The sequence below is a fragment of the Henckelia pumila genome, chromosome 4 (genome assembly GCF_033568475.1).
Source record: "Henckelia pumila isolate YLH828 chromosome 4, ASM3356847v2, whole genome shotgun sequence".
In the NCBI taxonomy this organism is placed as follows: Eukaryota; Viridiplantae; Streptophyta; class Magnoliopsida; order Lamiales; family Gesneriaceae; genus Henckelia; species Henckelia pumila.
The window spans coordinates 186857214-186912245 of NC_133123.1; the positions used below are offsets into that span (position 1 = coordinate 186857214).

Genomic DNA, 55032 nt, shown 5'->3' on the forward strand with positions numbered 1-55032 from the left:
TAAGATCGGTGAAAGTCGGGCTGACGACTCTAAACCAAGCGCTTTTTGGGAGGCAACCCAAATTTTTTTTATTTTATTTTTATTTATTTTCTATTTTTATTCAATTTATGCTTTAATTTTATTTTTGTTAATTAGTTAATTTATGATTTTTTTGAATGTGCTATCACAAATTTTGGAGGCCTAATGTTAAAAAAATTTCTATTTTTTAGGATTTTTGGCAGCAGCTTAAACGCGCTCGCTCACAATTTTAGGGCGCCCGCATAGCTTCTTCGGTCCATTGAAAGCCTAAGTGCGCAGCATCTCGCGCAATCGCGCATGTTATCTGCGCCTCTTTAAGCGCAAACAAAGGATCCCAACCGTGCAGCATCTCGCGCAATCGCGCATGTTGTTTGCGCACGTTCAAGCGCAAACGAGTTTCCCATCCGCGCAACAAAAGGCACAAACGCGCAACTCATTTGCGCAATCCCAGCGCAAACAAGACTCCAAGTGCGCCTCCTCTAGCGCAATCGCGCATCTGCACAAAACTCTACATATAAATCCTTCACAGATTTATTAACACAATACATGCTTGTTCACGGAGTTTCAGTCTCTCAAACTCTTATATCCGCTCACCATTTGTATTGAGTCACTCTTCCAATCAACCAAGCAACAACAAAATTGTGTGGAATTTCATCTTTGACACGAGCCAACTTCCTAGATTTCATCTACGCTTCTTGCTAAATCCACAATCTCACAGAAACAGGGGGTTCATCGAGGGTTTGTGCAAATTTCTTGAATCGGTAATAAGCTACATTTTTTTTCTCTCAAATTTGATCCGTGTTGAATCAATTGTGATTGGAGGCAGGTTGTTTTGTATGTATTGCAGTAATGAGAATGGTTGATGTCGTGTAATTTAATAGCATTGAAGTCGTGCATGCCAACTGTTTGATGAATTGTCTGGGATATGGTTGTGCTTGAACGTTGCTGTGCCATGTGTTTGAGACTTTGATAATTCAATCGGCTATTGCTATTGATTTGTGTTGAATTGTTGACTTACAATGCCGCCAAAAACTAAGGGCAAGGGAGCACTATCTTCTGCATTCATTGCCCCATATGATCGCCATCATTTTCGGAATGCCACAGCCGAATCCTATTATGTTGATTTGACGGAGAAGGGAATGCAGAAAGAAAGAGGAATGAGCCAGAGAGAGCTTGATGCTCCGGCATTAATTGAAGCAAGAAGAAGAGAATGGGAAACGTTTGTTAAGAGTCCGTCGGAGGCCGTTATATCTTTGGTTTGTGAGTTTTACGCTAATCTAATGATCAAAGATGTGAATTTCAAGGTTAGAGTTAGAGGTAAAATGGTGGCGTTTGACAGGAGTACAATTAATAATATCTATGACATGCCAAATATTGAAGATGATGAGTACCAGACATTCAAAAGCGATCCATTTCCCGATGATTTTGTACTTCAGACTTTGTGTCATGAGGGGGCGGAATGGAAGAAAAATGCAAGACAAGAACCTGTTACAATTTCATCTATTTCTCTTCGACGAGAAGCGAACAATTGGCATGAGTTTGTGGCTGCCAGGATGTTTCCATCTGGGCATACATCAAATGTGAAAAAGGCTAAGGCTACTCTTGTTTACTGCATTGTGACGTGAAAATCTGTTGATGCTGGGAGAGTGATTCAAGATTCTATCATTGCTGTTGTTCCTCCGATTCCTCGTCGTCCTATTCCCGACTCTTACAGTCCAATACTTGGATAGAAAAGATGCAATAGACTGAATCACACCTCGTGTTGCACCCCGTTTTCATTAATTTATTTTTTTATTACTCGTACTTCTTGTTCCTCCGATTCCTCTCCGTCCTATTCCAGACTTTTACAGTCCAATCCTCGGATAGAAAAGATGCAATAGACTGAATCACACGACGTGGACGTGTAATCTGGGTAACGCGGGCCGCTTCGGTGGGTCCCAGCAAGCCTGTACTGACCCTTACCTGGATCACCTACTAAACAAAACTTAGGCATGCAATTAACTTAATTTAAACAGATATCAGAATAATTTGCGGAAACCAATAAACAATATACAATTCCAAGTAAAGGAATCTGTAATTTATCCAAATAATATACAACCAAATCGAATAGCTGTATCAACCTCAAAACAACAGAAATAAAACCTAGACGAAGCTCCAGCTGGTCAACCACTGACTAGCCCCTCTTGGATCCACCTGCCTCGTCCAATCGCAAACCTGCCCCATGGAATAGGGTGTCCAGAAACACAGAGTACGAGACATGAGCATAAAACGCTCAGTACGAGAGTATGAGTATACATGCATGCAAAGTGAACTCTCTATAAACTCGAGGTCAAATATCAGATAACAGAGACAGACCGGGCCCTGTTATGTAGCACGCTGTGCCGTCGCTTCAGGAGGTGGCTCCCATACCATAATACCAGTGGATATGCCGGACCCAAATCGATGGAAGTCCAACCACTAACAGGATAGGGAATAACCCTACTAACAGACATCTCGAAGGAGATAGCTCAATATGCAAATGAATGCAGTATAAATCAATGACATATAAACCATGCAGTCACATAATACATGCATACTCAGTCAGGATATCTCGAACAGTACTTTCGTACCTCAAATCAGTGCAAGCTCTACCAACTCTAGGTCCACGCCTATAGTCTGCTCTACGCTGCCAAATGATACTACTATCATTAAAGTGCTCTAAAAGCCTTAACTAAGCTATTGCATACTCCTAAATATTTATAGGAAGCAAAAGCTATACTTTCGTCCGTCGTTAGCCCTTTGATGTCGATGTCTCCAGAACTTGGGCACAACTCCGCTACGACTATCGAACGCCTCGACGACTCCCGGGTCAAGCCTAGGAAGGCTAGAATAACTCGAATACGACTAGAGTAGAGAGGAAATCCGGAATTGGCAATTGAAAATGAATTCTCGGCCTTCTATTTATAGACAACGATCAGAGCTTCCGATCCTCGATCGGAACGTCCGAACCTTGATCGGAACGTCCGATCCTGCCATTGGAGCTTCCGAAGATCTTGATCTACCACGTGTCAAAATATCACTTGTTGACTTCGGATAGGGGTGATCAGAGCTTCCGATCTAACCACACGTCATGCCTGACGTAATACCATCGGAGCTTCCGATCCTGTTCGGAGCTTCCGAACTCACCTTCGGAGCTTCCGAACTCTATCCAAGTAATTATGATTAATTCCTTAATTACTGATTTTGGTTACGGGCTACTACATTCTCCCCCACTTAAGATATTTTGTACTCGAAATCAGATCTTAAGTACTGAATGTAATACAGAAATCAGAAACATTCTTTATTCAAATCAAACATTTACAGAGTTTGCAACTGAATACAACTTAAGAATGAAATCAAAAAAACTCAGGATGGTCTTCACGCATCCTGTCTTCAAGCTCCCAAGTAGCTTCCTCAGTGCCTCGGCGCTGCCACTGAACTAAAACCAAAGGAATGACTTTGTTCCGTAAAACCTTATCCTTATAATCCAGGATACGAATAGGTTTCTCAACATAGGTCAAATCCTTGTTCACCTGAACCTCAGACCGCTGCAGAATATGAGATTCAACCGCCACATACCGTCGCAACAGAGATACGTGGAACACGTCGTGAATACTGGATAGATGTGGTGGCAAAGCTAGTCGATAAGCCAAATCACCAATGCTCTCCAAGATCTCAAACGGACCGATAAACCTGGGAGATAACTTGCCCTTAAGGCAAAATCTAAGAATCTTGCGGAAAGGTGACACTCTCAGAAACACTTTCTCCCCGACATCGAACTGCAAAGGCCTACGCTTGATATTAGCATAGCTGGCCTGGCGATCCTGTGCAGTCTTAATCCGTTTCTTGATCTGATCAACAATGTCTATCGCCTGCTAGATAAACTCCGGTCCCTCAGCCTGTCTCTCCCCCACTTCTTCCCAAAAGAGTGGAGTACGACAACGTCTCCCGTACAACGCCTCAAAAGGTGCCATCCCAATACTAGTATGATAGCTGTTGTTGTACGCGAACTCGATCAATGGCAAATGATCCTACTAGGCTGAACCAAAATCCATGACGCATGCTCTAAGCATATCCTCCAAAGCACGGATAGTGCGCTCCGACTGACCATCACTCTCCGGATGATAGGCAGTACTCAAACTAAGAGTAGTACCCATCGCACGCTGAACACTCCCCCAGAATCTAGAAGTAAACCTGGGGTCCCGATCGCTTACAATGCTCACAGGCACTCCATGAAGTCGAACGATCTCCTGAATGTACAACCGTGCCATACGATCCACATTGTACTCCCGGCTATAGGCATTGAAATGCGCTGACTTGGTGAGTCGATATACCACAACCCAGATAGCATCACAGTTCCTCGGGGATACCGGCAAATGTGTCACAAAGTCCATTGTGATACACTCCCATTTCCATTCAGGAATAGGCAGACTGTGAAGAAATCCTCCAGGTCGTCGATGTTCTGCCTTGACCTGCTGACACACCAAACATCTCGAAACAAACTGATAAACACTGCGTTTCATTCCTTTCCACCAGAAACGAGTACGTAGATCCTTGTACATCTTGTTGCTCCCAGGATGAATACTCAACTTAGTGCGATGTGCCTGAGACAAAATCTCCTCTCGCAACTCTTCATCTTGCGGAATCACAAGCCTACCAGACAAACACAGAAAGCCATCTGACTGATAATGAAATCCAGACGAGCTACCCTCGTTAGCTAAACGAGCTAAACGCTGGGTCTTCGAATCAGACATCTGAGCATCTCGAATCCGCAAATACAAAGCTGGCTCAGATAATATCGCAAACATCTAGATACTCTGCATACCTTTCTTATGTTTGAAGGTATAACCTGAAGTACAACAGTCACTTATCGCACTAGACATCGAACAAGTCTGAAGTGCGGATAGTCGCACCTTGCGACTCAAAGCATCAGCGGTGAGATTAGCAGCTCCCAGATGGTACTTAATCTCGCAATCATAGTCCTTAAGCAAGTCCATCCAACTTCTCTGCCTCATGTTCAACTCCGCCTGAGTGAACAAATACTTGAGACTCTTATGGTCGGTGAAGATCTCAAATTTCTCGCCATACAGATAATGGCGCCAAATCTTCAAAGCGAACAAAATGGCTGCTAACTCCAAATCATGGACTGGGTAGTTGTCCTCGCGAAGCTTCAGCTGTCTAGAAACGTATGCGATCACATGCCCATTCTGAGTCAGAACACAACCTAACCCCTGAAGAGAAGCATCAGTGTATACTACATACCCTCCAGATCCTGACAGTAATGCCAACACTGGCGCAAAAGTCAACCGCCGTCAAAGCTCACAGAAATTCTCCTCACACTCGGAGGACCACTCGAAGTCCACACCCTTGCAGGTAAGCTGTGTCAAAGGTCGAGCTAACTGAGAGAAGTTCAGAATGAAGCGACGATAATACCCTGCTAGACCCAGAAAACTACGGATCAATTAAGTACCGCTTCAATCTTGCTTGGATCAACAGAAATCCCCTCCCTGGATATGATATGGCCAAGAAAGACCACTCTATCCATCCAGAACTCACACTTTCTCAGCTTGGCGTACAACTGCTCATCTCGAAGAGTCTGCAGTACCAACCGCAAGTGAGAAACATGCTCTTCCGTATTACGCGAATACACCAAGATGTCGTCAATGAATACCACGACAAACTTGTCCAAATACTCCCTGAAGACACGGTTCATCAGATCCATGAATATAGCCGGCGCATTAGTCAAACCAAATGGCATCACTAGGAACTCGTAATGCCCATAACGAGTACGGAATGCAGTCTTGGCTACGTCCTGATCACGGACTCTCAACTGATGATACCCAGATCTAAAGTCAATCTTGGAGTAAACTGACGTGCCCTGCAGCTGATCAAACAAGTCATCAATACGAGGCAACAGATACTTGTTCTTCACAGTGACTCGATTCAGCTGCCGATAGTCAATGCACAACCGCATCGACCCATCCTTCTTCTTTACAAAGAGAACAGGAGCTCCCCAAGGAGATACACTAGGACGAATGTACCCCTTGTCCAAAAGATCCTGTAGCTGATTCTTCAACTCGCGCATCTCTAACGGAGCTAGATGATACGGTTCTCGAGAAATAGGTGAAGTTCCTGGCATCAACTCTATGCCAAACTCGACTTCCCTAGTAGGAAGAAAACCCAGAATCTCATCAGGAAAAACATCTGGAAATTCATCCACGACCGGAATGCTCTCTATCCCAATGCTCTCAGCGGACAAATCAACTGCATAGATAAGGTAGCCTTCCCCGCCAGACTCTAGAGCTCGACAGGCTCTCAAAGCTGATACCAAGGGCATCGGGGGTCGCGCTCCCTCTCCATAGAAAAACTAGCTCTCACTCCCCTCCGAATGAAAGCGTACTAATCTCTGATAGCAGTCCACTGAAGCTCGATAGGTAGTCAACATATCTATTCCCAGAATGCAATCAAAGTCGTTCATCGCCAGGACTATGAGATTTGCTAACAGAATGTTACCCTCGAACTCTAAAGGGCAACCCATCACTAGACGCTTAGCCAAAGCAAATTGGCCCGTCGGAGTAGAAACAAACACCACTACGTCTAGTGCAATGCATGATAACTTATGCCTCTAAACAAAACGTGCAGAAATGAAGGAATGAGATGCACCAGTGTCAATAAGTACAAGAGCAGGTATACCATAAAGAAGAAATGTACCTGCGATGAATTACTCATTCTCCTCCACTGCCTGATCATGTCTCAAGGCAAACACCTGGACAGAAGCTCGTGGCCTCAAATGAGAACTCCCAGCAGGCTGTCCCTACGACCTCTGCTGAACGGTGGCCTGAGAACCAGATCCTGAACCAGAACCAGAACCACCTCCCCCAGACAGTGGACAATCCCTCCAGATATGACCAGTCTCTCCACAACGGAAATAAGCTCCAGAAGCTCTACGGCACTTGTCGGATGGATGGTTCTTCCCACAGTGATCACACTTGTACTTCTTACCAAAACGGACAACACCAGCAGAGCCAGAGGAAGAAGAAGTAGATCCAGACTTCTTGAAAGATTGGGCACGGGGACCCAAAGAACTAGCAGGTCTCGACTGAGAGAAAGACCTGTTCCGCCGAATGCTGTCCTCCGCCTGGTGACAACGGCTCACCAAACCCTCATAGGACATGTCGTCGCCAACCGCCACACGGTCATGGATCTCAGGGTTAAGGCCTTGAAGGAACAGATTATACTTCATCCCAGAGCTATCGGCAATATTGGGGCAATAGGATATCAGATCAAAGAACTTCTGCTGATACTCATCAATAGACATGGCTCCCTGGCGCAGACTCAATAGCTCGCCCGCTTTCGACTGACGGAGTGCAAGAGGAAAATGCAGCTTTTTGAAAAGCTGTGCGGAACTCGGCCCAGGTGGCCACTCCTCTAGCCGAAACCAAAGGTGCAGAAGTAAGCCTCCACCACCTACGGGCTCGCCCATCCAGAAGATAGCCAAGGGTCTCCATCTTCTGCTCCTCGGTGCAGTGGAAAGTTTGAAAAGTCGTCTCCATGCGGTCTAACCAATTCTCCGCATCCTCCGAAGACTCACCTCCAACTAAGGGCTTAGGCCCCATCTGCAAGAATCGACGTACACTGAAACGGTCCTCATATCGATGATGATGGCGGCGTTCCCGACGAGGCTCCCGGTCGGCATCACCCCAACGCCCACCAATACTGCCATGAGAACTCTGGTCGTCACGATCTGCCATCTACAAAATTACCTCATGATGAGACTAAATCCCAAGAATACTTTTGCATGCTCTGATACCATAAATGTAATGACCCTTTTCTGGATCACCTACTAAACAAAACTTAGGCATGCAATTAATTTAATTTAAACAGATATCAGAATAATCTGCGGAAACCAATAAACAATATACAATTCCAAGTAAAGGAATCTGTAATTTATCCAAATAACATACAACCAAATCGAATAGCTGTATCAACCTCAAAACAACAGAAATAAAACCTAGACAAAGCTCCAGCTGGTCAACCACTGACTAGCCCCTCTTGGATCCACCTGCCTCGTCCAATCGCAAGCCTGCCCCATGGAATAGGGTGTCCAGAAACACAGAGTACGAGACGTGAGCATAAAACGGTCAGTACGAGAGTATGAGTATACATGCATGCAAAGTGAACTCCCTATAAACTCGAGGTCAAAGATCAGATAACAGAGACAGACCGGGCCCTGGTATGTAGTACGCTGTGCCATCGCTTCAGGAGGTGGCTCCCATACCATAATACCAGTGGATATGCCGGACCCAAATCGATGGAAGTCCAACCACTAACAGGATAGGGAATAACCCTACTAATAGACATCTCAAAGGAGATAGCTCAATATGCAAATGAATGCAGCATAAATCAATGACATATAAACCATGCAGTCACATAATACATGCATACTCAGTCAGGATATCTCGAACAGTACTTTCGTACCTCAAATCAGTGCAAGCTCTACCAACTCTAGGTCCACGCCTATAGTCTGCTCTACACTGCCAAATGATACTACTATCATTAAAGTGATCTAAAATCCTTAACTAAGCTATTGCATACTCCTAAATATTTATAGGAAGCAAAAGCTATACCTTCGTCCATCGTTAGCCCTTTGATGTCGATGTCTCCAGAACTTGGGCACAACTCCGCTACGACTATCGAACGCCTCAACGACTCCCGGGTCAAGCCTAGGAAGTCTAGAACAACTCGAATACGACTAGAGTAGAGAGGAAATCCGGAATTGGCAATTAAAAATGAATTCTCGGCCTTCTATTTATAGACAACGATCGGAGCTTCCTATCCTTGATCGGAACGTCCGATCCTGCCATCGGAGCTTCCGAAGATCCTGATCTGCCAAGTGTCAAAATATCACTTGTTGACTTCGGATAGGGGTGATCGGAGCTTCCGATCTAACCACACGTCATGCCTGACGTAATACCATCGGAGCTTCCGATCCTGCATCGGAGCTTCTGATCCTGTTCGGAGCTTCCGAACTCACCTTCGGAGCTTTCGAACTCTATCCAAGTAATTATGATTAATTCCTTAATTACTGATTTTGGTTACGGGAACGACGACCCAAAAGACCATCTCTGTAGTAACCCGTATCCAGAATTAGCGATTAATGAGTATATTAATTGTATAATCATGTTTAGATTAAGTAAAACATGATTAAGAAAATTCCAAATGGGTTAACGGAGTCCAGAAATGGATTCAAGACACTCGAAAATGGTCGGGAAGGTTCCGAGGGTTCGGATGGATCGGAGGATCCGAACCAAAGATCGGAGGATCCGAATGGGTTCGGAGGATCCGAACTCGGATTGGAGGCTCCGATCGAGATCGGAAGCTCCGTCGGTGAGATTGGACGTTTCGATCGGGACCAGGGCACACGTCATCGCTTACGTCAGCAAGGTGACATCATGACTGACGTAATATTGGGCGATCGAACGGTCCGAAGATGGGATCGAAGGTTCCGATCGTGTTCGGACGTTCCGAACCGGGTTCGGAGGCTCCGAACTCCGTCTATAAATAGAGGTCCGAAATTTCATTTTCAACTCGCACCTTTCCCTCTTTTCTCTCTGATTCCTTAGCCTTCTAACTCAGATCCAGGGAGTTCTAGGCATCCTATTGGGAATCCGGAAGTGGCATAGCGATCCAGGCGTCGAGGCGGAGCTGTGGCCTAGTTTTGAGGCAATTGTCATCAGCGGGCTGATGACGGACGCAGGTATAGCTATGGTCTCCTTAAAATATTTAGGAGTATGCAATAGCTTAATTAAGGCTTTTAGAGCTTAAATATTGATGCATGGGTATTTGCATTGTAGAGCTGATATAGGCTTGGAACCTAGAGCGGGACTGCTAGGAACTGCCTGTAGTAAGGTACGTAAGTACTGACTGAGATAGCCAGCGGGTTTTGCATGCTTATATGTTGCTTTTGTATATCATTTATTATGCAGCACGTGCATATCATATTGTGCCTATCCATCTTGTGAGATGAGCCATGTAGGGCCGCTCAGCCCTGTCTGGACGGTTGATGTCTAGTGCCCAGTGACTGACGGGTCATGAGGTGATTAGCATCGGGGGACACAGTCCACGTCCTGTAGGAATGAGCAGTGTACACAGGATTTGCTCCCCGGGTTGTACCACTCATATCCTAGGCGCCGTTACTGAGTAGTTATATACAGTTATCCCAGATATGGATACCCTATCATTTGCATGCATCATATTTGTATGTTTTACCCAGTGCTTTCGTATTGAGCTTAGAGCTCACGTCCAGTCTTTTCTGTATACCTAGACACCTCATTCGACGGGGCAGGTGTAGGTGCAGGATTGAGCACCAGGAGCTTGGAGTAGCCAGTGACCAGTGAAGACAGCAGGATTAGCTGTAGGTTTTGCCTTTAGAGTTCAATTGGGTTGTATAATCGAATTTATTTAACCGGTTGTATTATGCCGGTCTATTTTTATTTAAGTCTTCCGCAGCGATTTATTTAATTCATGTTTAATTATGCTGTTAACTCTGATTAGGTAGTGGATCCGGGTAGGGTCACTACATTTATTGGTATCAGAGCATATGCATGCAAGAGACTTGGGATATAGTAATGAGACTTTGGGTTATCCTTATAGGATGGATGAGACCTTGGAAGAGGTGATGATGCGGCAATTAGTTTGCCCAGAGACTATCATCATCGGCAGGATTTTGAAGATTTGGCTTATGGGATTCCAGCAAGTGCGGACAGAAGTGATGGATCGTGTCCGAGTTTTCATGGCTTTTACTAATGTGGATCCTAGCTTTGGATCGAGTACCGGATGCCAGAGGCAGTGGCAGAGCATTGGATGGGACGCACTTGATGCTTGCATCTGTATCGTCCGTACCATGATGACACTACTATGAAGATTCTCCACTAGTAGTTGGAGAGATTTTCAGATAGACCTTCACCAGAGAATGCCTCGAGTGCCTAAGGCATAACAGGTTTCGAGCGTAAGGTATTTAACCTCATGTAGTACATGGTTTTGCCGGTATGCTGATATCGATGCGTTCGGTAGGCACACGGGAAACTTCATGTTCAAAAGCATGATATGAATACAAGAAGGACGCTGATGGTAGATCGTGAGCAGAAGGGGTCGACTGACATTCACTGACGCAGAGCATAGCTGGTTAGCTATCACAAGCCATTTCTCCAGAGTTCTTCGTAGGAGGACATGTAGAGAGACTTGGTCGGGAGTATGCTTGTATCGATGCATGTGTCGATTAGAAGCTTCATGCTCAAGAAATGAAGACTAGTACGATGATTTAAATACTGGATCGTTGTAGTTGTAAATAGTATTTCAGTTGTAATGAATCATCATACTATGGTTGTATCATTTCAAGTTCGATTGTACATTTCATTGTATTTTGAATACTGTATGTATTACATGGGATTGTAATTGAGAAATTGTACATAAATGGAAGCAATGATACATGTTTTATTTATCCAGCAATTCGTGGATGATTGCATGATTGTGCAGAAGTTTGGATTGGGTTTAGTTGATTAGTGTTCAACTGCTGTAGCTCATGGGATTTGAGTGAGCCGACTGTGACTGTTTGACTTGCGGTTAGTCTAGGCGTTTTACTAGGATTGACCTAATTAGTCAGAAGACTAAGATAGTGCCAGCGATGAGTGGACTCATCTAGAGGCATTAGGCATATTGTTCGGTTTAGAACATTTGGGCTTTGTTCTAGGTTGTTTCTTGGAATAGTAGGCTGTCTGACCTTCGTTAGGTTGAGGCTTGTGATGATTGGTTTTCATCAGGATACCAGTCCAGTATATGCCGAGATTTGTGGACTATGACCAGGACTAGACGTGATGGGGCGCGACCCTATGCCAGTATTACTCTGGGAGTCTTTGTCCTTCAGAGGTTACCTGGGAGCCTTTGTGCTTCAGGAGATGGCAGTGGGAAGGCTAATCAGTCTAGGGAGTTGGTAGCAGTCACGACGAGGTATGACCTTGGATTAGATATCAGGTTTGATATCGATGGTTTGATATCATCTGATGTGCCAGAGATATAGGTTGAGTATTCTGCTGTGGGATCCAATCTTGGAGGAATTTTCTTGACGAGTGTGTACCTTGAGCATATAGGTATTATACTTTGGGTTACTGCTAGACATGTGGATCTAATAGGTGGACGGATTCTACCAGCGATGGCTATGGGTTGTCATCAGAGTTGTGGTTAGAACTTCCTTGGATGGGATGCTGTTTTAAGACTTAGACTCGAATACGAGGACTACTCCTTGATGATTGACTTCATCTGTGATAGATTATGTCAGACGCTAAGGATTGTATATGACTATTTAAGATGTGAGGGAAGCATGGCCTATGACCATGAAGCCTTGCTGGTTGTCCAGGTGGTTTAACATGGTAAGCTACCTTAGTCTTAAATTGTTGCACAATCTTAACAAGGGATATGATCAGGAGTGTGTTCGAAGATTGTGGAAATCTTTGGAATTCTTTAGTTATTCTTCTTGGACTTGACGAACTGTGGTGTTCATTCTGAATGAACGAGGCAAGGATAGTGAGTCCAGTGATTGCACTAAGTACTGTCTGATATTTTCAGAGATTGAGCGTAGGATTTTCCATGGGATGGAAATGGGCTTAGTTTATCTTGATGTTTGCCTTGGGTGAACAAGACAACGATTGGTAGTGCTAAGGTGGCACGAGATCTGTGCTAGTGACTACTAGTGGTTATTGGCTAACTCTGTCAAAGTTAGGATGATTAAGTTCAGAATACGAAGTAGCGGTTAGTAGTGCTGAAAAGGCGCAGGACTTGTGCCAAGTAAACTACTTATGTACTGTGATCTGACACCGTTTGGAAATGGTTCTTTGTGGCAGCTGAGTCATGGTTATTGACCGAGCCATGTAGGGTGAATGATCAGTGGTGGTTTGATCTGATAAGTGCGAGCTTAAGTAAATCGATGAATTCGATTGGTTGAGCCAATCAGGGTTGATCAGGATATAGCAATTAAGAAATACTTGGGATAGTATTTTGTCGAGTAATGCTTATTGGATGAGTACTGAATACCATCTCAGAGAAATCGGAGATCTGAGTTATTTAGTCTCAATGATCGCCAAAGATTAATCTTCTGGGATTGCTCTAATCGGGAACGATTGCAAGTGGACTTGTATGATCAAGTTAGGTGCTAACTTGACAGTGGAGACAAGCAAGGGAGTTGATAGTTTCCAGTATAGTGCATTCTTGTTAAGAAGGAAACTGATATTGATCCAATCAATTGCTTAGTGATAGCAATAGGTCAGGAAAGGATCATGTTGCTGTTTCATGTGAGAGTTTTCCATTGAACAACAATAGTGAAGATTGTTGACCGAACATTTCGGTTAAGTGAGAGCATCTATGTGTACCGTTGTGGTTGGATCCGACGAGTAGTTGGAAATGCTAATGGACATTAGCAAGGAAACATCAGTTGTCTGATCTGTGTGACATTAGCTAGGATCTGATCCTCGAGATCTAGCAGGATGTGTCACTAGTCTTCTAGCGTGTGATGAACGATGTCTCTGAAATGACAGAGATAGTAGAATTTCGACTTAGTAGCCAACAAGATTGTTGTTGGAATTGAAGATTTCGCAAGATAGCGATGAAGCAACTTGTTCTTTCAAGTCGACAAGCCACATCCGTGCAGACTGTTTGTCAAGGATATTGCGTTTCAGCAGTGACAACAGTCAGGGGTGTTGTGCGACAAGTTACTTTGGGCACAAATATTTTCCAGGATCTTTATGATTCGACCTTGGGAGATTGGTATGAGCTGATGGTATTATCTGAGACTCTGAGTTGAGTTATACCAGGTACAATGACTGTCGAGTTTCGAGACAAAATAGGAAGCGTTTCCATATGTTTGTGCACTGTGGAATGTCCCAGTCGAGCATATTGGTGGTAGCTTGCCTTAATCTTGATGTGTGTACAGTGGTTGCAAGTATGTATAACTAACCAGAGGATGTCTATCGATTGAAATTCATGAGGTGAATAACCTATGATCGAGATGATTTAGATCATCAGAGGCGTGATGACTTCCATTTTCAATGTATGCGTGATTTCGCAGGCCAATGGCTAGGAGATGACGTAGTGTCATGAATTGCAAGAAATGATAGTCATCATCAGGGCACAGTGTTGAGGTTATACTAAGAAACGTGGACATCAGAATGTACTAGACATGATGGTTTAAGTTCCCAGTATTCCTTGGGAAGCCGGTTGTGCTTCAGGGAGAGTGGGGAGGGTAACCAGTCTAGGAAACATCGTGAGCAGTTACATTGAAGTATAGACTTGAGTCAACTAGATTCTCTTGGGGAGAAATTTGAGTTTTGTTGTGTCGGCACAGTGTTGGGAAAAGTGTTTCCTAACTAGAGGTGTTGAGCACCGAGAACTTTTGGAACCATTAGATGGTTAGTTTTTATTACTGATTCGACGAATGCAGTAAAACCAGTCAGGTTATGACTTGGTCTTCGTCAGTATAAGATTTCCTTTGAGACGATATTCTTGATCAAGCGGGTATTGTATCCTTCGTGGTCAGGAAGATCGTGGTCCGAGTGAAAGATGTATCAGTGTTACGATACGCTAGCGTTAAGGAAGTTCGATTGTCGACCAGTAGCGCAGAAATTTTCAGCTGAGAAAATGTTAATGCGGTTCAGCATTAATGAAGCTTGCAGAGAATTCGACGTGAGTCTGAGTGTGTCGGAGGATATTTCGACCAGACACTCGAGCCAAGGTTTCTTGTACGTTCTCGAGGTTTTACCCTAGATTTCGAGGACGAAATCTTTTAAGGGGGGGAGAATGTAGTAACCCGTATCCAGAATTAGCGATTAATGAGTACATTAATCGTGTAATCATGTTTAGATTAAGTAAAACATGATTAAGGAAATTCCAAATGGGTTAACGGAGTCCAGAAATGGATTCAAGACACTCGAAAATGGTCGGGAAAGTTCCGAGGGTTCGGATGGATCGGAGGATCCGAACCAAAGATCGGAGGATCCGAACGGGTTCGGAGGATCCGAACTCGGATCGGAGGCTCCGATCGAGATCGGAAGCTCCGTCGGTGAGATCGGACGTTTCGATCGGGACCAGGGCACACGTCATCGCTTACATCAGCAAGGTGACGTCATGGCTGATGTAATATTGGGCGATCGGATGCTCCGAAGATGGGATCGGAGGTTCCGATCGTGTTCGGACGTTCCGAACCGGGTTTGGAGGCTCCGAACTGCGTCTATAAATAGAAGTCCGAAATTTCATTTTCAACTCGCACCTTTCCCTCTTTTCTCTCTGATTCCTTAGCCTTCTAACTCAGATCTAGGGAGTTCTAGGCATCCTATTGGGAATCCGGAAGTGGCATAGCGATCCAGGCGTCGAGGCGGAGCTGTGGCCTAGTTTTGAGGCAATTGTCATCAGTGGGCTGACGACGGACGCAGGTATAGCTATGGTCTCCTTAAAATATTTAGGAGTATGCAATAGCTTAATTAAGGCTTTTAGAGCTTAAATATTGATGCATGGGTATCTGCATTGTAGAGCTGATATAGGCTTGGAACCTAGAGCAGGACTGCTAGGAAATGCCTGTAGTAAGGTACGTAAGTACTGACTGAGATAGCCAGCGGGTTTTGCATGCTTATATGTTGCATTTGTATGTCATTTATTATGCAGCACGTGCATATCATATTGTGCCTATCCATCTTGTGAGATGATCCATGTAGGGCCGCTCAGCCCTGTCTGGACGGTTGATGTCTAGTGCCCAGTGACTGACGGGTCATGAGGTGATTAGCATCGGGGGACACAGTCCACGTCCTGTAGGAATGAGCAGTGTACACAGGGTTTGCTCCCCGGGTTGTACCACTCATATCCTAGGCGCCGTTACTGAGTAGTTATATACATTTATCCCAGATATGGATACCCTATCATTTGCATGCATCATATTTGTATGTTTTACCCAGTGCTTTCGTATTGATCTTAGATCTCACGTCTAGTCTTTTTTGTATACCTGTACACCCCATTCGACGGGGCAGGTGTAGGTGCAGGATTGAGCACCAGGAGCTTGGAGTAGCCAGTGACCAGTGAAGACAGCAGGATTAGCTGTAGGTTTTGCCTTTAGGGTTCAATTGGGTTGTATAATCGAATTTATTTAACCGGTTGTATTCTGCCGGTCTGTTTTTATTTAAGTCTTCCGCAGCGATTTATTTAATGCATGTTTAATTATGCTCTTAACTCTGATTAGGTAGTGGATCCGGGTAGGGTCACTACAATCTCTGGTTGGAATTTGTGCATCTCCGCCTCTTAGACCGAGATGCGTGCTGTAGGTATCGAGACAAGCTTCATGTGAGCAGGCTGAAGCTCCCGTAACTCTCAATCGATCGAAAGTTATGTGCGTTTGAAAGTGCAGAGCCTGTTTCTCCGATCCGCAATTCGAGAGACCAAACAATAAAGAATTCATTCACTGTTGGGTGCGATCATACTAGCACTAATGCACCAGATCCCATCAGAACTCCGAAGTTAAGCGTGCTTGGGCGAAAGCAGTATTAGGATGAGTGACCCCCTTGGAATTCCTCGTGTTGCACTCATTTTTCATTAATTTCTTTTTTTATTACTCGTACTTCTTGTTCCTCCGATTCCTCGCCCTCCTATTCCCAACTCTTTCAGTCCAATCCGCGGATAGATAAGATGCAATAGACTGAATCATGCGTGGACGTGCAATCTGGGTGACGCGGGCCGCTTTGGTGGGTTCCAGCACGCCTTATGGGAAAAACGACCCAAAAGACCATCTCCGGGTTGGAATTTGAGCGTCTCCGTCTCTTAGACTGAGATGCGCGTTGTTCAGCGCCTGTTCCTCCGATCCGCAATTCGATAGACAATCTAAGAAAGAATTCATTCACTTTTGGGTGCGATCATACCAGCACTAATGCATCGGATCCCATCAGAACTCCGAAGTTAAGCGTGCTTGGACGAGAGCAATACTAGGATGGTGACCCCCTCGCAAGTCCTCGTGTTGCACCAATTTTTCAATAATTTCTTTTTTTATTACTCATACTTCTTGTTCCTCCGATTCCTCGCCGTCCTTTTCCAGACTATTTCACTTCAATCCGCGGATAGAAAAGATGCAATAGTCTGAATCACACAACGTGGACGTGCGATCTAGGTGACGCAAGCCGCTTCGGTGGGTCCCAGCGCGCCCTACGGGAAAAATGACCGGAAAGACCATCTTCGGGTTGGAATTTGCGCGTCTCGATCTCTCAGACTGAGATGCATGCTATAGGTATCGAGACGAGCTTCATGTGAGCGGGATGAAGCTCCCGTAACTCTCAGCCGATCGAAAGTTATGTCCGTTTGAAAGTGCAGCGCTTGTTCCTCCGATCCGCAATTCGAGAGACAAAAAAACAAAGAATTCATTCACTGTTGGATGCGATCATACCAGCACTAATTCACCGGATCCCATCAGAAATCTAAAGTTCAGCGTGCTTGGGCGAGAGAAGTACTAGGATGGGTGACCCCTTGGGAAGTCCTCGTGTTGCACCCATTTTTCATTAATTACTTTTTTTATTACTCGTACTTCTTGTTCCTCCGATTTCTCGCTGTCCTATTCCCGACTCTTTCAGTCCAATCCATGCATAGGAAAGATGCAATAGACTGAATTGCATGACGTGGACGTGCGATCTGGTTGACGCGGGCCGCTTTGCTGGGTCCTAGCGCGCCCTATGGGAAAAACGACCCGAAAGACCATCTTCTGGTTGGAATTTGTGCGTTTCCGTCTCTTAGAACGAGATTCGCACTGTAGGTATCGAGACGAGCTTCGCGTGAGCAGGCTGAAGCTCCCGTAACTCTCAGCCGATCGAAAGTTATGTCCGTTTGAAAGTGCAGTGCCTGTTCCCCCGATCCGCAATTCGAGAGACAAAACAATAAAGAATTCATTCACTGTTGGATGCGATCATACAAGCAATAATGCCCCGGATTCCATCAGAACTCCGAAGTTAAGCGTTCTGGGCGAGAGCAGTACTAGGATGGGTGACCCCCTGTGAAGTCCTCTTTTTGCACCCCTTTTTCATAAATTTTTTTTATTACTCGTACTTCTTGTTCCTCCAATTCCTTGCCGTCCAATTTCCAACTCTTACAGTCCAATCCTCGGATAGAAAAGATGCAATATACTGAATCACATGACGTGGACGTGCGATCTGGGTGACACGGGCCGCTTCGGTGGGTCCCAGTGCACCCTACGGAAAAAACGACCCGAAAGACCATCTTCGGGTTGTAATTTGTGCGTCTCCATCTCTTATACCGAGATGCGCACTGTAGGTATCGAGATGAGCTTCGCGTGAGCAGGCTGAAGCTCCCGTAACTCTTAGCCGATCGAAAGTTATGTTCGTTTGAAAGTGCATCGCCTGTTCCTCCGATCCGCAATTCGAGAGACAAAACAGCAAATAATTCATTTACTCTTGGGTGCGATCATACTAGCACTAATGCAACGGATCCCATTAGAACTCCGAAGTTAAGCGTGCTTGGGAGGGAGCAGTACTAGGATGTGTGACCCCCCTGGGAAGTTCTCGTGTTGCACCCCTTTTTCATTAATTTTTTTTTTATTACTCGTACTTCTTGTTCCTCCGATTCCTCGCCGTCCTATTTCCGAATTTTACAGTCCAATCCTCGGATAGAAAAGATGTAATAGACTGAATCACACAACTTGGACGTACAAAATGGATGAAGCGGGCCACTTCGTTGGGTCCCAACAAGCCCTACGGGAAAAATGACCCGAAAGACCATCTCCGGGTTGGAATTTGAGCGTCTCCGTCTCTCAGACTGAGATGCGCGCTGTAGGTATCGAGACGAGCTTCGCGTGAGCATGCTGAAGCTCCCGTAACTCTCAGCCGATCGAAAGTTATGTATGTTTGAAAGTGAAGCGCCTGTTCCTCCGATCCGCAATTCGAGAGACAAAACAACAAAGAATTCATTCATTGTTGGGTGCGATCATACCAGCACTAATGCACTGGATCCCATCAAAACTCCGAAGTTAAGCGTGCTTGGCAAGAGCAGTACTAGGATGGGTGACCCCTTGGGAAGTCCTCCTCTTGCACACCTTTTTCATTAATATTTTTTTTATTACTCGTATTTCTTGTTCCCTGATTTCTCGCCGTCATATTCCCGACTCTCTCAGTCCAATTCGCGGATATAAAATATTCAATAGAGTGAATCACACGACGTGGACGTGCGATCTTGGTGACGCGGGCCGCTTCGGTGTGTCCCAGCGCGCCCTGTGGGAAAAACGACTTGAAAGACCATCTCCTGGTTGGAATTTTAGCGTCTCCGTCTCTTAGACTAAGATGCGCATTGTAGGTATCGAGACGAGTTTCGCGTTTGAAAGTGCAGCGCCTGTTCCTCTGACCCGCAATTAGAGAGACAAAACAATAAAGAATTCATTCACTGTTGGGTGCGATCATAACAGCACTAATGCATCGGATCTCATCATAACTCCGAAGTTAAGCGTGCTTGGGCGAGAGAAGTACTAGGATGGGTGACCCCCTGGGAAGTCCTCGTGTTGCACCCCTTTTTCATTAATTTCTTTTTTTATTAGTCGTACTTCTTGTTCCTTCGATTCCTCGCCGTCCTATTCCCGACTCTTTCAGTCCAATCCGCGGATAGAAAAGATGCAATATACTGAATCACACGACGTGGCCGTGCGATCTGTGTGACGCGGGCCGCTTCGGTGGGTCCCAGCGTGCCATACAGGAAAAACGGCCTGAAAGACCATCTTCGGGTTGGAATTTGTGCATCTCTGTCTCTTAGAACGAGATGCGCGCTATAGGTATCGAGATGAGCTTCGCGTGAGCAGGCTGAAGCTCCCGTAACTCTTAGTCAATCGAAAGTTATGTCCGTTTGAAAGTGCATCGCCTGTTCCTTTGATCCGCAATTCGAGAGACAAAACAACAAAGAATTCATTCACTGCTGGGTTCGATCATACCAGCACTAATGCACCGGATCCCATCAGAACTCAAAAGTTAAGCGTGCTTGGGCAAGAGCAGAACTAGGATGGGTGACCCCTTGGGAAGTCCTCGTGTTTCACCCCTTTTTCATTAATTTTTTTTTTATTACTCGTACTTCTTGTTCCTCCGATTCCTCGCCGTCCTATTCCAGAATCTTTCAGTCCAATCCACGGATATAAAAATGCAATAGACTGAATCACATGACGTGGACGTGCCATCTGGGTGACGCGGGTCGCTTCGGTGAGTCTCATCACGCCCTACGGGAAAAACGACCTGAAAGACCATCTCCGGGTTGGAATTTGATCATCTCCGTCTCGTAGAATGAGATGCGCACTGTAGGTATCGAGACGAGCTTCGCATGAGCAAGCTGTTCCTCTGATCCGCAATTTTAGAGACAAAACAACAAAGAATTCATTCACTGTTGGGTGCGATCATACCAGCACTAATGCACCGGATCCCATCTGAACACCGAAGTTAAGCGTTCTTGGGCGAGAGCAGTACTAGGATGGTTGACCCCCTGGTAAGTCCTCATGTTGCACCCCTTTTTCATTAATTTTTTTTTTATTACTCGTACTTTTTGTTCCTCCAATTTCTCGCCATCCTATTCCCGACTCTTTCAGTCCAATCCGCGGATAGAAAAGATGCAATAAACTGAATCACACGACGTGGACGTGCGATCTGGGTGACGCGGGCCGTTTCGGTGGGTCCTAGCGTGCCCTACGGGAAAAACGACTCGAAAGACCATCTCCTGGTTTGAATTTTAGCGTCTCCGTCTCTTAGACTGAGATGCGCATTGTAGGTTTTGAAACGAGCTTCGCATTTGAAAGAGCAGCGCCTGTTCCTCCGATCCGCAATTCGAGAAACAAAACAATAAAAAATTCATTCACTGTTGGGTGCGATCATAACAGTACTAATGCATCGGATCCCATCAAAACTTCGAAGTTAAGCGTGCTTGGGCGAGAGCAGTACAAGGATGGGTGACCTCCTGGGAAGTCCTCGTGTTGCAACCCTTTTTCATTAATTTCTTTTTTTTATTACTCGTACTTCTTGTTCCTCCGATTCCTCGTCGTCCTATTCCCGACTCTTTCAGTCCAATCCGCGGATATAAAAGATACAATAAACTGAATCACATGACGTGGACGTGCGATCTGGGTGACGCGGGCCACTTCGATGGGTCCCAGCATGTCCTACGGGAAAAACAACCCGAAATACCATCTCCGGGTTGGAATTTGTGCGTCTCCGTCTCTTATACCGAGATGTGCACTGTAGGTATCGAGACGAGCTTTGCGTGAGCATGCTGAAGCTCCCGTAACTCTCAGCCGATCGAAAGTTATGTCCGTTTGAAAGTGCAGCGCTTCTTCCTCTGATCCGCAATTCGAGAGACAAAACAAGAAAGAATTCATTCACTGTTGGGTGCAATCATATCAGCACTAATGCACTAGATCCCATCAGAACTCCGAAGTTAAGCGTGCTTGGGCGAGAACAGTACTAGGATGGGTTACCCCCTGGGAAGTCCTTGTTTTGCACCCATTTTTCATTAAATTCTTTTTTTATTACTCGTACTTCTTGTTCCTCCGATTTCTCGTCGTCCTATTCCCAACTCTTTCAGTCAAATTCGCGGATAGAAAAGATGCAATAGACTGAATCACACGACGTGGACGTGCGATCTGGGTGACGCGGCCGCTTCGGTGGGACCCAGCGCATCCTACGGGAAAAGTGACCCGAAATACCATCTTCGGTTTGGAATTTTAGCGTCTCCGTCTCTTAGACAGAGATGCGTGTTGTAGGTATCGACATCAGAACTCCAAAGTTAAGCGTGCTTGGGAGAGAGCAATACTAGGATTGGTGACCCCTTGGGAAGTCCTCGTGTTGCACTCATTTTTCATTAATTTCTTTTTTTATTCGTACTTCTTGTTCCTCCGATTCATTTCCATCCTAGTCCCGACTCTTTCAGTCCAATCCGCAGATAGAAAAGATGCAATAGACTGGATTACACGATGTGGACGTGCGATCTCGGTGACACGGGCCGCTTTGGTGGGTCCCAGCGCGCCCTACGGGAAAAACTACCCGAAAGACCATCTTCGGGTTGGAATTTGAGCATCTCCGTATCTTAGACCGAGAAGCGCGTTGTAGTTATCGAGACGAGCTTCGCGTGAGCAGGCTGAAACTCCCGTAACTCTCGGCCGATCGAAAGTTATGTCCGTTTGAAAGTGCAGCGCCTGTTCCTCCGATCCGCAATTCAAGAGAAAAAACAACAAAGAATTCGATCACTGTTGCGTGCGATCATACCAGCACTAATGCACCGGATCCCATCAGAACTCCGAAGTTAAGCGTTCTTGGGTAAGAGCAGTGCTAGGATGCGTGACCCCACTGGGAAGTCCTAGTGTTGCACCCCTTTTTTATTAATTTCATTTTTTATTACTCGTACTTCTTGTTCCTCTGATTCCTCTCCGTCCTATTCCAGACTTTTACAGTCCAATCCTCGTATAGAAAAGATGCAATAGACTGAATCACACAACGTAGACATGCGATTTGGGTGACGCGGGCCGCTTCGGTGTGTCCCAGCAAGCTCTACGGGAAAAACGACCCGAAAGACCATCTCCAGTTGGAATTTCTGCGTCTCCGTCTCTTAGACCGAGATCCGCACTGTAGGTATCAAGAAGAGATTCGCATGCAATCATACCAGAACTAATGCACCGGATCCCATCAGAACTCCGAAGTTAAGCATGCTTGGACGAGAGTAATGCTAGGATGGGTGACCCCCTAGGAAGTCCTCGTGTTGCACCTATTTTTCATTAATTTCTTTTTTTATTACTCGTAATTCTTTTTCCTCCGATTCCTCACCGTCCTATTCTCCACTCTTTCAGTCCAATCCGAGGATAGAAAATATGAAATAGACTGAATCACACGTATATGTGCGATCTGGGTGACGCGGGCCGCTTCGGTGGGTCCCAGCGTCCCCTACGGAAAAAATGACCCGAAATACCATCTCTAGGTTGGAATTTGAGCGTCTCTGTCTCTTAGACTTAGATGCGCATTGTAGGTATCGAGACGAGCTTCGCGTTTGAAAGTGCAGCGCCTGTTCCTCCGATCCGCAATTCGAGAGACAAAACAATAAAGAATTCATTCACTATTGGGTGCGATCATACCAGTACTAATGCATCGGATCCCATCAGAATTCCAAAGTTAAGCGTGCTTTGGCGAGAGCAGTACTAGGATTGGTGACCCCTGGGAAGTCCTCGTGTTTCACCACTTTTTCATTAATTTCTTTTTTTATTATTCGTATTTCTTGTTCCTCCGATTCGTTGACGTCCTATTCCCGACTCTTTTAGTCCAATCCGCGGATAAAAAATATGCAATAGACTGAATCACACGACGTGGACATGCAACTTGGGTGACGCAGGCCGCTTCGGTGGTTCCCAGCGCGCCCTACGGGAAAAACGACCCAAAAGACCATCTCCGAGTTGGAATTTGCGTGTCTCTATCTCTAAGACCGAGATGCACGCTATAGGTATCGAGACGAGCTTCGCGTGAGCAGGATGAAGCTCCCGTAACTCTCAGCCGATCGAAAGTTATGTCCGTTTGAAAGTGCAGCGCCTGTTCCTCCGATCCGCAAATCGAGAGACAAAACAACAAAGAATTTATTAATTGTTGGGTGCAATCATACCAGCATTAATGCACCGGATCCCATCAGAAATCCCAAGTTAAGCGTGCTTGGGCAAGAGCAGTACTAGGATGGGTGACCCCTTGGGAAGTCCTCGTGTTGCAATACTTTTTCGTTAATTTCTTTTTTTATTACGCGTACTTCTTGTTCCTCCGATTCCTCGCTGTCCTATTCCTGACTCTTACAGTCCAATCCTCAGATAGAAAAGATGCAATAGACTGAATCACACGACATGGACGTGCGATCTGGGTGACTTGGGCCGCTTCGATAGGTCCCAGCGCCCTACGGGAAAAACGACCCAAAAGACCATCTCCGGGATGGAATTTGAGTGTCTCCGTCTCTTAGACCGAGATATGCGCTGTAGGTATTGAGAAGATCTCGCGTGAGCAGGCTGAAGCTCCCGTATCTCTCTGCCGATCGAAAGTTATACCCATTTGAAAGTGCAGCGCCTGTTCCTCCGATCCGCAATTCGAGAGACAAAACATTAAAGAATTCATTCACTATTGGGTGCGATCATACGAGAACTAATGCACCGAATCCCATCAGAACTCCGAAATTAAGCGTGCTTGAGCGAGAGCAGTACTAGGATGGATGATCCCTTGGAAAGTCCTCGTGTTGAAACCCTTTTTCATTAATTTTTTTTATTACTCGTACTTCTTGTTCCTCCGATTCCTCGCCGTCCTATTCCCGAATCTTTCAGTCCAATCCGCGGATATAAAATATGCAATAGACTGAATCACACGACATGGACGTGCGATCTGGGTGAGACGAGGTGCTTCGGTGGGTCACAGCATGCCCTACGAGAAAAATGACCCGAAAGACCATCTCCAGGTTGGAATTTGAGCGTCTCCGTGTCTCAGACCGAGATGCGCACTGTAGGTATCGAGACGAGCTTTGCGTGAGTAGGCTGAAGCTCCCGTAACTCTTAGCCGATTGAAAGTTATGTCCGATTGAAAGTGCAGCGCCTGTTTATACGATCCGCAATTCGAGAGACAAAACAATAAAGTATTTTTTCACTGGGAAGTCCTCGTGTTGCACCCTTTTTCATTAATTTCTTTTTTTATTACTCGTACTTCTTGTTCCTCTGATTCCTCGCCGTCCTATTCTCGATTCTTTCAGTCCAACTCATCGATAGAAAAGATGCAATAGACTGAATCACACTACATGGACGTGCGATCTGAGTGACGCGGGCCGCTTTGGTGGGTCCCAGCGCGCCCTACGGGAAAAAACAAACCGAAAGTCCATCTCCAGGTTGGAATTTGTGCGTCTCCGTCTCTTAGACCGATATGCACGCTATAGGTATCGAGACGAGCTTCGAGTGAGCAGGCTGAAGCTCCCGTAACTCTCAGCCGATCAAAATTTATGTCCGTTTGAAAGTGCAGCGCATGTTCCTCCGATCCGCAATTCGAGAGATAAAACAACAAAGAATTCATTCCCTGTCGGGTGCGATCATACCAGCACTAATGCACCGGATCCCATCAGAACTCCGAAGTTAAGTGTGCTTGGGCGAGATAAGTACTAGGATGGGTGACTCCCTGGGAAGTCTTTGGGTTGCAACCCTTTTTCATTAATATTTTTTTTTATTACTCGTACTTCTTGTTCCTCCGATTCCTCTCCGTCATATTCGCGACTCTTACAGTCTAATCCTCAGATATAAAAGATGAAATAGACAGAATCACACGGCGTGGACGTGCGATCTGGGTGACGCGGGCCGCTTTGGTGGGTCCTAGCGTGCCCTACGAAAAAAATTACCTAAAAGACCATCTCCAGGTTGGAATTTGTGCGTCTCCGTCTATTAGACCGAGATGCACGCTGTAGGTATCGAGACGAGATTCGCGTGAGTAGGCTGAATCTCCCGCAACTCTCAGCCGATCGAAAATTATGTGCGTTTGAAAGTGCAGAGCCTGTTCCTCTGATCCGCAATTCAAAAGTAAAACAATAAAGAATTTATTCACTGTTGGGTGCGATCATACTAGTTCTAATGCATCGGATCCCATTAGAACTCCGAAATTAAGCGTGCTTGGACGAGAGCAGTACTAGGATGGGTGACCCCCTGGAAAGTCCTCGGTTTGCACCCCTTTTTCGATAATTTCTTTTTTTATTTCTCGTACTTATTGTTCCTCCGATTCCTCGCCATCCTATTCCCGACTCTTATAGTCCAATCCTCGGATAGAAAATATGAAATAGACTGAATCACACGACGTGGACGTGCGATATAGGTGACGCGGACCGCTTCGATGGGTCCCAGCTCGCCCTACGGGAAAAATGACATGAAAGACCATCTCCTGGATGTAATTTGTGCGTCTCCTTCTCTTAGACCGAGATGCGCACTATAGATATCGAGACGAACTTCACGTGAGCAGGCTGAAGCTCCCATAACTCTCAGCCGATCGAAAGTTATGCTCGTTTGAAAGTGCAGCGCCTGTTCCTCCGATCCGAAATTCGAGAGAGAAAACAACAAAGAATTCATTCACTGTTGGGTGCGATCATACCAGCACTAATGCACCGGATCCCATCAGAACTCCTAAGTTAAGCGTTCTTGGGCGAGAATGAATTCTTTGTTGTTTTGTTTCTCGAATTGCGGATCGGAGGAACAGGCTCTGCACTTTTAAATGGGTGCGATCATACCAGCACTAATGCAACGGATCCCATCAGAACTCCAAAGTTAAGCGGGCTTGGGCGAGAGCAGTACTAGGATGCGTGACCCCCTGGAATGTTCTCGTGTTGCACTCTTTTTTCATTAATTTATTTTTTTATTACTCGTACTTCTTGTTCCTCCGATTCCACGCCGTCCTATTCCCGACTCTTTCAGTCCAATCCGCGGATAAAAAAGATGCAATAGGCTGAATCACATGATGTGGACCTACGATTTAAGTGACGCGGGCCGCTTCAATGGGTCCCAACGCACCATACTAGAAAAACGACCCAAAAGACCATCTTCGGGTTGGAATTTGTGCGTCTCTGTCTCTTAGACCAAGATGTGGCTGAAGCTCCCGTAACTCTCAGCCGATCAAAAGTTATGTCCGTTTGAAAGTGCAGCGCCTGTTCCTCCGATTCGCAATTCGAGAGACAAAATAACAAAAAATTCATTCACTGTTGGGTGCGATCATACCAGCACTAATGCATCGGATCCCATCAGAACTCCGAAGTTAAGCGTGCTTGGGCGAGAGCAGTACTAGGATAGGTGACCCTCTGGGAAGTCCTCGTGTTGCACCCTTTTTTCATTAATTTCTTTTTATATTACCCGTATTTATTGTTCCTCCGATTCCTCGCCGTCCTATTCCTGACTCTTACAGTCCAATCCTCGGATAGAAAAGATTCAATAGACTAAATTACACGTAGTGGACGTGCGATCGCAAGCCGCTTCGGAGGGTCCCAGCGCGCCCTACGGGAAAAATGACCCGAAAGACCATCTCCGGGATGGAAATTTTTTGTCTCCGTCTCTTAGACCGAGATGCGTGCTATAGATATCGAGACGAGCTTCGCGTGAGAAGGCTAAAGCTCCCGTAACTCTCAGCCGATCGAAATTATGTCCGTTTGAAAGTGCAGCGCCTGTTCTTTAGATCCGAAATTCGAAAGAAAAAACAACAAAGAATTCATTCACTGTTGGGTGCGATCATACTAGCACTAATAATCCGGATCCCATAAGAACTCCAAAGTTAAGCGTGCTTGGGTGAGAGCAGTACTAGGATGGGTGACCCCCTGGGAAGTCCTCGTGTTACAGCTCTTTTTCATTAATTTCTTTTTTTATTACTCGTACTTATTGTTTTTCCGATTCCTCGCCATCCTATTCTCGACTCTTACAATCCAATCCTCGGATATAAAAGATGCAATAGACTGAATCACACGATGTGGACGTGCGACCTGGGTGACGCGGGCCGCTACGGTGGGTCCCAGGGTGCCCTACGGGAAAAATGACCCGAAAGACCATCTCCTTGTTGGAATTTGTGTGTTTCCTTCTCTTAAGCCGAGATGCGCTCTATAGGTATCGAGACGAGCTTCGCGTGAGCAAGCTGAAGCTTCCGTAACTCTCAGCCGATCGAAATTTATGCCGTTTGAAAGTGCAGCGCCTGTTCCTCCGATCCGCAATTCTAGAGAGAAAACAACAAAGAATTCATTCACTGTTGGTTGCGATCATACCATCACTATTGCACCAGATCCCATCAGAACTCTTAAGTTAAGCATGCTTGGGCGAGAGTAGTACTAGGATGGGTGACTCCCTGGGAAGTCCACGTGTTGCACCCTTTTTTCATTAATTTCTTTTTTTATTACTCGTACTTATTGTTCCTCCGATTCCTCGCCGTCATATTCCCGACTCTTACAGTCCAATCCTCGGATAAAAAAGATGCAATAGACTGAATCACACGACGTGGACGTGCAATCTTGGTGAAGCGGGCCGCTTCGGTGGGTCCCAGCGTGCCCTACGGGAAAAAAGACCCGAAAAACAATCTCCGGGTAGGAATTTGTGCGTCTCCGTATTTTAGACCGAGATGCACGCTGTAGGTATCGAGACGATCTTCGCGTGAGTAGGCTAAAACTCCCGTAACTCTCAGCCGATCGAAAGTTATGCCCATTTGAAAGTGCAGCGCCTGTTCCTCTGATCCGCAATTCGAGAGAAAGAACAACAAAGAATTCATTCACTGTTGGGTGCGATCATACCAGCACTAATGCACCTGATCCCATCAGAACTCCGAAGTTAAGCGTGCTTGGGCGAGAGCAGTATTAGGATGGGTGACCCCCTGGGAAGTACACGTGTTGCACCCCTTTTTCATTAATTTATTTTTTTATTACTCGTACTTATTGTTCCTCCGATTCCTCTCCGTCCTATTCCCTACTCTTTCAGTCCAATCCGCGGTTAAAAAAGATGCAATAGACTGAATCACACGACGTGGACCTGCGATCTGGGTGACGCAAGCCGCTTCGCTGGGTCCTAGCGCACCCTACATGAAAAACGACCCGAAAGACCATCTCCGGGTTGGAATTTGTGCATCTTCGTATCTTATATCGAGATGCGCGCATAGGTATTGAGACGAGCTTTGCGTGAGCAGGCTGAAGCTCCCATAACTCTTAGCCGATCGAAAGTTATGTCCGTTTGAAAGTGCAGCGCCTGTTCCTCCGATCCGCAATTCGAGAGACAAAACAACAAAGAATTCTTTCACTGTTGGGTGCGATCATACCAGCACTAATGCACCTGATCCCATCAAAACTCCAAAGTTAAGCGTGCTTGGGCGAGAGCAGTACTAGGATGGGTGACCCCTTAGGTAGTCCTCGTGTTGCACCCCTTTTGCATTAATTTTTTTTTATTACTCGTACTTATTGTTCTTCCGATTCCTCGCCGTCCTATTCCTGACTCTTATAGTCCAATCCTCGGATAGAAAAGATGCAATAGACTGAATCACACGACGTGGTCGTGCGATCTGGGTGACGCGGGCCACTTCGAAAGGTCCCAGCGCGCCCTACGGGAAAAATGACCCAAAAGACCATATCCTGGTTGGAATTTGTGAGTCTCCGTCTCTTAGACCGAGATGTGCGCTTTAGGTATCGAGACGAGCTTCGCGTGAGCAGGCTGAAGCCCCCGTAACTCTCAGCCGATCGAAAGTTACATACATTTGAAAGTGAAGCGCCTATTCCTCCGATCCGCAATTCGAGAGACAAAAGAACGAAAAATTCATTCACTGTCTGGTGCGATCATACCAGCACTAATGCACAGGATCCCATAAGAACTCCGAAGTTAAGCATGCTTGGGCAAGAGCAGTACTAGGATGGGTGACCTCTTGAAAAGTCCTCGTGTTGCTCCCTTTTTTCATTAATTTTTTTTATTACCCGTACTTCTTGTTCCTCCGATTCCTCACCGTCCTATTTCCGACTCTTACAGTCCAATCCTCGGATAGAAAAGATGCAATACACGGAATCAAATGATGTGGACTGGGATCTGGGTGACGCGGGCCGCTTCGGTGGGTCCCAGCGCGCCCTATGGGAAAAACAACCCAAAAGACCATCTTTGGGTTGGAATTTGTGCGTCTCCGTCTCTTAGACCAAGATGCGCGCTGTAGGTATCGAGACGAGCTTCGCGTGAGCAGGCTGAAGCTCCCGTAACTCTCAGCCGATCGAAAGTTATGTTCGTTTGAAAGTGCAGCGCCTGTTCCTCCGATCCGCAATTTGAGAGACAAAACAACAAAGAATTCATTCACTGTTGGGTGCGATCATTCCAGCACTAATGCATCGGATCCCATCAGAACTCCGAAGTTAAGCGTGCTTGGGCGAGAGCAGTACTAGGATAGGTGACCCCGTAGGAAGTCCTCGTGTTGCACCCCTTTTTCATTAATTTTTTTTATATTACCCGTACTTATTGTTCCTCTGATTCCTCACCGTCCTATTCCTGACTCTTATAGTCCAATCCTCGGATAAAAAAGATTCAATAGACTGAATTACACGTAGTGGACGTGCGATATGGGTGACGCGGGCCGCTTCGGAGGGTCTCAGCGCGCCCTACGGGAAAAACGATCCAAATGACCATCTCCGGGTTGGAATTTGTGCGTCTCCATCTCTAAGACCAAGATGCGTGCTATAGGTATCGAGACGAGTTTCACGTGAGCAGGCTGAAGCTCCCGTAACTCTCAGCCGATCAAAAGTTATGTCTGTTTGAAAGTGCAGTGCCTGTTCCTACGATCCGCAATTAGAGAAACAAAACAACCAATAATTCATTCACTGTTGGGCGCAATCATACCAGCACTAATGCACCGGATCCAATCAGAACTCCGAAGTTAAGCGTGCTTGGGCGAGAGCAGCACTCGGCTGGGTGAACACCTGGGAAGTTCTCGTGTTGCACCACTTTTTTATTAATTTCTTTTTTTATTACTCATACTTCTTGTTCCTCCGATTCCTCGCCGTCCTATTCCCAACTCTTTTAATCCAATCCACGGATAGAAAAGACGCAATAGACTGAATCACAGGACGTGGACATGCGATCTAAGTGACGCGGGCCGCTTTGGTGGGTCCCAGCGCGCCCTATGGAAAAAACAACCGAAAAGACCATCTCCTGGTTGGAATTTGTACGTCTCTGTCTCTTACACCCAGATGAAGCTCCCGTAACTCTCAACCGATCGAAAGTTATGTCCGTTAGAAAGTGATGCGCCTGATCCTTCGATCCGCAATTCGAGAGACAAAACAACAAAGAATTTATTCACTGTCGGGTGCGATCAAACCAGCACTAATGCACCGGATCCCATCAGAACTCCGAAGTTAAGTGTGATTGTGCAAGAGCAATACTAGGATGGGTGAGCCCTTGGGAAGTCCTCGTGTTGCACCCCATTTTCATTAATTTTATTTTATTACTCGTACTTCTTGTTCCTCCGATTTCTCGCCGTCCTATTCCTGACTCTTACAGTCCAATCCTCGGATAGAAAAGATACAATAGACTGAATCACACGACGTGGACGTGCGATCTGGGTGACGCGTGCCGCTTCGGTGGGTCCCAGCGCGCCCTACTAGAAAAACGACCCGAAAGACCATCTCATATTCTTTCTCCGATCCGCAATTCGGTGGGTTGGAATTTGTGCGTCTCCGTCTCTTAGACCAAGATGTGCGCTGAAAGTGATGCGCCTGTTCCTCCGATCCGCAATTCGAGAGACAAAACAACAAAGAATTCATTCACTGTTGGGTGCGATCATATCAGCACTAATGCACCGGATCCCATCAGAACTCCGAAGTTAAACGTGCTTGGGCAAGAGTAGTACTAGGATGGGTGACCCCCTGGAAGTCCTCGTGTTGCACTTCTTTTTCATTAATTTTTTTTTTATTACTCGTACTTCTTGTTCCTCTGATTCCTCGCCGTCTTATTTCCGACTCTTTCAATCCAATCCGCGGATATAAAAGATGCAATAGACTGAATCACACGATGTGGACGTGCGATCTGGGTGACTCGGGCTGCTTCGATGGGTCCCAGGGCGCCCCATGGGAAAAACGACCCAAAAGACCATCTCCGGGTTGGAATTTGATCTTTTCCGTCTCTTAGACTAAGATGCGAGTTGTAGTATTGAGACGAGCTTTGCGTTTTAAAGTGCAGCGCCTGTTCCTCCGATCCGCAATTCGAGAGACAAAACAACAAAGAATTCATTCACTGTTGCGTGCGATCATACCAGCACTAATGCACCGGATCCCATTAGAACTCTGAAGTTAACCGTGCTTGGGCAAGAGCAGTACTAGGATGGGTGACACCCTGGGAAGTCTGTAGGTGATCGGTTAACTCGTGCCCGGAAACGCAACGGAAATATTAAAATTTTTAACAAAAGAGATCAAAGCACTTGTGTAGCATTCAAAATAAAACAACCAAAGGGTGTTTAGAAGTTTTACCTATCAATCTCAAAGATTGATTTATGGCTCCAACCAAGTTGATAAACAACTAGGCTCTTGAAGTTGTAGATACTATCTACAAGCTTCCAAGAGCACAACTTGCTCAAAATGGATTCAATACTTCAAGCCTTCGAATTAGGTCCACGACTAGACGATCTAGATCCGCTCTAAATATTCACTAGAATATGTAGAGAATTTTGCATTGAGATTTTCCTTTTCTTCTTCCTAAAAAATTGAAAGAAAACTTGGAGAATATTGTCAAGAAGTGTTCGGCCACTTCTCCTCCAAATTGGAATGAATAATGTGTGTATATTATTCATAATAATATATTAAAGGTAAAGGATTAAATGGATACAATTAAACCATGCATGGAAAAGTGCAAGATTTGCATGGAAAATTGCAACCCTTCTTCCAACCCTTCAAATTCCATCACACATATATATAACATTGATATATATATATATATATATTTTGAAAATATATATAATATATATACATGTTTTAGAACTTATTTAATATAATTAAACATTAAACTTAATCTCAATTAAGTTTAAATAATTAATTAAATCTAACTTGAACTCATTCAAGTCCACTAGTATATAATTATTCAATATTATATTAATTTGAGCTCTACTAGACTCAATAGTGTTTAATTAATTTAACACATGAATTAATTTAATTATTTGTACATTACAATGTCTATTAGTGCTAAATTAATTCAACTCTTGAATTAATTAATTAAGTTCAAAATAATATTTTAGAAAATCAACATTTTCACAAACTAATTATTTTAAGTCAATTTTTAATCTTGGAACACATTCACAAATGAAAATTTACTTTTCATTTAATCTCCAATTTAGAAGTCAAACTTCTAATTTATTTTACTTACAAACTCCTTTATAAGTTGTTCAACACATTGAACTAATTTTAATCTCAACGGGATCTAGAAAGCTAGTACTTGTGTGACCCTCAATGGTTCACTGATACAACTAGCAGTGGGTTCACATCTCCATGTGATTCGGGATCAACAAGTCCCTTATGTGAGCATACGCCATATAGCTCCATTTTTATTGATCAACTCCTTGATAATAAGAACGTCAGAAAACTCAAGTCTGATAGTACCCAACCAACCATGATAAACGTCTAGCAGCATCGCTTACATGACTCCCTAGGTATCAAATGATAGTGCCTGCAAGAACCAATCAATTATGGTTAGCGTACAGTACGGTCCCTTCAACTCATATATCCCGACCAATTCGACAACCATTGGTTTATCGAGAGTTGTCATTGAATCGATAACTATGTGTCATGATGTAGTTGCATCGAAAGTGTAATTCAAGAAACCCCTTTCTTAATTACCACCTACTCTGATTAGAGATTTAAAAATACGTATGCATGAGATTACATAGGATATCCATACCCGTAGGTAAGCGGTGAATCCCCGACTACAATGCATTGACTCCTATATGTTTCGTCACAACACCCAACATTGCCACTTGATAACCCCAGATGAGTCGGTAAACAAGTCAAAGTGAAGCACTAGCATATAGAGTCTCCATGTTGTCCCAAGTCATAAGGACTAATGATGTACAACCATAAACTAGGACTTCTCCACTCGATAAGTGAGAACCACTTGGAAAATCCTTTAGGGAGTGTTGTTCAGTGCACTCTACAAGGAGCACCTATTTTCATGCTTGGACATCTCCATGTCCCCTACCAATGAAACATGGTACTCACATCGCAAATACTAGTCTCAAGCTTGAGCGGCCTTTATCCTTCTTTATGGAGACTGAATCGACTAGGAACAGTTTAGAATATACAATATTCCAAATATGAGTTTCATGATAGTCATCACATGACCATCTCATATTCTTTCTACTATTTATATATTCAAGGGCTTATCTATGCAGCTTGCATTGATTTACAGATAAAGATTTGCCAAATTAAATAATGTCAAATATTATTAAAATAAATATTGTCATACAAGAGTTCTCTTAAGAACCATCGGCCAACACATTGGCTCGACCGGCACCTACTCTAACAATCTCCCACTTGCACTAGAGCCAACTACCCATATTCTTCAAACCCATTGATTCGCGATGCGTTTCGAACAATGGTACTGGTAAAGGCTTAGTTAGTGGATCAACAACATTATCTGCGGAGGCGACTCTGTCTAACAAGACATCTCCTCGTTCCACAATTTCTCGGATGATGTGGTATTTTCTCAGTACATGTTTGGATTTCTGATGAGACCTTGGTTTTTTTCCTGAGCAACGACACTAGTGTTTTCGCAGTACATCGGGACTGGATCAACTCCATTAGGAATAACGCCCAACTCTTGGACGAAATTCCTAATCCAAATAGCTTCCTTTGCAGCATCTGATGCAGCAATATATTATGCCTCAATGGTTGAATCCGCAGTGCTGTTTTGTTTGGAACTCTTCCAACAAACAGCAGCACCATTGAGCATGAATATAAAACCGGAAGTTGACTTCGAATCATCAACATCGCTTTGGAAGCTAGAGTCGATATAGCCTTCCAAATTTAGTTCTCCACCCCCATAAACCAAGAACATATTCTCAGTCCTTTTCAAATACTTGAGAATGTCTTTCACAGCTTTCCAGTGTGGAAGACCAGGGTTTGATTGATATCTACTTGTAACACTAAGTGCATAGGCCACGTCAGGACGTGTAGATATCATCGCATACATGATACTACCAATTGCAGATGCATATGGAATGCGTGTCATCGCCTTTATCTCTGCATCATTCTTGGGAGACATGGACTTGGATAGAGACACGCCATGACACATTGGTAGATGTCCTCCCTTAGACTCATCCATCGAGAACCTCTTCACGATGGTATCAATGTATATGGACGGGGTGAGACCAAGCAATCTTTTCGATCTATCCCGATAGATTTGTATTCCTAATACAAAAGATGATTCACCAAAGTCCATCATTGAGAACTTACTCGATAACCATACTTTAGTTGATTGCAACATTCCTACATCATTCTCAATGAGTAGAATGTCATCAACATAAAGTAATAGGAATGTCACAGCACTCCCACTGACCTTCTTATACACACAGGGTTCCTCAGGATTCTTAGTAAACCCAAACTCTTTGATTGTACCATCAAATATGAGGTTCCAGCTCCTAGATGCCTGTTTGAGACCATAAATAGATCTCTGAAGTTTTCATACTTTATGCTCACTTCCGATAGATGTGAACCCTTCAGGTTGAGACATGTAAATTTCTTCCTTAATATCCCCATTAAGAAAAGCTGTCTTCATGATAGGAGTCGTTTTTGTGCGTTATTTTTGCTTGTTTTGTGTTTGTTTTGCATTAGTTTCATTTTCGTTGTGTCTGTTTTTACCATTCTTGTTTCGTTTATTGTTTTAAAGTTTTTTTGTAGTCACTTCTCTGGTTTATTTATTTTTATTGCAGGAAATCACCAAGAAATGTTGATACTTGGTGAGAAGGTGATGCACAATTGAGGCGGTGAGGATAGCGCAAGAAGAAAAACACATTTCTGGAAAAAGACGAGGCACCCACGAGGCAATTTTCTACCGCGCGGGCGCACTCATCATTTGTAAAACAGTAGCTGGCAGAAAGGCATGGAGCCCACGCGGCAATTTTCTACCGCGCGGGCGCAACCACGAACTTGGGAAATAGGAGTAGCCAAATTTTCAGGCGCCCGCGCGGTAATTTTCTACCGCTCGGGCGCGATGCGCTGACGTGAAATTTTATTTTATTTTTATTTTTTAGAGAGTTTATCTCGGGAAGGATTCTTGGGGGACTTTAAAAACAATTCTTTCTTTAGTTTTTGAGGGGAGAGACGGACGCACATCAGGAGGCAGACGGCGGCTGAGCAATTCAAGATTTCTCTTCTCCGTTGGGAGTTTTTCTTTTCTTCTCTTCTGAATTTTTATGTTAAACACTTTTGAGATTGAATTTTTGTAATGAATTCCAGTAGCTAAGTTTTTATTTTGTTGGAATCGAGGGGATCCTAACCCCGAAACACTGTAGTGTGATTGAATCACCGGACGTATTGAGATTTGATTTATGTTTATAATTGATTTTATCATGTTTTTCTTTCTATGTTGATGATTAGCTACCCTTAACATAGATTCGTAAATTGTGAATTGCTATCGAGAGATAGGTTCCTAATTAGGACGAATGATAGAATCCATGGACTTAAAATATGCATAGAGATATGGTATTTAGTACATGTTGATAGCCATAGACCACCAGATTGAAAGTTGTAGAATTCATAGAACGCAAAGCAATCAGTCATGATAAATAATTAAAGAGATTTAATTATTTCACTGATTTGATTAGTTTGACATCACCTCGAGAGAGAGTGTCAATGTTACAGGAATTTCTGTCAAATTTATAAGAATAAATTAAATTCCAATCGTCCAGTTCAATTAGGGGAAAGGTGAACCGAAATTCCAACAAAATCATTTTGAATTGGTGTTCTTCAGTCTGAGAATTGATTGTTTGGTTGTGAAATCCACTTTTATTTACGTTGAGTTCTTAATTAATTTTAAATGTTAGATAATTCCAAAATCAAATTTGAGATACTTTGTGTAGTTGAAAATCAACGAGACAAATTACTATTGTTAGTCCCTGAGGACGATACTCGTACTCAGTACATTTTATTATAACTTGAATCGTGCACTTGCGATTATTATCGACTGGATTTGAGAGATTTTTAAAGAAAATTTAAGTGTTAGTATTCCGTCGATCAAGTTTTTGGCGCCGTTGCCGGGGACTAAATAGATTTTAATTTGTTTTATTTGATTTTTCTCTATTACAATTTTAATCACTCATTTCCATCTGTGGATTGCAGGATTCTCTTGCAGTACATGCAACACTCACCTGAGGAACTATTGCCTTTTTCAGAAATCGAGAGAACTTTTCATAGGAGAAGAAGGAAACAACAACAACAAGAAATGGAAGAAGAACATGAACAGGAACAACCAGTTTACAGATCCATGATGGATCTTGCCTTGCCAAACATTGAAGGTGCTAGACCAAACATCATCCGGCCAACTGAAGCAGCTAATCACTTTGATATAAAGCCGGTCATTCTTCAAATGATTCAGAACACACTTCAATTTGGTGGGAGTGTCATTGATGAACCATATGTACACATCACAAATTTTCTGGAAATTTGTGATACATTCAAGATACAGGGAGTTTCTGATGACGCTATTCGGTTGCGTTTATTCCCTTTTTCACTACGAGACAAGGCGAAAGCATGGCTAACAAATTTACCTGCAGGTTCCATCACAACTTGGGATGATTTGGCGAAGTCTTTCCTCAGCAAATACTTTCCACCATCTAAGTCAATGAAGCTGAGAGCTGATATCACAACTTTTTCCCAAGGAGAACAGGAAACGTTTTACGAAACATGGGAGCGCTACAAGGATCTACTGCGGAGATGTCCACACCACCAATTACCAGAGGGTCTTGTGGTACAAACTTTTTATTATGGTCTTTCTCACTCAAATCGTACCATGTTAGATGCAGCTGCAGGTGTAAATCTTCTGCGAAAATCGTCAGAGGATGGCTTTGAATTAATCAAGGAAATGGCATCTAGTAGCTATCATCCTCAATCTGAAAGGGGTGCTGCCCGGAAATCTACTGGAATTCATCAAATTGATGCATTCACATCAGTGGCTGCTCAACTTGAAGTCATGAACAAAAGGATTGAGGAACTAAGCATGGGAAACTTTGTGATGCGAGTACAAGAAGTGTGGTGTGAAAAATGTGGTGCAGAGCATTTCACGAATGACTGTCAAACATTTTCTCAACCGGAGGGAGTTATGGCAAGTCACATGGGAAATCAAAATCGCCCAAGGAATGACCCATTTTCGAATTCATACAATCCAGGGTGGAGACACCATCCAAATTTCTCGTGGGGTGGACTGAATAATAAAGCATATGGGAATCAGAACTACAGCAGGCAGCCTCAAGAGGAGAAATCAAGCTTGGAGCAGATGATGCAGAAGTTTATATCATCTACTGAAACCCGCATGCAGAATCAAGATGCATCGATAAAGAATCTGGAGAATCAAATAGGGCAATTGGCCAAATAAATTTCCAGCAGAGATCAGGGTACTTTGCCAAGTGACACTGAGAAGAATCCGAAGGAACAGGTGAAAGCAATTGAATTAAGGAGTGGAAAGACGGTCGAGCCTGAACCAAAAAGCGAGAAAGAGCCAGAAACAGTTACATCAGAAAAAACTTCAGGCAAGTCGTCTATCTTAACACCCCCATCCACTTCACAATCAAAAATTTTTGTGCCACCACCTTTTCCTGCAGCTCTTAAGAAGGCCAAGCTAGACTCTCAGTTTGGTAAATTCTTAGAAGTGTTTAAAAAATTGAATATCAATATACCCTTTGCTGATGCACTGATACAAATGCCAAGTTATACGAAATTCTTGAAGGAGATCCTCTCTAACAAGAGGAAATTGGAGGAGCATGCGATGATAAGTCTGACGGAAAACTGCTCGGCACTGGTGCAGAATAAAATCCCACTAAAGCAAAAGGATCCAGGGAGTTTCTCTATACCTTGTGTAATTAATGATGCTCAATTTCATAAGGCTTTGTGTGATTTGGTGAAAGAGTGGGTGCCCGGTGAGCCAACTTGTGGCTAAGGGCTTTGATGACTCTATGTATAAACAATCTTTTGTTTAATATAATTTACACTTTTATAATGGCAATGACTTTATCTTTCTTCATATTGTTATATTGTGATATACTATTGTTGTTTTGATAAAGACCTTGAATATACTATAGTGTATGTAAGATGTGGTAGTGCATGGGGATGACTATCATGAAACACATCTTATAGTCACTGTATATTCTAAACAGTTCCTAGTCGATTGAGCCGTCTGTTAATAAGGATAAGGATCGCTCGAGATTAAGACTAGCATTTGCGATGCCGAGTACCACGTTTCATTGGTATGGAACATAGAGATGTTCAAAGCATGCAAATGGATATTCATACGATGAATGATCGAACTACCCTATCCGGACTTTCCAAGTGGTTATCACTTATCGAGTGGATAAAGTCCGCGGTTTTGGTTGTACACCATTAGTCCTTACTACTTGAAACATCATTGAGACTCTATATGCTAGTACTGTACTTTGACTCGTTTACCGACTCTATTGGGGTCATCAGGTGTCGGGATTGGGTACAGTTACGACACATATAGGAGTCGATGCTTTATTGTCAAGGATTCACCACATACTTGCGAGTGTGGATATCCTATGCAATCTGAGGAGATATTAGTGTGACGAATCTCTTGCCAGAGTACATGATGTGTTTTAAGAAATGGTTTCTTAGTAGCACATGCGATGTTACTATTTGATCTTCAAGATGTATTGCATAGTTATCAAATCTCGAACGACTCTCGATTTACCAATGGTTGTTGATTCGATCGGGATATATGGATGAAGGGACTGTACTGTATGCTAACCAAAATCTATTGGTTCTTGCAGGAACTATCAGTGATACCTAAGGAATCATGGGGCGATGTTGCTAGGCGCTCTTACCATGATTCGATGGGCAAGTCGGAAATTGTTGTTCCGAGTCACAAGGAGTTGTGAGCCCACGGCTAGCTGTATCCCTGAATCATTGAGGGTCACACAAGTAATGGATTTTTAATCCCCGTTGAGATAGTTAAATTTAATGAGTTAAATTTAATGAACAAAGAAGTGGGACTTCTTATTTAAGAGTAGAGGGAGTAAGATTTCCTAAAATGACATAGAGATGGGCATTTTTGGAAATCACTGAATTCGAATTCAGAAAATTTATCTTGACTTTAAAAGGTGCAGAAATGGTTTCTGTGCACATTGGTGAAATTAGTTTATCAATCTGAGTCACGATGAATTTTATATTAGTTTCTGAACATGCGGGCTTTTCTTGTCAGGCTTGAACTTATGACTAATGGGCCCTAAGCTGTTAGCAGCCCACATTATAAATAAGTTATTGCAGTACAGAAATTACACAACAGTGGCTCACAATTTTCGAAAAACCCTAGCTGTGTTTTTAAAAAGTGGCCGCCCCCTTTCTCCCCTATCTGCTCTGAAAATTCCAGCCTGTGAATTTTGAATTTGCAGTCTGGTTTAACGGATCAAATTCGTTAATTCTCTTCGTAGAAACTTCTGATAGATTTTCTAGTGCAATCTATCAGAGGGATTAAATTTCCGTTCGTGGACCTGATTGAAGAATTGTTCGTCCATCAGTTCCTGGGATATACAACAAGAGCAGAGCAATCTGTTGGTGTCCATAATCTCGATTCGAGATTGGAGGTAAAAATTTAATTATGATTTAATTTTTACACGCACAATTTAATCGTAAAGTTTTGATACCCATTATGGAATCGTTTCATATAAAATTTTTAAACTTCCGCTGCACCGGGTATCAATTCTGATTGATCTGATCACGGTTCTCCAACAGTGGTATCAGAGCCAGGTTGCTCAGATCAAGCGATTAAATTAATCGATTGTACAAAAAAATTTTTTAAGCCTCGGTATTTGAAACAAAATAAATTTTTTAAAATAAATTTTTTTTTCCGGGCAAAACACGGGCAGCGATTGGATCGCTGCCCGAGGGGTGCAGCGAGGGTCGCTGCCCTAGGGGCAGCGACGGGCTGCCCGGCCCGAGCCCCATTGGGGCGCGGGCAGCCCGGGAGCGTCCCGGTCGGCCCTGGAAAAATTAATTTCTTTATTTTAAATTAAAATTTTAATATGTTAAAATTCTATTTTTGGTCCGATCAAAAATTGTTTTGATTGGTCCACGAGGCGTCGGATCGAATTGTTCGAGTTCGAAAATTTTAAAATTGATTTTTGGATAAATTTGAATTTTTGGAAAATTTATAGATTTTATCCGTTAAATCAGATTTTATGAAATTAATTATTTTTGGTACAATTGATGATAAGATATGATCTTATGGAAATATTGAGTAAAATATGATTTTATGTATAAAATTGGATTTTATATGTAAAATATGATTTTATTTGATAAAAAGATAAAATATGATTTTGTATGTAAAATAAGATTTTATATATGGAATATGATTTTATCCTTTTAATTTAAATTGCCATTGCATGTTATCCAATAAATTAATTTTGAATTAAATATTATTGAATAAGGATGATCGATTGCCATGACCAATTTTGTAGGTGTATGTTAGGAATTTACATTTGTTTTTATTGTTGTTGGATTTATTAATGGGCCTGGTTTATGGCCCAATATGAATTGTCATATGTAATAAAAGTGGGCCTGGTTTATGGCCCGTTCCCACCCCTTAAAATGTATCCCCTACTTGTCATAGTTATTTATTGTAAATACATTAGATTTAGTGGGAGATGAAGATTTGAAGACGGAGGTGGGCCCAGCAGACAATAAAGACTGAAGAAATGTAAATTGGAAGCTCAATGTAATAGGATTGCATTGCATACCTGCATATTACCTAGGATTGGACTTAGACTCGTGATTGGCAACCACGGGTCGATTAGAAATGAAATCGATCATCCTATATAATATATGATATTATCGTTGTATGCATGTTTTAAACTAAATTGTATGAATCCTGCAAGCATACAAATTTTAAATGATGAGACAAATTTTCAAAATTAAAATCCCTCATTTTAAATATGATTTAAAATTGATATCAAGATAAATAAAGGAAATTTAAATATTGTTTAAATGTTCCTACCTTCCATCAACGATCAATGTATGAGATGCTACCCGCGGATACGGTCCGGCTCATATTATTGGGGGGGCCCGTTCGTCGGAAAGCTGTACATTGGATCGACAAATGTTGTAAGTTGGGTGGAACTCCCATGGGATCGGCTCATATTATTGAGGGATCCAATTGGCGACCGTCCATCACAAATTAATATTGATGGGTCATCTTGACATGTCACAATAAAAGGCGTCATATTATTGGGCCCTTATTGGACATGAGGTAAAAACGTGGAGGTTGATTTGGAAACAATTGGGCTCTACCTTTTGAAAATTATGGTTGGCTGATATTATTCGGGACCATAGTTTGTCAATTAGACTCCATGTTCCCACTAAGGAAAACAGTTTCCCGTTTTCACTAGAGGGTAGTGAAATCGTTAAAATAGTGGGAGTGAGATTCATAAAATAAATTTCGCCTATTTTATGTCTTAGTAAATTAATTAAACAATCACTGATAATTGTCTGTTTTTTTTCAGTATTTCATAAAGATGAATTCGCGCAATCCACTATTCTCTATTCTCGAACAAAATAAACTGACTAGCGCAAACTATACGGAATGGTTCCGTAAGTTGAAGATTGTCTTGACCTCGGAGAAGATGCTCTACGTGTTAGAAAAATCTCCTCCGAAGGAAGCACCAACTGGCATAAGTCCGGAAGAGTTGGCCAAACTTGATACATGGTGGGACCATGATATCAAGGCCAAATGCTATATGCAAGCCTCGATGTCTGATGAACTCCAGAGGCGATTTGAGGACACCGTGAATGCTGCTGACATTCACGTACAACTCAAGGAACCTTTTGGGGCTCAATCGAGAGCTGAAAGGTTTGCTACTGTAAAAGAGCTAATGACGTGTCGCATGCGTGAAGGGACTTCGGTCCGTGATCATGGGGTACGAGTGATTTGGCTCATACAGAAGTTGGTAATGCTTGATTTGGTGTTGGAGCATGAACTCAACGTGGACTTATTACTTCTCTCTGTTCGTTCTTTGTTTGACGGATTTGTGGTGAATTTCAATATGAACAAGATAGAGGCCTCCCTTGAAGAGATGGTCAATATGCTTGTAACATATGAAGCCACTTTAAAGAAGGATAAACCGGTTCTCTTGGTGGGCTCCTCTTCCTCTGCTAAGAAGGGGCCAAGTACAAAGGGTAAGAAACGTTCTGCCCCACCCAAGAAAACCGGACCCGAGAAGAAGAACAAGACAAAGGCTTCAAACATGGAAAAGTCCAAGGATGTTTGCCATTACTGCAAGAAACCCGGTCATTGGAAACGTAATTGCAAGGAATATCTAGAGCAGTTGCGAACTGCGAAGGGTATGTTCTATATTGAAATAAATGTTTCACTTAATACTACTTCTTGGGTATTGGATACCGGATGTGGATCTCACATTTGCAATGATTTGCAGGTGATGACAAGAAGTCACAAGCTTAGAATGGATGAGACCCAGCTGAGGCTCGAAAATGGTTCTAGAGTTGAAGCCAAAGCTGTGGGAGACGTTTATTTAATTTTGCAGAACGATTTTAAGTTACTTTTGAGAGATGTTTTATTTGTTCCAGATTTGATTAAAAACATTATTTCTGTTTCTATGCTTGATAGAGATGGTTATTCTTGCAATTTTGTGAATGAGATTTGCAATATTTACAAGAATGAATGTTTGATTGGAAATGGACAACTTGAAAAAGATCTATATAACTTAAAATTAAAAGACGTTCCAATAAATTATGTTGATAAACCGGTAACAACAAACAAAAGGAAAATCGATAGTCAAAACCCGGCAAACCTTTGGCATGCTAGGCTAGGTCATATTTCCTCAAGGAGGATGAACAAGCTAGTGGGAGAGGGCATGTTTGATATGTCTTATATTAACTCTCTACCTACTTGTGAGTCCTGCCTGAAAGGAAAAATGACTTAATCTCCTTTTAAGGGAAAACCTGAGCGTAGTCAAAATCTGTTGGATTTGATCCATATAGATGTTTGTGGTCCATTTAGAATTGATACTAAATTTGGCCACACCTACTTCATTACCTTTACTGATGATTATTCAAGGTATGGGTATTTATATTTAATGAAATATAAGTCTGAAGCATTTGAAAAGTTCAAAGAATTCAAGGCTGAAGTAGAAAACAAGCTAGGTAAAAGTATTAAAGCACTTCGATCGGATCGAGGTGGAGAATACTTAAGTACCGAGTTTTTGGACTATCTGAAAGAGAATGGGATTCTCTCTCAGTGGACTCCTCCTATGACACCTCAGCTAAATGGTGTATCAGAGCGTCGTAATCGAACTTTGTTGGACATGGTTCGATCCATGATGAGCTTCACTGAGCTTCCACCTTCGTTTTGGGGCTACGCGCTTGAAACGACGGTGTTGTTGTTGAACAACGTCCACACCAAAGCAGTGGACAAAACACCATACGAGTTATGGAATGGCAAAGCTCCTAAGTATTCGTACTTGAGGATTTGGGGATGTCCTGCTTACGTGAAGCGGACAGTGGAAGATAAGTTGGATAGTCGATCCACCTTATGTTATTTGTAGGGTATCCGAAGAATTCAATCGGATATTATTTCTATCATCCTGCTGAAACAAAGGTGTTTGTTTCAAGGAATGCCACCTTCTTGGAGAAGGAGTTCTTATTGGATAAGAAAGGCGAGATGATGGAACTCGAAGAAATTCGAGAAGAACCCGAAATACAAAATAATAATCCTACAACTCAGGAACCAATGATGGACACGCCTATACCTAGAAGATCCGAGAGGACTTCTAGACCTCCTATTCGATATGTTCTTCTTCTTGAAGGGGATCAAGATGAACCCGATGTTGGATGTGATCCAAGAAACTTCAAGGAAGCAATTTCTTATGCGGATTCAAATTTATGGCTTGAAGCTATGCAGTCGGAAATAGATTCGATGCATACAAATCAAGTTTGGTCTTTAGTAGATCCTCCCGATGGAATTGTTCCAATAGGGTGTAAATGGATCTACAAGAGAAAGCTTGGGCCTGATGGTAAGGTATTGACCTACAAGGCACGATTGGTGGCGAAAGGTTATACTCAAAGACAAGGAGTTGACTATGATGAAACCTTTTCACCAGTTGCAATGTTCAAGTCCATAAGAATCCTTATTTCCATAGCTGCTTGGTATGACTATGAGATATGGCAAATGGATGTGAAGACTGCATTTCTTAATGGAAACATTAAGGAAGAGATCTATATGACGCAGCCTGAGGGATACACATCCATGGGAAGCGAGCATAAGGTATGCAAGCTTCAGAGATCGATCCATGGTCTCAAACAAGCATCAAGAAGTTGGAACCAGAAATTTGATGAAACAATAAAGGATTTTGGTTTCATCAAGAACCCGGAGGAACCGTGCGTGTACATGAAAGTAGTTAAGGATGCTGTGACATTCTTAGTACTTTATGTTGATGACATCCTACTCATTGGGAATGACGTAGGGATGTTGTAGTCAACAAAGATATGGTTATCAGGTAGATTCTAGATGAAGGATTTGGGTGAGGCATCCTATATTTTAGGGATACAGATCTATAGAGATAGATCTAAGAGAATGATAGGACTCACTCAAGCAACCTACATCGACACCATATTGAAAAAGGTTTTCAATGGATGGGTCCAAGAGAGGACATCTACCTATGTGTCATGGAGTTTCTCTATCCAAGTCTATGTGTCCCAATACTGATGAAGAGATAGAGAAAATGACACATGTACCATATGCGTCAGCCATTGGTAGTATCATGTATGGGATGATATCTACCAGATTTGATGTAGCATTTGCTCTGAGTGTCACGAGCAGATATCAAGCTAATCCCGGTCAAATGCATTGGAAAGCCGTGAAGGACATTCTTAAGTACTTACGAAGGACTAAGAATATGTTCATGGTATATGGAGGAAGAGAACAGAAATTGGAAGGCTATACCGACTCTAGCTTCCAAAGTGACGTGGATGACTCGAAGTCAACCTCTGGATTTGTGTTCATGCTCAATGGCGGTGCTGTCTCTTGGAAGAGTTCCAAGCAGGACACCACAGCGGATTCCACAACTGAGGCAGAATACATTGCGGCATCAGCTGCTGCTAAAGAGGCCATTTGGATGAGGAATTTCGTCCAAGAGTTGGGCGTCATTCCTGAAGTTATTGGTCCAGTCCCGGTGTACTGTGACAACACGGGTGCCGTTGCTCAGACAAAGGAACCAAGGTCAAATCAAAGATCCAAACACGTACTGAGGAAATACCACATCATCCGGGAGATCGTGGAAAGAGGAGACATCACTGTCGAAAGAATGGCCTCTGCAGACAATATCGCTGATCCACTTACTAAGCCCTTGCCAGGACCATTATTTGACAAACATCGCGAAGCAATGGGTCTACATAGTATGACTAATTGGCTTTAGGGCAAGTGGGAGATTGAAAGAGTGGGTGCCCGATGAGCCAACTTGTGGCTAAGGGCTTTGATGACTCTATGTATAAACAATCTTTTGTTTAATATAATTTACACTTTTATAATGGCAATGACTTTATCTTTCTTCATATTGTTATATTGTGATATACTATTATTGCTTTGATGAAGACCTTAAATATACTATAGTGTATGTAAGATGTGGTAGTGCATGCGGATGACTATCATGAAACACATCTTATAGTCACTGTATATTCTAAACAGTTCCTAGTCGATTGAGCCGTCCGTTAATAAGGATAAGGATCGCTCGAGATTGAGACTAGCATTTGCGATGCCGAGTACCACGTTTCATTGGTATGGAACATAGAGATGTTCAAAGAATGAAAATGGATATTCATACGATGAATGATCGAACTACCCTATCCGGACTTTCCAAGTGGTTATCACTTATCGAGTGGATAAAGTCCGCGGTTTTGGTTGTACACCATTAGTCCTTACTACTTGAAACATCATTGAGACTCTATATGCTAGTACTGTACTTTGATTCGTTTACCGACTCTATTGGGGTCATCAGGTGTCGGGATTGGGTACAGTTACGACACATATAGGAGTCGATGCTTTGTTGTCAAGGATTCACCACATACTTGCGAGTGTGGATATCCTATGCAATCTGAGGAGATATTAGTGTGACGAATCTCTGGCCAGAGTACATGATGTGTTTTAAGAAATGGTTTCTTAGTAGCACATGCGATGTCATTATTTGATCTTCAAGATGTATTGCATAGATATCGAATCTCGAACGACTCTCGATTTACCAATGGTTGTTGATTCGATCGGGATATATGGATGAAGGGACTGTACTGTACGCTAACCAAAATCTATTGGTTCTTGCAGGCACTATCAGTGATACCTAAGGAATCATGGGGCGATGTTGCTAGGCGCTCTTACCATGATTCGATGGGCAAGTCGGAAATTGTTGTTCCGAGTCACAAGGAGTTGTGAGCCCACGGCTAGCTGTATCCCTGAACCATTGAGGGTCACACAAGTAATGGATTTTTAATCCCCGTTGAGATAATTAAATTTAAAGAGTTAAATTTAATGAACAAAGAAGTGGGACTTCTTATAAGAGTAGAGGGAGTAAGATTTCCTAAAATGACATAGAGATGGGCATTTTTGGAAATCACTGAATTTGGATTCAGAAAATTTATCTTGACTTTAAAAGGTGCAGAAATGGTTTCTGTGCACATTGGTGAAATTAGTTTATCAATCTGAGTCACGATGAATTTTATATTAATTTTTGAACATGCGGGCATTGCTTGTCAGGCTTGAACTTATGACTAATGGGCCCTAAGCTGTTAGCAGCCCACATTATAAATAAGTTATTGCAGTACAAAAATTACACAACAGAGGCTCACAATTTTCGAAAAACCCTAGCTGTGTTTTTAAAAAGTGGCCGCCCCCTTTCTCCCCTCTCTGCTCTGAAAATTCCAGCCTGTGAATTTTGAATTTGCAGTCTGGTTTAACGGATCAAATTCGTTAATTCTCTTCGTAGAAACTTCTGATAGATTTTCTAGTGCAATCTATCAGAGGGATTAAATTTCCGTTCGTGGACCTGATTGAAGAATTGTTCGTCCATCAGTTCCTGGGATATACAACAAGAGCAGAGCAATCTGTTGGTGTCCATAATCTCGATTCGAGATTGGAGGTAAAAATTTAATTATGATTTAATTTTTACACGCACAATTTAATCGTAAAGTTTTGATACCCATTATGGAATCGTTTCATATAAAATTTTTAAACTTCCGCTGCACCGGATATCAATTCTGATTGATTCTATCACGGTTCTCCAACATTTGGGTGCGAGTATAAATCTAATGCCTTACTCTGTGTTTAGAAAATTGAGCTTAGGAGAACCAAAGTCCACCAGAATGTCGTTACAACTGGCGGACAGGTCCATCAAATATCCACGGGGTATAATCGAGGACGTACTTGTAAAAGTGGACAAATTCATCTTCCCTGTGGACTTCGTAGTGTTAGATATGGAAGAGGATTTGGACATGCCACTCATTTTGGGTAGACCTTTCCTGGAAACAGGAAAGGCACTAATAGATGTCCAGAAGGGAGAGTTGCTTTTGAGAGTGGGAGAAGAGAAAATTTCGTTTGATGTTTTTAATGCTTTAAAATTTTCTCAGAATAATGAAGAATGTTTTCAACTAGATGTAGTGGATTCACTGTTATTTGATTATGTGCAGGATACTTTTCAGGAACCATTAGAAACTGCACTTATATCTGAGCATGTGGACGATTTCAGTGATGAAATTGAAGGGATGACTACATATTTGAATGACAACCAGTCATGGAGAAGAGGTGGAAAGCTTAGACTTGAAGATCTTGGCAACCGAAAGGATTTAGTCCTTCAGAAACCAAGCATTGAGGAACCACCCACTTTGGAATTGAAACCATTGCCTACCCATCTCAAATATGTATTTTTAGGTGAGAATGATAATTTACCTATCATAATTTCTTCTTCTTTGACAGGTGAGATGGAGGCCAGACTAATGGATGTGCTCAAAAATCACAAGAGTGTATTTGCTTGGAAAGTGGCAGATATCAAAGGAATAAATCCGTCCATATGCATGCACAAGATCTTAATGGAAGAGAGCATCAACCCATTAGTCCAACCACAGAGGAGACTAAACCCGAAGATGCAGGAAGTTGTAAAAGCAGAGACGATCAAACTGTTGGACGCAAGTATCATTTATCCTATTTATGATAGTCCATGGGTGAGTCCAGTGCAGTGTGTACCAAAGAAAGGGGGGATAACTGTCATAAAGAATGAGAATAATGAATTAATACCTACTAGGACAGTTATAGGTTGGCGTGTGTGCATAGACTATAGAAAATTAAATGACGCGACCCGTAAGGATCATTTTCCTCTCCCGTTCATTGATCAAATGCTAGAGAGATTGGCTGGGTATGAGTTTTACTATTTTTTAGATGGGTGCTCAGGATACAATCAAATAGCGATTGCACCTGAAGACCAGGATAAAACGACTTTCACTTACCCATATGGTACGTTTGCCTATAGACGTATGCCTTTCGGATTGTGTAACGCTCCTGCAACTTTTCAGAGATGCATGACTGCCATTTTTCATGATATGGTCGAAATTTTTTTAGAAATTTTCATGGATGATTTCTCTATTTTCGGTAAATCTTTTGAAGCATGTCTGCATAACTTGAATTCTGTTTTAATGAGATGCGAGGAGACAAATTTGGTGCTGAACTGGGAGAAGTGTCATTTCATGGTGACAAAAGGTATAGTTTTGGGCCACCGAATTTTTGAACAGGGGATCGAGGTGGACAGGGCCAAGGTGCACGTTATTCAAAATTTGCCGCCACCCACGACAGTCAAGGGAGTTAGAAGTTTCTTAGGACATGCTGGTTTTTATCGGCGATTTATTAAGGACTTTTCAAAAATTGCCAAACCTCTGTCTTTTTTGCTAATGAAAGATGCCTTTTTTGATTTTGATTCAAATTGTTTGCAGGCCTTTGAGGTGTTGAGAGAAAGACTGGTGACTGCGCCAGTACTAACATCGCCAAACTGGGATCTTCCATTTGAGGTAATGTGCGATTCCAGTAACTCTACTGTTGGTGCGGTACTCGGCCAACGAATAGACAAGGTATTCCGAACTATCTAATACGCTAGTAAGACTCTTAATGAAGCTCAACTAAATTATGCCACCACTGAAAAGGAGTTGTTAGCGGTAGTATTTGCACTGGACAAATTTCATTCGTACCTTGTACTTTCAAAAATCACAGTTTACACAGATCACTCTGCTATTAAGCACTTGTTGGCAAAGAAAGATGCAAAACCTAGACTGATTAGGTGGATCTTACTTTTGCAAGAATTTGATTTAGAGATCAAGGATAAGAAAGGTGTTGAAAACGTAGTAGCTGATCATCTGTCTAGATTAGAATGCATTCCTGATGATGCACAAAATGAATTAGAGGACATAGATGATTGGTTCCCTGATGAAAAACTTTTCGCCATAGAGAGTTCACCATGGTATGCACATTTTGCTAATTTTCTGGTCACAAGCACACTCCCACATAATCTATCTTTCCATCAGAAGAAAAAAAATTTATCGGATGTCAAGCACTACTTTTGGGAGGAACCATTTTTGTTTAAAATATGTGCTGACTCAATGATTCGGAGATGTGTGGCGGAAGGAGAAATGCAAAGCATCCTCAGTCATTGTCATGATCGTGAGGTAGGTGGCCATGCTGGGCCAATCAAGACTGTAGCAAAGGTACTTGAATGTGGGTTCTATTGGCCCAACCATTTTAAGGATGCGCGCTTGTTTGTCTTAGCTTGTGATAGATGTCATCGGACAGGTAATATCTCTAACCGAAATGAAATGCCTTTACATAATATCATTGAGTGTGAGATATTTGATGTTTGGGGAATCGACTTTATGGGACCATTTCCACTTTCTTTGACAAAAAAATACATTTTGGTTGCAGTCAATTATGTTTCAAAATGGGTAGAGGCCGAAGCTTTTGCAACAAATGATGCACAGGTTGTACTGAAATTTTTGAAGAAAAACATTTTTAATCGGTTTGGTACACCCCGTGCAATAATTAGTGATGGTGGCACCCACTTTTGCAATAAACTTTTTGACAAACTCTTAAAGAAATATGGTGTCAAGCATAAAGTCTCTACCCCATATCATCCCCAGACCAGTGGCCAAGTGGAAGTATCAAATCGAGAGATCAAACAGATTTTGGAGAAAAGTGTGAGTACTAATCGGAAGGATTGGGCACTTCGACTTGATAATGCCTTATGGGCCTATAGGACAACATTTAAAACACCTATAGGAACCTCCCCTTATAGATTGTTGTTTGGAAAGGCATGTCATTTACCTGTTGAATTAGAACATAGAGCATATTGGGCTATTAAAACTCTAAACTACGAATTTGCTGCTGCAGGTGAAAAAAGATTTCTAGAGCTTAATCAACTGGAGGAATTCCGCGACAGTGCATATGACATGGCGGTTTCGTACAAGGAACGAACCAAGAGAATACATGACAAGCGCATTCGACAGCGGGACTTCAAGGAAGGAGATGCTGTGTTGCTGTTTAACTCCCGGTTAAGACTATTTCCCGGAAAACTGAAGTCTAGATGGTCTGGGCCCTATAAAATCACAAGGGTGTACCCATCAGGGGCCATAGAGATCAAAGATGCCCATAAGGAGTCGTTCATGGTCAATGCTCAAAGGTTAAAACACTATGTGGGGGGTGATGTGGATTCCATGCCAGTCATCACCACATTGACTGACCAAGACTAGTTTGGGGAGGATGAAAAGTCAAGCTCTCGACTTTAAATTGAAAACTACATTCTACCTTTTTCTTTTATTTATATGCATTTTTGTTCATTTTAGTAAGTGTTAGAACTTTTTAGGTTAATTCCTTTTATTTCTCGAGTTTGAGTACTGTCTCTGAAAAATTTTCAAAACGAGGGGGTGAGCTTGCGCGGCAGTTTTCTACCGCCCGCGCACCCAAAGCCACTGTCCCGCAAAATTTTTGAAAGAGGGGGTGCGCTCGCGCGGCAGTTTTCTGTTGCCCGCGCACCAAAACCCACTGTCTCAAAATTTTTTAAAAAAGGGGTGTGCGCCCACGCGGCACTTTCCTACTGCGCGGGCGCATCGCGCAGACTCAGATTTTAAATGCCCGATCCCATTCTTTCTTTCTTTACTTCCCCTTCCCTTTTTCCTTCTAACCCTAATCCCCCCCGCCGCCATCTCTCTCTCTCATTCTATTACTATATTTCTTCTATCAATTTCACAGGTTCAGCACTCAATTTCTCATCTTTATTGACATGGCACCCAAGAAACAAAAGTTTGCTACCTTTAGGGCCAACCCATCCAAAATCATAGAGGGAAAATTTATTTCGGAAGAATCCAAGGCGAGGTATGAGGAGGCCAAGGCTGCAAGGAATCCAATTGAAGAGAGGGGAATCGATCTCTCTGAACGCCGCACCGCCTCCCTTGGCATCATGGCTCAAGGATGGGCCGAGTTTTGCCGCAAACCTCTCGTGGCGTTAGTCCCGTTGGTCCGTGAATTTTATGCCAACGCCGCCAAGCGTACCGATAGCACAGCTTTCATGCGGGGTAAGATGGTTTCCTTTAGTCTCGCTGCTATTAATGAATTATTGAAAACTCCGGATGTAGATGATAGCCAATTTCAGGCATTTAAGGCTAACCCGGATTATAATGAAATCTCGAATGTCCTGTGCTATGATGGCAATGTATGGAAGGATTCGGTAAAATTTATATCTTTTAAGGAAAAATATTTGCGGCTGGAACCGGCCTTGTGGTATGCTTTTCTGACTCACAGGTTGATGCCGGTGTCCCACACCCATGATGTCACAATGAGCAGGGCAGTGCTGCTGTATGCCCTGCACAAGCAATGACCGCTTAATGTTGGAAGAATTATCAACCGAGAGTTGTACACGTCCATTCGCACGTCCAACATTTCAATTTTTTTTCCGACCATTGTTTCTTTACTGTGTGTGCAAGCTGGTGTCCCATACAGGGACGACGAAGAATGGTTGCACCCAATGCAGGCAGTGGATAACATAATTTTGAAAGCAAAACATTCATTCCGCCTCCGAGAGTTTCAACCTCCTAGCCAGGCCAGCTCTGGACCCGGTCAATCATCAAGGAATGTGCTTAAGCCACCCCCTGCGCGCCGCACCACGAATGACACATTAAGCGAGATTTCGGCTTGGGTGAAACACATGGAAAAATGCCAAGAGGTGAACGCCGCCCACAATGAATCCACCAACGCCATGATGCGAGGACTGCTCGCAAATGCTGGGATGGACCCTACCGCTTAGCCAGTACCACCACCTTTATCCTCCACCGTTCCAATTCCAATATGCTCCACCGGTTCGGGATGCCCGAAGATCTTGATGAGGAAGAGTCTGATTAGTACCAGGGGAGTTTTTAGTGCTTTTTGTTTTTACTTTTCTTTTGTTTGTTTTTTAGGTGTGGTGGTGTTAAGTAGCATTGGGGACAATGATCTTCTTTAGTTTGGGGAGGTTGTGTTGTCTTTTGTGTTTTCATTTTGTGTTCTTATTTTTTTTCGTTCGAGACGTTTGTACTGTGGTTGCAAGTGTTGAATGAAAATCAAAAAAGCCAATGATGAAGAAAAAATTATATTACCGTTTTTTGCTTAAGTCCATGACTATCTTCTTTGTTTGACAAATCGTCTTGAACTAGTATAACCAAGTCGATGAATAGGTCTCAAAACACTCTGTGAGGTGTACTTCAATCTGAATTCGAAACATACAAACTTGGATATGATTGAGGCAATTTATTTGATCTTTGGGCTTAAATTTTTTTTTTCGTGAATTACCCTAGATGCCAAGTTGAACCTTCACGTTTACATGAGCACGAAAGGTGCATGATCTTATTTTTGTTTTGGTGTAATCATCACTTACCAGTGATGATTTTCTGTGCTGCACTGATTGAGATCTGTTTGAGTTGACTTTGAATTGAAATGTGTCTAGAACAAGTTCGAACGCCCCTCGAGGCGCAATACGGGTATACTGTGACTTAGGAGTGATATAGGAAATTCTTTCTGAATTTTGTTTGTGCCTTTCAAGCCACCCTTGATTTATTATGTCCCTAGTACCTAATTCGAGCTTAATAAAAAAAAATGAATGGCAAACGTGAAAACGTGTGGTAAACCCCATTCAACATTATTTAATATCCTACAACAACTACCCATAGCTTAAACACTCATTCCTACCTTGTGGGGAGTAAATTGAATGTAGATTATTTCTAAAGGTGCTCCAATTGCATAATGTGAAAAAGGAAATAGTGTGAATGCTGACTCAAAACAAAAGGGTAGTTGAAAACAAGAAAGAAAAAATTATGGTGAAAGAGAAAAAGTGTTGTTGGTAGAAGGCAAGTGAAGAAAATTTCTGGAGATCAATGAAGTGAAAAGAGATGATGAATGTGAATAGAAAGAAGTGGAATTGAGAAAATAGATCATCGATTACTCCCTCTTTGAATTCTTTTCTTTCATTTGGAGACATTAACCTAGCCTGACATTATAAGCCAGATAAGACCTATTGACCGAGTCACAGTCTCCCAATATACTAGTGGAGAGGGGTTGTAAGAATTTTGCTTATGGACTATTGATAGACACGGTTAATGAATATTGATTCTTGATTAAAAAAAACACACTATTTTTCATTGAGTTATACCAGTCAGTAGAGTGTGTATCATTGAATACTCCCAAAGTCTTGATCCTATTATAACTGCAAAAGTCCTTATGATCCTAGAATGTGTGAATTGAATTCGGAGTAGAGTATTCCAAAAACGGACTTGCGAGATTTTGAAGTTTGCAAGGTTTGCGAGTTAAATTTTTTTTTAGGTCAGCATATGTGGATATGATTGGACTGTTTTTCTTTTGGAAGAAATTCTGAGGCTTGATGAGATTGATTTTACTTACTTGTTTTATCGTTTTGTTGTGTCTGCTTGTTAGTTGTCACATATTTTGTTCGAGGGCGAACAAAAGGTTAGTTTGGGGAGGTTGATAGGAGTCATTTTTGTGCGTTATTTTTGCTTGTTTTGTGTTTGTTTTGCATTAGTTTCGTTTTCATTGTGTCTGTTTTTACCATTCTTATTTCGTTTATTGTTTTAAAGTTTTTTTGTAGTCACTTCTCTGGTTTATTTATTTTTATTGCAGGAAATCACAAAGAAATGCTG

General features: G+C 42.9%; 20 non-coding genes and 11 pseudogenes across 20 annotated transcripts; 30 read left to right on the top strand and 1 right to left on the bottom strand.

Moving 5' to 3' along the window:
- The first annotated feature begins 16533 nt into the window (after positions 1–16533).
- On the top strand, positions 16534–16652 carry LOC140869060 (5S ribosomal RNA). The gene has a single exon (XR_012146453.1). It is a non-coding gene; the product is annotated as a 5S ribosomal RNA (ribosomal RNA).
- A 316-nt stretch (positions 16653–16968) lies between these two features.
- LOC140869558 (5S ribosomal RNA) lies at positions 16969–17086 on the top strand (annotated as a pseudogene).
- Positions 17087–17486: 400 nt separating this feature from the next.
- LOC140868965 (5S ribosomal RNA) lies at positions 17487–17605 on the top strand. The gene has a single exon (XR_012146361.1). It is a non-coding gene; the product is annotated as a 5S ribosomal RNA (ribosomal RNA).
- A 400-nt stretch (positions 17606–18005) lies between these two features.
- LOC140869766 (5S ribosomal RNA) lies at positions 18006–18123 on the top strand (annotated as a pseudogene).
- Positions 18124–18520: 397 nt separating this feature from the next.
- On the top strand, positions 18521–18640 carry LOC140869200 (5S ribosomal RNA). Its single transcript, XR_012146587.1, has one exon. It is a non-coding gene; the product is annotated as a 5S ribosomal RNA (ribosomal RNA).
- A 399-nt stretch (positions 18641–19039) lies between these two features.
- On the top strand, positions 19040–19157 carry LOC140869598 (5S ribosomal RNA; annotated as a pseudogene).
- Positions 19158–19505: 348 nt separating this feature from the next.
- LOC140868493 (5S ribosomal RNA) lies at positions 19506–19624 on the top strand. Its single transcript, XR_012145908.1, has one exon. It is a non-coding gene; the product is annotated as a 5S ribosomal RNA (ribosomal RNA).
- A 400-nt stretch (positions 19625–20024) lies between these two features.
- Positions 20025–20143, top strand: LOC140869567 (5S ribosomal RNA; annotated as a pseudogene).
- Positions 20144–20483: 340 nt separating this feature from the next.
- Positions 20484–20602, top strand: LOC140869134 (5S ribosomal RNA). Its single transcript, XR_012146524.1, has one exon. It is a non-coding gene; the product is annotated as a 5S ribosomal RNA (ribosomal RNA).
- A 349-nt stretch (positions 20603–20951) lies between these two features.
- Positions 20952–21070, top strand: LOC140869256 (5S ribosomal RNA). Its single transcript, XR_012146639.1, has one exon. It is a non-coding gene; the product is annotated as a 5S ribosomal RNA (ribosomal RNA).
- A 401-nt stretch (positions 21071–21471) lies between these two features.
- Positions 21472–21590, top strand: LOC140868511 (5S ribosomal RNA). Its single transcript, XR_012145925.1, has one exon. It is a non-coding gene; the product is annotated as a 5S ribosomal RNA (ribosomal RNA).
- Positions 21591–22335: 745 nt separating this feature from the next.
- Positions 22336–22455, top strand: LOC140869640 (5S ribosomal RNA; annotated as a pseudogene).
- Positions 22456–22729: 274 nt separating this feature from the next.
- On the top strand, positions 22730–22848 carry LOC140869487 (5S ribosomal RNA; annotated as a pseudogene).
- A 347-nt stretch (positions 22849–23195) lies between these two features.
- Positions 23196–23313, top strand: LOC140869717 (5S ribosomal RNA; annotated as a pseudogene).
- Positions 23314–23713: 400 nt separating this feature from the next.
- Positions 23714–23832, top strand: LOC140869078 (5S ribosomal RNA). The gene has a single exon (XR_012146470.1). It is a non-coding gene; the product is annotated as a 5S ribosomal RNA (ribosomal RNA).
- Positions 23833–24229: 397 nt separating this feature from the next.
- On the top strand, positions 24230–24348 carry LOC140869794 (5S ribosomal RNA; annotated as a pseudogene).
- An 817-nt stretch (positions 24349–25165) lies between these two features.
- Positions 25166–25284, top strand: LOC140868211 (5S ribosomal RNA). The gene has a single exon (XR_012145638.1). It is a non-coding gene; the product is annotated as a 5S ribosomal RNA (ribosomal RNA).
- Positions 25285–25683: 399 nt separating this feature from the next.
- Positions 25684–25802, top strand: LOC140869547 (5S ribosomal RNA; annotated as a pseudogene).
- Positions 25803–26338: 536 nt separating this feature from the next.
- On the top strand, positions 26339–26457 carry LOC140869380 (5S ribosomal RNA). The gene has a single exon (XR_012146760.1). It is a non-coding gene; the product is annotated as a 5S ribosomal RNA (ribosomal RNA).
- Positions 26458–26822: 365 nt separating this feature from the next.
- On the top strand, positions 26823–26941 carry LOC140870267 (5S ribosomal RNA). Its single transcript, XR_012147236.1, has one exon. It is a non-coding gene; the product is annotated as a 5S ribosomal RNA (ribosomal RNA).
- A 391-nt stretch (positions 26942–27332) lies between these two features.
- LOC140869354 (5S ribosomal RNA) lies at positions 27333–27451 on the top strand. The gene has a single exon (XR_012146735.1). It is a non-coding gene; the product is annotated as a 5S ribosomal RNA (ribosomal RNA).
- A 399-nt stretch (positions 27452–27850) lies between these two features.
- On the top strand, positions 27851–27969 carry LOC140868884 (5S ribosomal RNA). Its single transcript, XR_012146283.1, has one exon. It is a non-coding gene; the product is annotated as a 5S ribosomal RNA (ribosomal RNA).
- A 400-nt stretch (positions 27970–28369) lies between these two features.
- Positions 28370–28488, top strand: LOC140870312 (5S ribosomal RNA). The gene has a single exon (XR_012147279.1). It is a non-coding gene; the product is annotated as a 5S ribosomal RNA (ribosomal RNA).
- A 399-nt stretch (positions 28489–28887) lies between these two features.
- LOC140868834 (5S ribosomal RNA) lies at positions 28888–29006 on the top strand. Its single transcript, XR_012146235.1, has one exon. It is a non-coding gene; the product is annotated as a 5S ribosomal RNA (ribosomal RNA).
- Positions 29007–29404: 398 nt separating this feature from the next.
- On the top strand, positions 29405–29523 carry LOC140869196 (5S ribosomal RNA). The gene has a single exon (XR_012146583.1). It is a non-coding gene; the product is annotated as a 5S ribosomal RNA (ribosomal RNA).
- A 396-nt stretch (positions 29524–29919) lies between these two features.
- Positions 29920–30038, top strand: LOC140867963 (5S ribosomal RNA). The gene has a single exon (XR_012145401.1). It is a non-coding gene; the product is annotated as a 5S ribosomal RNA (ribosomal RNA).
- Positions 30039–30437: 399 nt separating this feature from the next.
- LOC140869356 (5S ribosomal RNA) lies at positions 30438–30556 on the top strand. The gene has a single exon (XR_012146737.1). It is a non-coding gene; the product is annotated as a 5S ribosomal RNA (ribosomal RNA).
- Positions 30557–30915: 359 nt separating this feature from the next.
- LOC140869526 (5S ribosomal RNA) lies at positions 30916–31034 on the top strand (annotated as a pseudogene).
- A 348-nt stretch (positions 31035–31382) lies between these two features.
- Positions 31383–31500, top strand: LOC140868173 (5S ribosomal RNA). Its single transcript, XR_012145601.1, has one exon. It is a non-coding gene; the product is annotated as a 5S ribosomal RNA (ribosomal RNA).
- Positions 31501–31848: 348 nt separating this feature from the next.
- LOC140869763 (5S ribosomal RNA) lies at positions 31849–31966 on the top strand (annotated as a pseudogene).
- A 5472-nt stretch (positions 31967–37438) lies between these two features.
- On the bottom strand, positions 37439–37545 carry LOC140870200 (small nucleolar RNA R71). The gene has a single exon (XR_012147173.1). It is a non-coding gene; the product is annotated as a small nucleolar RNA R71 (small nucleolar RNA).
- Positions 37546–55032: the final 17487 nt, after the last annotated feature.